The sequence below is a fragment of the Panicum virgatum genome, chromosome 2K, assembly GCF_016808335.1.
Source record: "Panicum virgatum strain AP13 chromosome 2K, P.virgatum_v5, whole genome shotgun sequence".
NCBI lineage: Eukaryota > Viridiplantae > Streptophyta > Magnoliopsida > Poales > Poaceae > Panicum > Panicum virgatum.
In genome coordinates this window covers 47,925,910-47,978,821 of record NC_053137.1, presented here as the reverse complement: position 1 = coordinate 47,978,821, position 52,912 = coordinate 47,925,910, and the positions used below count along the sequence as shown (strand labels likewise).

The 52,912-nt window shown below is 47.4% G+C and overlaps 3 protein-coding genes, 2 long non-coding RNA genes and 1 pseudogene across 14 annotated transcripts; 2 read left to right on the top strand and 4 right to left on the bottom strand.

Annotated features, from left to right (window-relative positions):
- Positions 1 to 9,303: 9,303 nt before the first annotated feature.
- On the bottom strand, positions 9,304 to 10,310 carry LOC120681177 (ethylene-responsive transcription factor ERF109-like). The gene has a single exon (XM_039962704.1). The coding sequence runs from the start codon at positions 10,236 to 10,238 to the stop codon at positions 9,486 to 9,488; it is 753 nt and encodes a 250-aa protein (XP_039818638.1). The 5' UTR covers positions 10,239 to 10,310; the 3' UTR covers positions 9,304 to 9,485.
- Positions 10,311 to 12,922: 2,612 nt separating this feature from the next.
- Positions 12,923 to 14,749, bottom strand: LOC120681146 (alpha-amylase isozyme 3C-like). Its single transcript, XM_039962682.1, has 3 exons — positions 14,585 to 14,749; positions 13,533 to 14,471; positions 12,923 to 13,422 (listed from the first exon to the last, which is right to left on the bottom strand). The coding sequence occupies exons 1-3, from the start codon at positions 14,675 to 14,677 to the stop codon at positions 13,141 to 13,143; spliced, it is 1,314 nt and encodes a 437-aa protein (XP_039818616.1). The 5' UTR covers positions 14,678 to 14,749; the 3' UTR covers positions 12,923 to 13,140.
- A 1,827-nt stretch (positions 14,750 to 16,576) lies between these two features.
- Positions 16,577 to 23,901, top strand: LOC120681165. 2 transcript variants are annotated; one of them, XM_039962699.1, is made up of 2 exons: positions 16,577 to 16,887; positions 23,641 to 23,887. In XM_039962699.1, exons 1-2 carry the CDS (start codon positions 16,653 to 16,655, stop codon positions 23,667 to 23,669), a joined length of 264 nt encoding a protein of 87 aa, XP_039818633.1. In that variant the 5' UTR covers positions 16,577 to 16,652; the 3' UTR covers positions 23,670 to 23,887. The 2 variants fall into 2 exon arrangements, 1 of the variants encoding a protein (XP_039818633.1); XR_005677845.1 differs by lacking the exon at positions 16,577 to 16,887 and adding an exon at positions 17,874 to 19,764 and having other exon boundaries at positions 23,641 to 23,901.
- On the bottom strand, positions 23,880 to 25,188 carry LOC120681155 (annotated as a pseudogene).
- Positions 25,189 to 25,962: 774 nt separating this feature from the next.
- LOC120681114 lies at positions 25,963 to 40,785 on the bottom strand. 9 transcript variants are annotated; one of them, XR_005677839.1, is made up of 10 exons: positions 40,344 to 40,785; positions 40,150 to 40,222; positions 39,633 to 39,723; positions 38,663 to 38,743; positions 36,627 to 36,859; positions 36,373 to 36,445; positions 36,169 to 36,270; positions 36,029 to 36,057; positions 27,342 to 35,447; positions 25,963 to 26,390 (listed from the first exon to the last, which is right to left on the bottom strand). It is a non-coding gene; the product is annotated as an uncharacterized LOC120681114 (long non-coding RNA). The 9 variants fall into 9 exon arrangements; XR_005677841.1 differs by having other exon boundaries at positions 40,389 to 40,785; XR_005677837.1 differs by having other exon boundaries at positions 40,150 to 40,785.
- An 8,181-nt stretch (positions 40,786 to 48,966) lies between these two features.
- LOC120696086 lies at positions 48,967 to 49,856 on the top strand. The gene is made up of 2 exons (XR_005684005.1): positions 48,967 to 49,080; positions 49,456 to 49,856. It is a non-coding gene; the product is annotated as an uncharacterized LOC120696086 (long non-coding RNA).
- The last annotated feature ends 3,056 nt before the right edge of the window (positions 49,857 to 52,912 follow it).

Sequence of the window (52,912 nt, the reverse complement as noted above, 5' to 3'; positions counted from 1 at the left end):
TGTACGGAGCTGTGGCAGCACCGCCCAAATTAATCCGGCTCAAGTGCGCTAACCATCACCCTAAAGGTAATCCCGGCTAACACGCACTTCAAACGGAGTAATCCGGCATGGCTGTCGGGTAAAGTCCCGAAGAATCCACCTGAGCGTCGATCGAACCCAAAGCTTACATGTAACCCACACGAAGGTGAGTCTAGAGAGTACAACATTTCACAAATACATTACATTACAGAGTCTTACTTAAATATTACAAACCAAGTTCTAATTCTCAAAAAGTTACTTGAAGTTCAAAATGAAAGTAGTTCAGAGCTTAACTGCAGCGGAGATAAAGCCAGTACTAAACGACGATACAAGATGTCATGATGAAACTCGTACAAGACATCACTCGGCATTGTCATCGTTGGCCGGATTCGTATCCCACCCCACCGACCAACCAGGAGGTAAAACACACGGCCAAGTCAAGCTAGTTATCTGAACTTCAAACGTATCACCTGAAAACAAAGTGGAGCCATAAGCAAGGCTGAGTATACTAATACTCAGCAAGGCTTACCCGACTAGGATATATTTAACCCTCTAGCTAGACATGCAAGGCTTTTGGCGGGGGGGGGGGGGTTTGTTTTTGCCGAAAAGCAACAAGAGTAAGTCCTTATTTTCAGATTTTAGCTTTCAAGTTCTAGTTCGATTAACCATTCTACATTAGCATCTATCCAATAGCATACATGGTGAAAAATAATTATTTTTCATCATTCAACCATATTTCTCATCATCATTGTTCTACTTCTTACTCTATGTGGCAAAAGGGTTAAGCAGTCTCAATATCCGTGAGGGACGGACGATTCGAATCGAATTTGTTAACCTGACCAGGCAGACCTAAACACACGCATGGGGAATGAAATCACCCACGTGACTTTTCCCCTTTTTCCCCGGGCATGGAACAGGCCCACCGCCCTAGGGTGCCCTGCACCCGTGCGTGACCAAAGACTAGACAGTGGGGAGTATGTTCCACGGCCAGTTTCATCAGGTACATAAGCTTACCGATTACCATATTCTCGGCATGTGGTTAGTACGTTCAAACGCTTAACCACCACTACCACACACCGCGGCCTTATCCATTTTCACTAAACAGTCAAACAGACAGGGTTTCACAAGTACAACAACCCCGCCCGTAAACCTTATATTGCAGTGTGTAGTAGTAAGCATTCAACTCCTATTAGCTCGCGAGTGACAGGAAATCACTCGACTTCTACCGAACCATTAGCATAGCCAACTAGCGACCTACACATACTAGTATTCAAACATAGGTACTTAAGATTATGCAACTAGGATTCCAAACAATTCCTACAAACTTAAATGCACAAGTAGATAGGAATATAAACAGTTGCATAAATTTAAAAAAGATAGGACATGCTCCGGGGCTTGCCTTCCTGAGCGGAGCTAGCCTTGGGCTCTTCTGAACATTGGTTCAGGTCTTCAGTAATTTCAGTTAGATTAACTTGAGTTTCACGCTGCTCACTCTCGGACTCCGGCACCAGCTCGTACGTACCGTCGGCGAGAGTAGTCAAATCTATATGAAATGAACATGCATGAGTTGTGGTGATGGTAACAAACTTCATTTAATCATTATAGAGTTGTAAAATATTTTCTTTACATCTCCTTGGGCAATCGTTTATAGAGTATTATCTAGATTAACTATTACTCATTAAGTAAGTGTGGGTTTTGTTATTTTTAGAAAAAATATTTTCAAGTGCAAGCATGGAAAATTCAAAACAGCTGATAGGTATAGCTTCTGAAGATGAAATTTTTATTGAGAACTAAATGCTTAAGTAAAAACCTGCCATAAAATTTTCAGCTATTTTCATTGAGCATATTAATTATTAAAAATACATTAAATAGCTACTACTAGGATTAAGATTCATTTATACAGAACAAACCCTACAAGTAAAGATTCTACAATTTTTACTGAGTGCTCCTAAACTTAGGATAAGTCTACTGTAAATTTTTCAGATTTAAATGAGCAAGTAACAGAGCATGATAATTAAGACAAAATAAAGCTACACTAATATAGTTTAAAATCTACAGACAGTTATAGCAAGTTCCAGAGCCTCATCTTTTACCAGAATGTCTATATACTCAAAGGTAACCCATATAAAAATTATTAGAATTTTACATGTGCAGAAACAATTTTTCATTATTTAGTACATTTCTTCCTACAATAAATTATTTGGATCAGTTTTCCTTAACTAAAAAGTTCCAAAATTTTTCTACCATAACTATATCATGGCATAGATATACTATAGAATTTTCAGCTGAAGAAACATAGCATAACAACTTGAATAATTAAATCTACTTAACCTAGGCATAAAGCAAGATTGAAGTAAACTGATAGCTAGGCATGTCAAAAGTCCACGAAACTTTTACACAGGGCTATGCATCTAACATGTAACACACTGACCAAAAAGGACCAACATATCATGCATGTAACTTGAGATCTACTAAAAGCTATATTTTCTTTGTATTTTAAATAAAGCAAAAACTACTGAGCAAAAGAAAAAGTGCATGTAACAGAAGTTGTAGATATCTTTGCAAAGATTCCAGAACAGTTGAGTTTAAAATTTTCGGATTTTTCTACGATTTTTAAACGAATTTACAAGTTTGCTGTTTTTGGAAAATAAAAGAAACAAAAAAAAAATGAAAACTTGCATCTAGGCCCCTGGAATGATTTGGGGGCTCACAGAGATGCCCCTAGCTGGAACCAGGAACAGAGGAGGCGGCGGCGGGTGTTTCTCGGTGAGGAGGAGGCTCGCCGGCGGCGGGGATGGAGTCCAGGGGTGAGAGCTCACCGAGTTCTACCTGTGGGTGGGTGATGTCGTCGACGGGAATGGACGGGAGCACGGGTTTGACGGCGGCGCAGAGAGGGGTCGTGGCGGCGTAGGTGGCGGCGGTGCTCCGGCGATGTTCTCAGGTGAGGTTCGGGCCATGGAGCTTCGGGAGGGTTTGGGGAAGGTGATGGTGGGGCTAAATCGGGGAGTGCAAGGCCGGGAATGGGGGTTCCACGGCGAGCGGGGCTCGGCGGGGTTCACGGCGGCAGCGAGGGCGTTCTGCATCTCCGGCGAGGTCGGGGTGGAAATGGGCGGGCTTGGGAGCGGCGTGGGGGTGAATGGGAGCTCGCTGGGTGCTTGGTGTGGGTGGAGGAGCGGTGAGCTGGGTTCTCCACGAGAGCCGTGGCTCGGCGGGCGGGAATGGGGGCGCGGTGGCGCTGGCCGTTCTGTGCGATGGGGTTGGGCGCAGGCGTGAGGAATGGAGTGTGTGTGTGTGTGTGTGCGTGCGCAAGTGCGGTGCGAGCTAAAGGGTGGAGTGAGAGCATGAGGAGGGGACTGGGTGCTCGCGCGAGGGAAGTAGGGCGTCGGCAGCGAGGGTTGCCGTGGCGCTCTGCGCGCGCGTTAATGGCGCGATGGCTTGCGGGTGGTGAGGCAGCAGCGGGGCAGCAACGCAGCGATGGCGAGACAATGATGGCGGGTGTGCGCGCTCGAGTGGGGGTGATGGCGCTCGGCAAGCACGCTCCTCCGCTCTAGCTCGGGGTCAACGGCGGGCGGCGCAGCGAGGTTGTCGCCGAGCGGCCGTCGGGACTGAGCGCGTGCGCGGCCAAGGTCAGCGCTCGGCAGGGCGGCAGCAGGCGCAGCATGCGCGCGCGTGCGCGCTCGAGTGGCCTGTGCGCGCAGGGAAGACAGGGAGAGCGAGGGAGAGAGAGAGAAAGAGAGAGGTCAACGTGTTGACTCGATTCAAATTCAAAATTTTCAATTGAAACTCGAAAAAGTTTGAACACAAAAGTTGTTCAAAATTCAATTTCCTACAACTTTCCTTTCAGGCCAAAATTTATTTGAGCAATGATTTGAAAGTTAAAAATTTGAAATCAAGTTTAAATGAAAACCCCCTAAACCCACTATTTTTTGGGGTTTTCTCCAAATTTCATGTTGTAACTTGAAAAAATTTTAATACAAAAGTTGTTTATCTTGTCAAACTCTACAACTTTTGTTTTGGGAAAAAGTTCATTTGAGCTAAGGTGTGAGAGTTGACTTTTTGGTTTATTTAAACGGATTTCTGGCTTTTAAGTAATTGAAAATTTGGGGGTTTAACTTGTCACTTCATATTAATTGCATGTTTAAATAGTGCTAAACACCGGAGGTGTTACAGGAGCCCTACTCGGATGGGAGGGGACGTCAGAGTCAAACCAGCCCACGCCCATCGCACGCCTCGCCCGCGTGAGCAACAAGGCCCTGACAAGGTCACAGTGGTAGTTGTGCCACCTACCCGTCCTCCGGGATGGGACACAAGAGAAGCCGTCAGCTCACGCCGCTACGCACTCCATCATCATGGCCATACTGCCACCACTCCATTATGCCAGGGAGCGTGACAGGGCAAGGCATCCCGCACGGTAGAGGACACCTCCTCAACGGGAATACCGCCCTTGGCTGCAAGGGTCGTACCAAGCAGGACAAACGCCATTATTAGTGAAACCAGAGGAGACGATGGCCACGCCCCCGACTGGGGTCGAGGACTTCCCCGACTGACCAGGATTGGACAATAGCACGACGACCCATCATCCAACAAGCTCGGCCGGCAACTGGTCCCCTACTTCCGACCAACGTCTTGGGATACGCCGACCGACCGAAGCAGAAGGCTCCCCACTAAACCAAGACTCCACGATAGAAATATGTAAAGGGGGCCCCACCTTGGAGTATAAAAGGGGGATCGTACCCTCCACTTATGAAAGAAGAGTTCACCATTCTCACCACTCGAAAGTTTGTAAGATCCCCTCCATTTGAGCACCTAGGCTCGAGCAACACGATTAGAGAACCACCCCCTCACTGGACGTGGGTTCATTTGTAGGGATCTACGTGATCGGGTTGCGAACAAAGGGTTGGTCTGACCCGCATACATTTGGACTAAAACCCACCTGTCACTAACACAAGACAGACCTAATTTAAAATTTAGGTGCAAACATATTATGTGCTTTAATTTAGAAATGGATATAGATAAAGATATAACGATCTAGACTACCCTAAAGAGTAAACATCAAATACCACTAATAAATAAATATTTAGAATTAAAAATAGAATTAATAACATGGAGAATTTGACTTTAACAAGATATACCACTTATTAGTTTAATTTATTTTCAAGATATAACTAAAATTAGTAATATAAAGAAATTTGCTTGTAATAATAAGAGGTATAACTCTAGAATCTATTTTTTAATTGTAACATGTGTATTCCTATTTCTTCACGTCTTAATAACATGATAGGAATAGTAAGTTTTGGCAATGCAAAACTGTCGTGGTGTGGAAAACCACAGCCGGGTGGCGTAGTGCACCCGCCTAATCCTAAGTGTAGGATGTGCTTGGGGGCAGTCAAAGAATGCTCGATCTAGAGGCGCAAGAACACGATGAACACAGAGGGTTTAGAGTGGTTCGGTCCGCCGGAGCGTAATACCCTACGTCCACTGTGTGTTGTATTGCTTGTGCTCTCAGAGGTTGAGAACAGGATTGTTCGGAGTAAATCCGAACTTGTGTTGTGAGAGTGTCCAGCCCCGGGTCTGCCTTCCCTTGGCCTTCGAGAGTCTTGAGTGTGCAGCGAGCACCTCCCTTTTATATCTCAAAGGAGGCGCGTATACGGCCGTTGAGTCCCCGACAGGTGGGCCCAATGATGTAGTATAAAATAACATACTGTACAAACATTATGGCGTTGCAGGCGACGGAGATCTCATTCCTGGATTTTCTTGCTCTGCCCGTGGGAATCTTCCGTCCGGCATAGCTATGCCCTGTCTTGTCGAAACGGCGTTAGGGCGTAGCTTGCGGCGTTGCCTGCCGCGTAGCTGAACAAGCCGTGTAGCTTGTGGCGTAGGCGGTATGATGAAAAGGTGTGCCGTCGTATCCATTTAATGCGGCAGACGGGCTCTGCGCGGATGCTGCGCATACGGCTGTACTGTGTACCTTGGTAATATGATGTCTGCAGTGAGGCCTGACAAAGTCTGTCCCGCGTGCCGCGGCGGCAAAGCACACCTCAACCACCCGCATTGAATGCGGGTGGGTGATGGAGCTTCCAGCGGAAGGCTTGCGCCCGCGCCCAACCGCTCGCACTTAATGCGGGTGGGTGAGGGAGCTTCCAGCGGAAGGCTTGCGTCCGCGCCCGCGCCTGTGTGACACGTGGCGGCCCCGGATTCCTCCCGAGCAGCTAGCTGAGCTGAGAGCTCACGGGGGTCCGGATAGGCACGTGGAGGTCCCGGACCCACCTGCGGGGGTCCGGGTCCGCGGCCACAGATGCTAAGCATTTCCACCTCTGGTACACGTGTTGACACCGGACCCGTCCCCTAGCGGGGAAGCGGGTCCGGGACCGTTGGTCCGGTGAGATGGAGTTGGACCCCAAGGGTCTGGCTGCTCAGCTTCTTAGGACGTAGTTACGGATAACTACGCGAGTCTTGGCACAATAGGAGTGGGTACCATAGCTGCACGGTACCGACAAAAACAAATTAAATTTGGCAAAATAATCCATCGAGACACCCACCGTACCAATAGAAATACACAGCAGTACTGTTGTAAGTGTGGCGATGGAGTTTACATCCAAAGATGGAGATTCAAGCGTTTGAAGAGAAAAAAAATCGAAACCTCGATGCACTGATGAATGCTTGCTGAATAATCAGTGTCGTGCTCTGCAAAACTAAAGCAATAATGACCCGGTCCATTCATGCCCGCAAAAATCAACACCCCAATTGCATATCAAAGCAATGATGACCAACTCTGTGGTGGATAGCAGCAAAACCAACTCTTAGAGCCTGTGCAGCCGAATATGCCACAATACTCTACCCATATGGCTGCATCTGCATTGGTGCCGAGACCGAGATATGCACCCACTGAGTATGTTGAGTTATGTACTCCGCTGGTCGTTCTCGATGTGAGGTTAATGTGAGTAGGGAACGAAGCGATATGTATCTAGGTCGTCATCGATGTGAGGCCGACCACGCAAGTCGCCGGGCAATATGAAGGCTACGGAGTCTAAAAATAATTTGTTTTTAGAGAATTCTATTCTATATTTTCTTTTCTTACGGATGCCAAGCTTTTCAAAGACAACCATAACTGCCCATCCGTCGGGCCCTGTTACCATGAAGGGTGGTCACACGCTATGCACCTTTCACATAGGATATATGATGTTGATGCGGTGTTCATCAACTATGTATGGATCATTAGCCTCACATCAACCTAGAGTGCAGTGACACCTAAGCATAAACTACTTAGAGTTCCAAACAAGTTCAACATATATTCTCACTTCGTTTGTTAATAGACAAATCTATGACCATGGTGATAAGATGGACGGTAGCTCTATTCATTTGCCATGGTGAATGCATATTGGAAAGCACAACATTGAGATGGCATCTAGATCTAGGCACTCAGCAACGGTTGGCAATTGGCGTGGTCAGTTTCCGTGCAGGGTGTGAATGCTATAGGATGGTTTGATGTCAACGTAGACAATATAGCTACCATGCTATTTGCGCGGGCCATCTCGCTTGTTTTAAGTACTGTAGCTACGAGACAATGCTAGTTCGAACCATAGTCACAGGATTCGGGGTCGATGCCTCGTCCCTCGACCCGGGAACGTCGTTCCGATTCGAGGGTCGGGGTCGAAGAGGGTCAGCGTCCCATTCAAGGTTGGATCGTGTCCCGGATTAAAAGGGGTCGCAGCCCCATTGCTAGCATATTTAATTGGGATAAGGAGGTTAAGGACAGTGGATTGGTGTGGTTTTTGTTAGAAAATGAGCTGAGTACGTGTAGCATGGTCTAAATGTACTCTTTCATATGTTTCTTATATGCTTGTGCAGATTAGTTTCTTCATTAGTAGCACATATATAGTTTTTGTCTTTATCGACCCGAAGATATCGACCCCGATGAATCAGGGTCGCGTCCCACATAATAATTTATCGTTCCATAGATGTATACCCCCTTCGTACCACAATTTTATAAAATGACGACCCTCGACCCCGTTCCTCGACCCGGTCGACCCAGGAACTTTGTGACTATGGTTCGAACCGCTGGAGGAGGCCTACAGGCTTGTCAAAAAGGAAAAAAAGAAACGAAAGGACATGTAGCTTAGTGGTTACAAGAGCTTCGGTAGCATCTGAGGTCTTGGGTTCGACTCCTCATGAGAGCGAATATTCTAGGATTTAACGGCGTTGTGCATTCAGTGGTAGGCGACGTTCCCGTCGACAGCGAGGCGTCTGTGGTGACTTCATCAATCTCGAAGATTTGCCGGCTCAGTCTTTGAAGATGCTAATAGGGGTAGGATTTGCGTACGTGTGTTCATAGGAGTGTGAGTATGTGTATATTGTGAGTGTCTGAGTTGTACCGTGTAATTAAAAAAACCGACCAAACGCAGGTGGCTCGTGGCCGTTGCGCAGCGTCCAGGCAAGCAGAGGCCCTCGGGTCCCCATTCCGCCCCGTTTCGGATGACCAAGCGGACCCAACGACCGCGCAGGTGGAGCCGCGGGCGGCGCGCGGTTGGCGCTTCGGCGAAAGCGAAACGGCCCCACCCCCCGTGCGCGCCGCTGCCGCGGCTGACCCCGCTCGCCTGCTTGACGACCTTTCTCCGCGGCCGCTTGGCGTGGCCCGTTGTGGCGCGCAGCGGCAGGCAGGCTGTCGGTCGGTGGCGTTGGCGGTGACGGCTGACGAGTAGCCGGTCCTTGGAAACGAGTTGACACTTGACGAGGAGCGAGCTGCGCGCCACTTCGCCCTCAACCCACCCCGTCGCTCTCGGCCGTTGGACCGTCGTTTTCTCCGTGCACCGCGCAGGCTTTTCTCTTTCTATCCCAAATCAAAGAGCCTACTATTCGACACAAATTTTTTTATTCGGCACAAATTCCTCACATGATTGATGATTTTCAAGGCGCGACGCAAGAGAATACGGAAGGGGGGGATTGCCTAAACGAGGGTGTCAGGTGACATCAGCTATTTTTCCTGAAACAGGGATGGGGTAACGAAAATGGGCGTAACAGCAGTAGCGTCAGATGAACGAAGAGGGATTTTATGAACTAACATTGACCACCGGTATTTTATTTTCTTTAACATGTTTGACCTGAGACAGTCAGACGTTTTGCCGTCTGTCGAGTTATGTAATGGCTCGGTTAACGGTTTCCTTTTCTACAGTGTGTTTTTTTTTAAAATTATTTCCACAGTGCGTTTCCATTGGCCATTTACTGATGTACTAGGATCGATCAGCAGTGTACGGCTCGTCAAGTCGGCAGTCAGCAACCAGAGTCAACAGTAGGAATGCTCAAGAATCCATTGGGAAAAAAATTCTGTATCCACCCGTCAATATACACAACTCAAGAATGTCACTCTATCACAATTCACAACAAAAGAATTCCGTTCCCGGTTATTCTAGCTGAGACCTACTACACTTTGTGCACGCGGTTGACAGTACAAGAGAGAGCGAATCGAGCTCTCAGAAACTAGATGCCGCGCCAGCAAATGGCGCCAACCACAGCTCCGCCTCGTCCAGCTTCATCAGGTCCTGCAGGCCTTCCCACAGCATCTCGTCCCCCGCTCCGTCCGACAGCGACTCCCCCGGCGTCGCCGTCTCCGCAGCCCCCGCCGCGGCGGCGGGGGCACAGGCGGCGGCGGCGGCGCCGCGGGCCGGGAAGTTGAGCCTGGCGCGCGGGCCGCGGAACTCGAGCGCGGCGGAGTCGTAGGCCCTGGCGGCCGCCTCCGCGGTGTCGAACGTGCCCAGCCACACGCGCGCCGCGCGCCGCGGGTCGCGGATCTCTGCCGCCCACTTGCCCCACGGCCGCTGCCGCACGCCGCGGTACATGTTCCTCTTCCTCCGCCGCCGCGGCCTCTGCTGCTGCTGCTCCCCTCCTGCCGCCGGCGCCGCCACCCGCCCCGCGCCAGAAGAACTCGCCACCTCCGCGGGCGCCCCGAAGAACAAGTCGCACCCGAGGCACCCGTCGATGCCGCAGACCCTGCACGCCTCGCCGCCCGCCACCGTGACGACCTCCGGCGGCGGCGTGCTGTACCCGGACACCACGTGCCGCAGCGCCGCGACGATGATGGCGTCCTCCTGCTCGTGGGAGATCAGCCTGCTGCCCCCGAGCCCCGCCGCGCTCTTCTTGCCGCCTCCTTGAATACCCTGATCGTCGAATTGCGCCTTGCGAAAATCCTGCTTCCCGGCCATGGCGGAGGTGAGCTTCTTGGTCATGTCCGAGCCTCTGCTCAGATAGCCGAGCTTGGAGTAGAGTGTGTTTGAACTTCGAATTGGAGCGGGAAGTGGCGGATGGTGGCGCATATATATTGGTACGCGGCCGTCGAGAGTCACACGGCGACACGGTGCGCAGTTACAGAGCGACGCCAGGTGGGCGGCGAGCCGGCGACCTTCCTCTTTCCACTTCCGGTTAGAAGCTGTGGAAAACGTGTGGATGCGAGAAGCTCCCGAGTCTATCTAGAAGGGCAAAAGTGGAAAACACCCGGTTCGGGCACGGGCCGTCGATGGACGCGCGGACGTGATTGGTGCTGACGTATTGGCTGGCGTATGGAGCTGGTGACCACAGGGCTAAGCATGAGATCAGCGGAACTGGAGTGATGTACATCAAGGAAGTATGACTATTCAAGGGGTTGAATCGGCCACAGAGAAAAGTCAAAACGGAGGGGGGGTTGTCACATGAAGCTGTCAATTTTTCCTATGGGGATAGGAAATTACGGGGTCCGCCCCAGAAACGACGGGGAGGGGGGCGTTTTGCCTCCCGCGGGGCTGGCGCGGCGAGGCCCCGAAACCGCGGGGAGGGGGGTTATTTTTTTGTCACATGGGGATCCGTGATACCTCGAAAAAGGAAAAAAATATTCTGGCTCATATAACATAGTTCAATATGTTCCAAGTCCAATTGAACAAACTCTAACAATCAATAGTTAATGGCTCAATGCTCTAATAGTTATTGTTATCGACTTGTATTATTTATATCTTGAATGCATGCACTAAGATGACCATAACGAGGTGTTTTTCACTTTGTTTGGCAGTCCCACCAGTGTTCGAAATTTCGCGAAATTTGGTGATTTCGCCCCCTTCGAAATTTGACATTTTCAGAAATAATAATTTAAAAATATTTAAAAATATTTTTAAAATAGTCTAAAAATAAATTTCGGCCGAAATTTCGCGAAATTCGGTGATTTCGGCCATGTCCGAAATTTTTTTACAAACGAAATTCAAAACCCTGGTCCCCACGGGGCCCAATGGAGATCGGGGACGAGGGAGAGATTTGTCGGACGAGAAATGCGTAACGGAAACAGGACGGGGATGGGAGGTGTCCCCCCGGCCCTGCCCCGCCTCGTTGACAGGCTGACACATAGCAGCATCGCTTTCTTGCTGTGTTTGGGAAATAGCACTACAAACGATCAAATTCAGAAAATAATACTTTTTAAATATTCTAGTCCCTTTTCACTTAAAAAAGACCAAATTGCCCTTAATGCATTTCAAGCAAGCTGACCTCCCTACCCCTTGATCCATATTGAACAAAGAAATCACAACATTCACCACATATCAAATTACATCTTATACATAACTAGTCTATAAACCCGTGCAGTTGCATGAGCTTGTGGTTTTATAAAAAATCATGTAAGCAGTAAAAGTTGGTGAAAAATATATAATACAATTTTATATTATTCTTAAATACTGTAAATATACCACCTTCTATAGAAGTAAGTTGGTATTTACCATTCTAGTGATATGTTTTTTTTGAAAACCTTATTCTAGTGATATGTAGTATACATGATAAATACTAAAGAAGCTCCAATGCTAGTTTACGGATATAAAGTGTTTAACCTCCAAAAGAAACCTGCAAGGTAGAACAACTTTATTGTACATAGGGTTACATAAACATGCTTCTGGTAGAAATATAAGGGGCAACTCGGTCTTTTGGGTTTGGTTGAAACAAAAGGGAGTGTTGTTCATTGCATCGCTGAGCTATTAGAGCATCTCCAACAGTTTGCCATATTTTACTTGGCATATCTTGTGTTTTGCCAACTTCTAAAAAGACATGCTAAGTAAAAAAAGAGCTTATCTCCAACAATTTGGCATAATTCACTTGCCAAACCCAGATCTAACTTACATCAGGAACCCTGAGAGAGAAACAAAATTATATTTATGCCCTTCCACCTCTTGAAAACTTAAATCAGGAACCCTTCTCTGTTATTTATTTCTTTTTTTACCCTCCCACCTGACTAGAAACCACGATGCCAACCGCGAGCCGCGCGCGTATATTTACGCGCTGGAGGCTGATTTTTCCCAAGTTGACAAAAATTGCCAAGTCATTTACCAAACTGTTGGAGGAGTATTTTTAACGTTTTTGCCAAAAATCAAAGATGATAAGTCGATTTGCCAAACTGCTGGAGATGCTCTTACGGTGTTGTTCTCTGAATTCCCATATTTGCAGTGCTATTTCTTGAACACTATAGCAGACTAGTGCTATTCTCTAAATTTCCCCCAAAGGATGAAAGTACCCAGGTTAAAAATCAGAGTATTGTTTGGTGAAGGTCAAATTTGGCTAACCCAGTCATTCTCTTCACAGGATCAAGGCTTGAGAATTGCTCTAGTAGTCCCCCCAAAAATATTTAGCACTTTTTTAATGATTACATAGTACAACTCAGACAATCAGTTTAGATTTTTTTCATGTTTGGAACCTTTCTCTTCTTATTCAATCGAGGATTCAAATACCCCTTTTATCATATTAATAGAATAGTGTTAACTTTGATTGTCATTAGAATGAAAATCGTTGATCCGATGAGCATGGGTCATGGGAGACGTGCGGCTTCCACCATGGCGACACCGCTGTGGTTGGTTGCAAAATGTCCCCAGATAGAGCAAAGGAGTACCACTAACATCACAAGAAGTTTCAGGTAAAGACAATCATCTTTGTTTCCTCATTTCTACTTTCAAGAGGTCACAAAATTCCCATGCCAACACAATACATCAGAAGGCAGTAATCTTCTTTCAATAATTAGCTGAAAGAAGCTTAGTACAATCATATCCAGGTTATTTAAACTCAATTAAAATTCCTTTTCAGGTTCAAATAGACCTGAAAAAATAAATATCTTTAGGGGTTTGGCCAGGTCTAGTGGTGTCGTCCTGCTGGAACTCTCAGACCAGACCTCTCCCAAACGCAGTAGTTGTTGCCGTGGGCAACAGGATGGAAGTCTGAGGGGATCAGGTTCCCGACATCGTACCGCGACCCGATCTTCACGATAACCTTGTCGTCGATCTTGGCGACGTAGAGATCCCCGTCAGCGGCAAGGATGTCCAGCTTGCTCCCGGGATGGATCCCGTTTCTTGACCTCACCGCTGACAGGACGCTGATCTCCTGCTTCAGGTTCCAATCGAAAACGTGGTCGTAGAACTGAATGTGCATAGAAGCAGTGACATAGCATCAGTTTATTGGATCAAGCTTATGTGATTAAGATAGGTGGTGGGCATGGCAATGTTGAGCCGGTGTAGTTGAGGACTTACGATGCAGGGAGTCCCTGGGTGCGTGAGGATGTAGGCGTAGCCTTGCATGACCTTGCCGGAGGGGAAAGGCCATGAGTTCTGGGTGGAGCCGGTGTCATGGTTGTCGACGAAGGTGACCGCCTTCTCCGGCAGCCAGCCGATCATGCCGGGAGCCTTGCCGTTGCCATCCTTGAGCCGCCACAGCTCGCCCTGGACGGCCGACTGCAGCACCCCCTTGGTGGTGAAATCGAACGCCGCGGCAGGGCCGCCCACGGATTGCGCCCAATTCACCAGCTCCTGCCGGTCTCTGTCCTGGTTGCTGGACGGCTCGCCATTGCCGTCGTACTGCAGGGAGCTCCATATCTCGGCGACGACGAAGGTGGGCGCGGTGTTGTCGACGTACACCTTGGCGACGGCGGCGGAGTAGCCCTTGGCGAAGTCGAGGCGCCAGCCGTCGAAGCCGAGGTCGGACTTGAGCCAGTTGAGCCAGTCGGAGAGCTCCTGCTGGACGCGCGGGTTGAGGTGGTCGATGTCGGGCGCGGCGCCGAAGTCCGCCCCGGTGTCGCGGTGGCCGCGGCCGTTGGAGTACTGGGTGTCGTCGCTGCAGATCATGTCGGGGCCCCAATCGAGGCGGCCGTCCGGCGTGCCACCCTCGAAGATGCAGTAGATGCCGCGGCTGTCCTTGTAGTCGGCGCAGCGGTGGTTGATGACGATGTCGGCGACGCACTGGACGCCCTTGGCGTGGAAGGCGGCGATGAGCGACTTGAGCTCGGCGTGGGTGCCGTACTTAGACGCGTCCAGGTCGTAGAGGCGGCCGGGCATGTACCCCTGCGGCGCCACCGAGTGTGACGGCGGCGGGAGCCAGACGAGCGTGGCTCCCGTCGCGGCGATGTCGTCCACCCGGCCCCGGAGGTAATTGTACCACCCGTCCTGCTTCTTCCACGACTCCCAGTTGAACCCCTGCACACGCAACAAGATCATTCAGACTTGAGAGCTCTGCTCGAAGCACATGATGCCGCCAACTCCAAGTAGCAGTTCGCAGCAGAGTGGCTGGAAGAGAGGACGAAGCGTACCTGGAAGAGGACTTGGGATTGGGCCAGCTGGGATCCCAAGCCGAGCAACACGAGCATGGCGAGGCTGCACATGGCAGCCGAGTGCTTCGCCATCCGCTCGCCTGTAACTCAGACCTCTCACTCTCTCGTGCTTTGCTGGTGTGCTGCCAAGATGCAGCCAGTGCAAGAGAGACTTGTGCTTGGCTGTGTGTGGAGCACCATGCCCGTGCTTGGGAATTTATAGGTTCCATCCGGCGGCCGCTTGGCGCCGGCAAATTGGTGTGGCGGATAAGCTCCGGTGCTTCAAACGAGAGCAACGGCATGTCGTTGATGGCAAAAGGGCAGCTGCCATCGTGGCGCATTAAAAATGCGATAAAAAGTTTCGTGATTGAATGAGCAAGTCGAGCAACATACATAACCAGAAAAGGGTCGCGTGTGCACTGCAGCGCCGGGACGCGGCGAACGAGTATGGGTGATCCGTTGAGGGACGCCCTTCTTTTTGCATTGGTTGGCTGCAGACGTCGTCCATTGTTGCTTTGGCTGTTTGATCGATTCGATCGCGCATTGTCTACCACCAATGTGGAAGATTATACTACCTTCAGCGGTCCAGCCAATAAACGATGTTTTTGGACAAACAAAATGGACTGTAGTTTTAGTTTGTTTTGGACAACCGAAATGGCATGCAGTATTAAGAGTAGAGGGAGTAGAATGATAACCAAATTAAATATAGAAGTACTGCTGAAAGATTATATCCAGGTTTAAACAGAGTTTATAAGAGCACTGTGGCTAAACTATTCTCTCAAGAGCGTGAGAAGTGACTAGTACGATAGGAGAAAAGGCTTGGTTGCAGTTTGTAGCTCGCCATGGCTCCTTGTACCTTAGGAGCATGAGAGGGAGAGGAGGCAGCGTTACACGAGAGTAATGAGAAAAAAAAAAGGCGAGCTTGGCCCATTGGTGCTCGGACCAAATGGGCCTGGTATCTATTTTGAGCCTAAATTTCTATCAAACTGAAACTTATCATGCACTCGTAGGGTGTAAAATTGGAATTTTGTTGATTTTACAATGAACTAACATAGTGCCTGTACTACCTTGCTACGGGTAATCCCCGAACTTACACGAGACCACCAACTTTACTTTATGCTCTTTCATGCTCTTTCACTTTATGTACAGTTCGTACTGTGACCGTGTGAGGCATTGATTGTTCGGGTTTCGATTAGAATTCCGATTAATTTATCCGCATACCGATTAGGATTGCGATGATTTATTCGGATTCCGATCAAGATTCCAATTGACGGATGAAAGAATCATTGCTTGCTTTAGATAGATATATATAGAGATAGTGATAGAGATAGAGAAGAGATAGAGATGCATTGGCAAAACGGCCCAGCTTGCTTAGAAGTACTCGGGCCAATACAATGAATGTATTGGCGAATGAAACTCCTTCCGCTCGTAATTTTAATGTTATGTTTCAGTTTTTTGTTCACACATGCTGAAGTCATTTAGTGGCTGCAGTCATGTGAAACATCAGGCTTCGAGGTGTTGATCATCACCACATGACGAAAAACATTCCAGGTTTATTGACTATCTGGAAGCTGAAACAAACACCCCACGCAGCTAACTCGCCAGCTTCTGTTGAAAGAAAAAAAGCATTCGACGCTTAAAATAAGAAAACTAGGCCTGACATCCTAGCTAGCTAGAGTTGCTAGCGCCGGCGGGCGGTCTGAGAGACTACCTACGGCCCTTCTCCCAGACGCAGTAGCCATCAGCCCATCACCGTGGGCGGCGATTTTGAAGCCCGGCGGGACCACGCCGCCCACGTCGAACCGCGGCCCAATCTTGGCGACGACTCTCTCGTCGACCATCGCCACGTACAGGTCGCTCTCCGCCACCAGGATCCGCAGCTTGCTCCCGGCTTTGATCCCGTTCCGCCGCCGCACCGCCGCCAGCGACGTGATCTCTCGCTTCAGGTTCCAGTCGAACACGTGATCGTAAAACTGCACGTGATCGTGAGTGTAGACTTTTGTCGGGCATCCTCTAATGACGCGATAAAAAACGACAGGACTGCAACTGGCAGAACAGAGAAACTACAATGGAAAAGAGGAGGGTTGCGGGGATGGCTGCTCCCGGCGCTCAAGCAACCGCGGCGGCGGCGTCCCCGCCGGGCGAGCGCGATGAGCAGGTTCGACGAGCCGCGGAGGAGCCGGAGGCGGAGGGCCCGGGTGGAGCGCGGCGGGAGGCGAGCACGCGCGGCTGGTCGCCGCAGGCAACGCCCGCCGCGGGCCGCGGCCTCGCCGCCAACCCCACTGATGGCGAGTACGCCCACAGTGCGTCCACCCCCCCCCCCCCCCCCTCCTCCATTCCTGCGTGATCCTGCAGCCCGCTCCGGAGGGATGGGCGCCTTGAGGGGAGGGGCGAATTCGGCCCCGCCGGGTGGCTGGAGGCCATCGTGGGGGACTGGGTGCGATTGCTCCAGCGGGCGTGCGTTCCAAGGGGGGAGCGCATGCGTCCGCGAGGGCTACTGGCCTCCAGGTGAGTTTCCTCCTCTCTCGCGGATGTCGACGTCGACGAGGGGAAGCCCCGGCCTGGTGAGAAGGGCGGCTATGAGGTCGGAGCCCCCAATGTCAGGTTGGGATCGCCGAATGGTGCGTGAGAGTTTGGCCTTGGAAATTAAGCAATACCTTTTTGGGATCATGCTGATGCTGACCTCAAAGATTTAGAGGGTGCGGCTGCTGATTTGGAGGGGGCGTTGGCCAGATTCCCTCTCACGGATGAGGGGGTGAAGCTCCGGTTCCATGGCAGGAACAGAGTGCCGTGCCTGACACGACTCTAGGTTCAGGGGAGGAGGAAGGAGACGACTCCTTTGGGCCGCGCTACAGTGTTGGGCCGTCTCACGCTGCTATTCACGCCCACTCCGGTAGGCCGGTTCCCTCATCTACCTGGTTTTGGGTCTCCTGGTTTTGGGTCTCGAAGGAAAGTGCCCTCGAGGGGAGAGGGTACCCTGCTCGTTACAGTGAGATTCAGCATTTTGGGGGGAGAGTAAGGAGGGTTCGCCGGATTGGTCCGCCGCCCCCGCTGCTCCAGTCCTTTGCGTAGGCTGTTCGAGGGGAAAATAAGGCTTGGAGGCAAGCCCCCCCTCAGCGCCAAGTAAAGAGGAGACCAGAGCGTGAGGACTGGATGGAGGAAGACGATTTGCTGGGGCCGGATCCAAGTCAGGAGCGGGATCTCAGGTTCAAGCTTAAGAGAGGACACACTGGCAAGCGTCCTGACGATCTGCATCGCGGAGGTCCTGACTATCGGCAGGGGGATCGTTTGGTTGGAACCAGGATCGTGTAGGGCGCGAACCTGACTGCAGAAGGGATTTTGGAGGCGGTGGGAGCAGGGGTGCTCCCCCACCTCGCATCCATGGTGAGCCGAGATCTGAGCAACAGCGAGAGGTATGTGATGATGGGAGAGCAAGGCCCGTTGAAGACCCTAAAACACGAGAGCTGGGGAAAAAGAAAGTGAAACCACCTCCACCGTCAGGTACTTCCAAAGCGGTTAACTCCATGAAATGTTTTAGATGCACTGAGGTAGGACATCATCAGCTAGATTGCACCAATGACCCGATTTGTTATAAATGCAAACAACCTGGTCACATGGCTGCAGAGTGCAACAGTATGCTTAGCAGGAAGCTTAAGATGTTTGGGTTTGCTGTTCCTGGTCAAGGTTTTTATTCTATTGAAGTTCCAGACAAGGTGAAGTCTGAGAAATTTAGTGGTTTGATCTCAGTTCTTGTTGGAGAAGCTACTGAGGATAAGGTAGCCGATGAGCTCAAGAACTTGGTAAATGAGAAGTGGGACTTTCAGGTTAGAAAATTTATCTCAAGTGGGTACAGGGTGGCTTTTTCTGATCAACAATCTCTAGATACCTTCTCTAAACTTTCTGAAATTGTGCTTCCCATCCATGGCCTGAAAGTTAAGATATCCAAGTCCATGGTGGATCATAATGCTTCAGCTGTATTGCAGCCAGCTTGGATTAAAATATATAGTGTACCAGGTTTTGCAAAAGAGGAAGACATTATTAGAGAGATTACTACCTTAGTAGCTGAACCCATCAAGGTGGATGAATTTAGCTTACTAAGGGATGAACCAGTGAGGGTTAGAGTTAATTGCAGGGATCCTTCCAAACTCAAAAGAATTGTGGAAATCTTTTTCAATGGAGTTGGATATGATGTCCAGTTTATGGCAGAGGGTGTCCAAGGGAAGACTCAAGGTAAGGGGGATGGCCCTCCAGGAAATCAGAATAGGCATGGTGATGGCTCTAGCAGGAGAAAGGGGAAAGATGAGGATAATGATGTTAACAGAAGGAGATTGGACAGCCATGATAATGAAGATGGTTCTGCTGATAAAGAGCTTGAGGCTAGTTAGGGAGAATCTCAAGAAGATAGCATGGAGGATCTAATCAGAGACGGTTCACCCAATGAGGAGGTAATGGCTGAGATGACTGTTCCTCTAGCTGCTTACCATCCTGATTTTGGTATAGTGAGGCTAGAAGGTAAGCCGATGCAAGATAATGAGGAGGGTACAGAGGCTGCAAACATTGTACTTCCTATGGTAGAAACCTTCTATGATCACTCTGATAGCTTCTACAGTCCTGTGGGGGACTCAGTGACTAAAAAAATCTGATTAATGGCGCTGTGGAGGAGACGGTGACCCAAGATAGTCAAACTTCAGGGATTTCCACACCTGGGCAGCATGAGCCACCTGAGCAGAGGAAAAAGGACCTGCCTGTTGGAAAAATATTAGTGCACAATCAAGAGGGAGAGTACTTCTTGGATGCTGATAAGTGGCCTACTTTGAAGATTGTTGATACTACTCAAGACCCAATCCTTACACAGGAAGAGGATCTAATGGATTCTACTTCTATCCAATTGGAGGAACAGACTGATAAAGAAGACTCTCAGGAGTGGGAGTGGGAGATCCTTACACAGGAAGATGATCTAATGGATTCTACTTCTATCCAATTGGAGGAACAGACTGATAAAGAAGACTCTCAGGAGTGGAAGTGGGAGATACAGAAACAAAAGAAGAAAAAAGGAAGGCAGCTCAAGAAGAGACCTCCGGTTGTAGCCACTAGAACTAGTGCAAGGGTGCCTAGGGATGGTGTGTCTATTGCAGCAAAGGCTGCTGCCTGAGCACAGAAGAGAGATAATGACTTGCAAGGTATGTTTGCTCCCAGCTTTACTGTCTTAAACTCTGCTCCCAATTCATATCTTAAAGAGGTCATGAGAGACCTTGATATTGAAGGCAATGACTTAGATGCTCAGATCAATATTTTTAAAGCCGAGAAAATTGTTAGAGCTGATTTAGCTAAAGCCAACTATAAGACTTATTTAGATAAGATTAACAAAAAGAATGCTCATCAGGGGGGAGGACATTAAGGACTTAGCTATGTCTCCTATTGATAATTCTTCCCGGTATGCTACGCCTTTGGATAATGGCCCACCATGTGGGGCTGCTAATTTCCTTAGTAAAACATGAAGATTTTGATGTGGAATATGAGAGGGCTGGGTAAACCTGCTAGAAGGAGACAGGTCCGGGAACACATTTTTCAAGAGAAAATTTATGTGGTGGGTTTACAAGAGACAGTTAAGGGGGTCTTCTCTGATCAAGACCTGCAGGATTTGGCCGGTGGGCTTCAATTTACTTGGGTGTGGCTGCCTGCTAGAGGCCACTCGGGTGGCATTCTTCTGGGGGCTAGGGTGGATACTCTTGAGGTTGAGGCTCATGACATTAGAGAGTTTAGTATTCAGATGGATCTAAGGAACAGGCTCACTAATTTTAGATGGAGTGTAGTGGTGGTTTATGGCCCGGCCCAACATGATTTGTCTAGAAATTTTCTAGCTGAACTGGATGAAATCTGTAATAAGAGGAATCTGCCTATGATTATGGGAGGGGACTTCAACCTCATTAGAAAAGAAAGTGAAAAGCTGATCAATACAATCACCTGTTAATTGCTCAGTTTAATGACTTCATTGGAAACCACCAGCTAAGGGAAGTGACTAGAGTGGGATCTAAGTACACTTGGACCAATAAATAATATGTTTCTGTACTTGTAAATCTGGATAGATTCTTGATGACTAGTGATTGAGAAGACAGATTCCCTTTCTGTTTAGCTTGGGGGTTGACAAGAGTGGGATCCGATCATTCCCCCATCATTCTTGACTCTGGTGAGCATGGTGCCCCTAGACCAAGATACTTCTTTTTTGAGAAACAATGGTTGCTAAAACCAAACTTCCAGACCATGGTGGCTGAAAAATGGGAGGCAAGCCAACTGAGGAGACCAATGGATTGCTACTTTGTTACCTGTTGGCAAGGGAGCCTTGGTTTCATGAGGCAGCACCTGAAAGGGTGGAATCTCCAACAGATTGGTGAACAAAAGAAGATGAGGGGTATTTTGCTGCAGCAGCTAGCAGATATTGATAGTTTAGCTGATTATAGGGAGTTGCTAGCAGATGAGTGGCAAAAGAGATATGATATAGAAAATGAGCTAGAGAATATTTACCACATGGAGGCCATCTATTGGCAGCAACGTGGGAGTCACCTCTGGATTTTGGAAGGAGATGCCAACACCCAGTTCTTTCACCAACATGCCAATGGTAGACGCCGTAAGAACACCATCGTTGCCTTGGATACTGACCTAGGTAAGGTGCAGAGCCAGGATGACATTATGAGGCATGTTACTGACTTCTATAAAAATCTTTTTGGTTCTAAACCAACCTGCAACATGAGATTGGTTGATTCCTTTTGGCATGGTAGGCAGAACCTCTCCGCAAACATGCTAGACGCCTTGATTAGACCCTTTATGGAGTTGGAGGTAAAACATGTTGTGGATGAGATGAATAGCAATTCGGCACCGGGCCCCAATGGCTTTGGGGTCCAGTTCTTCAAAACTTTCTGGTCAGTGATCAAGGGTGATCTATTGGCCATGTTTGATGATTTTTACAAAGGAGAGCTAGATATTAAGAGGCTTAATTATGGTGTCATTACACTTGTGACAAAAGTGAAGGAAGCAAACAACATTAGACAAAATCGCCCTATCTGTCTTCTGAATGTGGACTTTAAGGTGTTTGCCAAAGTTCTGAATAATAGATTCACTCCCATTGCCGAGGAGGTGATTGGGGGTAATCAGTCTGGGTTCATAATTGGGAGGAACATCCTAGAGGGGGTGGTGATTCTCCATGAGGTTATCCATAAGCTAAAGACTTCTAAGAAGAAAGGGTTAATAATGAAAATTGATTTTGAGAAGGCTTATGACAATGTTAGATGTAATTTTTTGGAAGAAGTAATGGTCGGGAAAGGGCTCCCTGCTGCGTGGATCGGGTGGATCATGCAGACAGTGCAAGGGGGGAAAGTCTGTGTGAATGTTAATGGACATCGCGGTCCCTACTTTAGAACTTACCAGGGGCTGCGCTAAGGGGACCCGCTCTCCCCCATCCTCTTTAACCTAGTGGCCGATGCCCTCAGTGTTTTTTTGGACAAGGCAGTGCAGAAACAGAGACTGCTAGGAGTGGTTCCGCACTTGATCCATGGGGGGGGGGGTCTCACATATTCAGTATGCGGATGACACCGTCATTATGATAGACGGCTCTGATCAGTCTATTCTAAACCTCAAACTTATCTTGTACTGTTTTGAATGGCTCTCAGGTCTGAAGATCAACTTCCATAAGAGTGAGATGTTTGTTTTTGGAGCTGATCAGTCTGAAAAAGAGCGGATGGCTAATATGCTGAATTGCAAACTAGGGTGCCTGCCAATGAAATATCTGGGGATTCCTCTCTCGGATAACAGATTGGGTAGTTTGGCCTTTGCTGGCTTGAAAGATAAAATGGGCAGAAGGTTGGATCCATGGAAAGGCAAGCATCTTTCTTTTGGTGGAAAACTGGTCCTAACAAATGCATGCCTAACCAGCCTACCTATCTTCACTATGGGTTTTTACCTTCTCCCAAAAAGCTCCCATGGAGGGATGGACTCAGTGAGAGGTAAGTTCTTTTGGCAAGGGGCGCGGAAAGAATTCAAATATCACATGACAAAGTGGGACACTCTTAGTAGACCTAAGGACCAAGGTGGTCTTGGCATCATTAACACACAAATTATGAATGAGTGTTTATTGGTGAAGTGGATTTGGAAAATTACCAAGGGAAGCAATGATATCTGGTACAAGCTGTTAGAGGCTAAATACATGAGCGATGGGAATTTTTTCAGTTCCAAGTGCAAGGGTACCTCACAGTTTTGGCAATGGCTCCACAAAGTCAAGCACCTTTTTAAATGGGGAGCCATGCATAAAGTGGGTGACGGGTCGCTCACTTTCTTTTGGGGGGATACTTGGTTAGGTCAGCTTCCATTGAAAACTCTTTTCCTTGAACTGTTCAGACTTTGTGAAGACCCCACTGTCCTGGTCTCTGACTGCTTCGCTAATGGTGATTGGTGTGTTAACTTTCGGCGAAGTTTGACTCCAAGGGAGAATGTAAACTGGAAGGAGCTTCTTAGCCTCTTACAGAATGTTGTGCTTGTCCAAGATTTACGAGATGATGTTACCTGGGCTTTAGATGGTTCAAAATCCTTCACAACTAAATCGTTATACAGGTTCTTAACACACAGAGGAGTGTGCATCCTAGCGTCGGAAGATGTTTGGAAATCTAAGCTCCCACTAAAGATCAAGATTTTCATATGGCAATTAAAACACAACAAACTGTAGGTTGCTGCCTCTCTTAAAAAAAGAGGCTGGAAAGGGGATGTTCATTGCTGTTTATGCGGCAAGGTTGAGTCCACTAATCACGTTTTCTTTGGGTGCTCGCTCTCGAGGTTTGCATGGTGCTGCCTCAAAGACGCTTTTGGTTGGGCGGGTTGTCCTACTAATTTTAGTGATTTGATGGATGCTAATGTTACTACTAGGCTAATGCTTACTAATCATTTGAAGATTTTTGTTTTTGTTGGCATCGCCTGGGCTATCTGGCGCTCTAGGAACAAAATGGCAATGGAGTTGTGCTTTCCAAAAAAACCCTTTAGATGTGATCTGTTCAGGTGTTGCCTTTGTGCAGAGATGGCGGCCGCTGCTGGAAGAAGCTGATCAAACAGCGATCACAAGCTTAGATGAGAAGATGAAGACTTGGTTGCATAATTTCACGCCAAGCAAAGTAGCAGTCTCGAATATTATGGAGCTTTGAGTGTTTTTTCTTCCTAGACTTAGCCTCTATGTTGAGTACTTGTATTTGTTAGATGGGTAACCCCCATAAGTCTGTACTGAAACCTTTTATCAGCTTTCAAGAAAAGCAGAGTTATCTCCTTTCAAAAAAAAAAAACTGCAGGGCACCAAGCAGGCAAATTGTGCGTGTACGATGAGCCGATCAAAGAACCATCATTACGATGCAGGGAATCCCTGGGTGCGTGAGGATATAGGCGTAGCCCTGCATGACCTTGTCGGCTGGGAACGGCCACATCCTCTGCGTGGACCCCGTGTCGTGGTTGTCCACGAACGTGACGGCCTTCTCCGGCAGCCACCCGATCATCCCGAGCGCCCTGCCGTCCTTGTCCCGCATCCGCCACAACTCGCCCTGCACCGCGGCCTGCAGGACGCCCTTGGTGGGGAAGTCGAACGCCGTGGCCGCCGGGCCGCCCACCTCCCTCACCCAGCCCACCAGCTCCCGCCGACTGTCGTCCTGGCTGGCCGCCGGCTTGCCGTCGGCGCCGTAGCTCAGGGAGCTCCATATCTCCGCGACCACGAAGCCTGGCCTCGCGCTCCGGACGTACGCCCTGGCGACGGCCGGCGAGTACCCCTTGGCGAAGTCGAGGCGCCAGCCGTCGAACCCGACGGCCCTCTGGAGCCAGTCGAGCCACTCGGAGAGCTCCCGCCGCACGCGCGGGTTGAGGTGGTCGATGTCGGGCGCCGCGGCGAAGTCGGCGCCCGTGTCTGGGTGGCCCGTGCCGTCCGAATACCTGGTGTCGTCGCGGCAGATCATGCCGGGGCCCAGTCCAGTCGGCCCGGGGGCCCGCCGCCCCGGAAGACGCAGTAGACGCCGCGGCGGTCCTTGTGCTCGGCGGTGCGATGGTTGATGACGACGTCGGCGACGCACCTGACGCCCCTGGCGTGGAAGGCGGCGACGAGCGACCGGAGCTCCGCCGCGGTGCCGTACCTGGACGCGTTGAGGTCGTAGAGGCGGCCCGGCATGTAGCCCTGCGGCGAGACGGAGTGCGAGGGCGGGGGCAGCCAGACGTGCGTGACTCCGGCGCCGGCGATGTCGGCCACCCGGGCCTTGAGCGCATTGTACCAGCCGCCCTGCTTGTTCCAGGACTCCCAGTTGAACCCCTTCAAGTTCAAGCGCGCGCAGCACAGTACACATACCGATTGAACAAAGCAGAGCATGGTTAACTACTCGCAGTCGCAGGTGCGTTTTTAATAATCGTGTGCGAAATGTTCTGTCCGAATTAAACACCTGGAACAGGATCTGTGTCGTCCATTCTGCAGCTAGTGCCAGCAACTTGCGGACAGTGCGACCAGTCGCTTCTCCATTCTGCAGCTGTGTACTCTGCCTACCTGACTGGCTGACTACGAACTTTCACGTACACTTGCGCGGTTGTGCTTGTGCGGATCCTTTTTTTCTTTTTGGATATACAACTAGTGCCAGCAAGTTGACAGGGTTTATATAGAGACGGCCGGGGGGCGCGTGCGTCCCGTGTGTGTGTGTGTGTGTTCCGGATAGGATAGCTCGATCGGACGGATAAGGCAGCAGCGCCGCCATCCTCGGCGAGGAAGGGCGCAGCTGCCGTCTCCTCTGCTTGGTTCACTACGAACTAGTAGCAGCGAGCGCGGCGCTGGCCGATGCCATGTCCCCTGGCTCGTCCCTGCCAAGTGCCATTCCATAGCCTCTGATGCAAAGGGCACAGGCAAGGAAGCAGGATGGAGCGGCAAAACCAAGCGTGCCCCGAAGTCTCACCCGCCGGCCTTCGCCATGCTTCTTCTGCTGACCTATAGCTGGGGACTTGCAGGCTTATGCGGATAAGCTCTGCGGCTCTATCTTCGGTCATTACTCGACGAATAGCTCCTGTACCGTACGTGTGGTAGCATAGGATGCCGACCTGGGCCAGGATAAGCATTATCCTTCGAGTTTACTGCTCGTCGGCACTTGTGCCGCTTCAGGCCTCGTTCGGCAGGAGTGGATTGTTTCCACAGCTGGTTTCGCTCCAGGTCAGGATCGAGTGGATCCTGGTCTGTCACCCAATCCTGGTGATCCCTCGTTCCAGGCCAGGATAGAAAACAACAGTTTCAAATTCTTGTTCGGCTGGAGAAGAATGAAAACAGTGGATAAAAATAGAGGATCAAAATATGTAGCTGTAGTATTTGGTGGAAGATACGTGACCTGCAATGAACAACACATAATCAACATCCAGAACATATGTTATTTTGTTACATCCAGAACATATAAGAATGCACCGTAGAGTCATGATGGCAACATATGAAGATATGGCAATGCAGAAAGATGTTGGTAATCTCACAAACAACGAAGCAGTATCTTAACTCCCAAAGAGAGAGATAATCTCCTCACTTCCGGTTAATCAAGGGCGTTAATGAGCGCACTCAGTACACTCTTTTTAAGTGCAATGCAAACAAAGAAAGAGAGCTACTGCTAGTCGTCCTAATCCACAAAGATGAGTAGTTTCCTGAATCATGCTTCACTAGTTCCTCAGCTGTTCTTTTCTGCATCCCTGAAGGTTGCCATCAAAAAGAAATTCCGCCAACGTAGTTAAATAAAGATGGTGGCACCCCTGACTCATCCTCCTTGACACCATCTTCCTTCACACAGTTAAACCACAGAGATATGGGTTAGTCAACATATTGTTGCACTCCACTTTATTTAATCACGAGCTTGATTAGCAGCTTATTGAATAGTTAGGTAACAACGTATGTTCAAGAAATCATGTCATGGCCTAATTTACTTGGCTGCAGCAAAGTGAATGACAGGAACACAGTTTAACAAAATGAATGACTCTGTTCAGTGTTCGGCAAAGTGAATGACAGGAACTCAATATAGAAGATATGCAAAAAGATTGAGTAGAGATCAAATATTGCTGTTCGCTAAAGCTAGTTCCTTGAGCATCAGCACCAGTAATAATCAGACAGCAAAATCCAAAAGGATTGTGACTTCGTGCAGTGCAGAATGTACGCATAGTAAAATGCCAAGAAACCATGATTTAACGGCTCAAAGGCACCAGTAATACTCACAAGTGACTTCACATTGGAAGCAGATCCATGCTAGCACGCACAAAGGCAAGCCATTACAATTTCGAGTATGAAAGCAGCAAGCCTATAGTGCCCTTGGTCATACATTTGCAAGTCAAAACAGACACATGACACAATAATATACAAAGTCATACTTTGATATGATAAAAAAAAAGATAAGAACAAACAGGGCATACTTGCTACTACTGCATATGAACCATCAGTTTGCTCAATATTCCTTGGATCAAAAACAGTAAAACTGATGTAACTACTTGACTATTTTGGTACCACCTTTTGAAATAAATTAGAAAGTATAGTATATAGGACAGATCTAGATAATAGCAAAGTCATTCCAGACTAAACTAAAACAGGTTGAATATATAGAACAAGAACAAGTAGCCGGCCTGAGGTTTTACCTGCTAGACCATCTCATTTCGGAGCCAAATCAAAGTTGATTCTGTTAGAACAATTGAATCGTCTAGGAGTAGATGGAGTGGTTAAAGTGTTCTCTGTTGGTGAAATTACCTTGCACGTAGCACCTCCATGGCGTGTCCCCGTCGAGATGCGCTCAGGGGTAGAGAGAGGCGTGACGCAGTGGCGACGGACGACGAAGGAGCGGTGCAGCGACGGCGGGCCGGTGGCACTTCCCGTCGCTTCAGCACAACCCCGATCGGCTAGGGTTACGATTGGTGGGGCAATGGGCGGCGATCTTTTTGGCTACCTCCCACTGACCCCCACCTCTTCCTTTTATATGTGTGCTGCGCGACGGGGGCCCACCAGCATTCCACGGGCTGGGCACCCCCGATCAGGGCGCGAGTCAAGGCCCGTTTGGTCCGTTGGACCCAAACGGTGGAGATCAACACTAACATTCTCCCCCTTGATCTCATCTCGTATTTTAACTTATCTCAATCTTTTACTTTCTTCATTCTTGATTCTTTATCTACCTACTCCATCACGGATTAGTGCATATGAGCATGCCTCATCGTCACGGTCAATAGCCGATGGACTTAACAGCTACAATACACCTCTCGGTTCTGAAATAGATACTTTAACTTTGGGCCCTTTATCGTCCGGAAAACATAGGCTATACCATAAACCCATGTCGACTGTGTGTTCTCTGTACACACTGGGCGGCAAGCCTTTAGTAAGCGGATCCGCAAATACTTTCTGTCATTTAAACTCACAATCCATTCCAATCATGATTCCGGACTTTCTCCTTTACAACGTATAACTTTGTGTCAACGTGTTTGGCACCACAGTTGACTTGTTGTCACAGGAGCAAACTACTTTAATGGTTATTGCTGCTGTCAACCATTATCAATTCCGAGTAAAGGTTCCCTTGATTATTTTGCCTGTCCCTCGGCCTCGTATCATGCTATACTATATCTTTGCATCACATTGATCATAATTGCTTTGTTTTGGAGCTTTTCCACACAAAACCTCCAAATGTGAAAGTCAGCGACAATTGTGGATTTCGCTACACATTTCACAAGTTCTACTTTTGTACTCACAACCTTTTGAGAGTACTTGATCTTTCCAACTTAGCATGAGGCCGATATTCTCAATTTCATTCCAGTGATCTATATCTGGATTGAACTTTTGCCAAAATAACCCGGATACACAAAATATGTCAGGGTAAGTTCTTTTCTTGCGCGCTTATAATACTTTCAGCAGCTGAAGTATTTAGAACTATTTCCATTTCACATTGGTTCCTGGAACACTAAGGTTCCCAAAACTATTACCCTTAACGATAGGAACAGGCGTAGGCTTACTCCTTTGCATACTTCATTTCTTTAGAATATTTTCTGAGTATGCCTTTGTGATAATCATAATACCCCTTTCTTTTATCTCGATGAGTCTCAATCCATAGAATGAAAAACTCATCACCGAGATCAAAATTTGAGGACAAGAATTCTTTATCTATAACAGTATATTAACACCACCACTAGTGGGTAGGGTGTTATCTTTAAGTTGTGGAAATAAAATTTCCCATTCTTTAACTTTCTTTAAAACTTTCCTTAAAAACTATTATCCTCCTTTATCTCTTTAAACCTAAAACTTCATATTGTTTTATTTAAACTTTAGATACCACCGTCTCGTGGCTTTCTTCAATCCATAAATGAATTTACTATTGTGGTATCCCATATGTTCTTTCTTCTCTTTGACTAAAACTTTTGTCACAAAATTTGCTTTATATCTTTCAACATTCCCTCTGGAGTCACATTGACATTTTGTAGGTCCATTATAACCTACTGTGATGATTCTTTCAGGAATCACATCCCTTTTTTTTATATATATGGACTTAACCCACGGAATTCTTATGACTTCTTCAAATGAGGTGGAATCGACCTCCATTTGATTTTCTTTAATTTGTATGGGAATGTTGTTGCTCCTTTTGCCAAATGGCTATGGACTAATGAGATCCTGCATAACAAGATTCTTCTTTACTTTATTCATTTTCTTTGAGAGCTAACAACATGTGTTGTATACAACATCAGCATGTATGAGAAACTTGTTGTTCTTGAATCATCGAAGTGGACACGCATTCTCACTTCTCATCAAGTCTAAGGTATCTACATACCATGCTCCCCCAGATTTTGCCATCTTTTGTAAAGATGGCATATCAATAAATCTTTTGGTTTAGGTTCTATCTATGCTCCGTAAACTTTATATGTGCTCGTAAGCACCATCTTACTATCTTTGAGGGTAGTCCAGCAAAAAATGCTGAAATTTAGCTATTTCTTTACATAGGGGTATCAGCATAGTGACCGTTGTACCCCCTTGACGGTCACATTCATCATTTAATAGATCATCTCTTGCTTTCAATGCATATTACAAGGGAGTATGTTTCTAAACTGTCTCATATTTCTCTCCCTCGAAATGTGACTTGACCTTTTCTGCCACAATTTCGAAAACTATTCACAACTTTTGTGAATGAGGAAACTTTTATTACTTCATCCACATGATTACGTCATGCAGAACAAAGTAATTTCTTAATTTGTACGGGAGTACCTTTTATTCATTTTGCTTTGAGAACTCAATAGAGTCCTTTATTCGATATGGCAGTACTTTTTCCTCATTTCATTTCACGAACTTAATAGAGTCCTTCATTACTAGTACTTTAGCAAGTCACGCTCGCATATCTTTCTTATCTTGAGGTTCGCATGTTGCTTAATCACTGTGACACAATAGAAGTGCCCGATCAATTCTAGAATAGCAAAACTACTCCAAACTTTTCTCCTAGTGTGGGATAAACCAGTACATGAGTCATCACAACTTTCTCCCGCCATGCAGGATTAGCACTATACCAACTTTAACCCGTCATGCGGGTCATTTCATACTTTTCCAAACAAAAATGTCAGGATCGGTTCATATCAAATTCAGAAATAAATATGAATATTCCATGACACACATGCTTAATCCGACGTTGGTCAAATTAAACATGTATTGACTTATCACAACTTTGAATGAACTCAAAATGAATTCTTCTTGATAGAGAGTACATAAGTGACATTTCTCAAAATGAACTCTTATTGCTTTATCTACTCTTCTTGGATAAATATCCTGAGTACTTTTCCTGTCAAGCCGTTCTTTACAGAGAATATATTCTCTTATGTAATGACCTTCTTTCTTTCTGAGTCACAAATACCCAGTTCAATGTCTTTGGTCCTTCAAGGACAACATAGAACTCTTTGTATGAAAAGTCAATAATCAATACTTTAAGTTCTATTCTATATCACCGTTGGGCAGAAATAGAATAATCTTTTACATTAATTATGTATCACCGTTGGACAAAAATGGAATTAATGTATGAAAAAACTCAATAAACTTTAAAACCATATATCTGCTCCTCAAAATTAAATTCTCCCGTTGGTTCGAATTTAATTAGAGGATAATCAATTTTATTGCAGCGCAAACTAGAAAATACATTTCTCTAGTTTGAGAGCAGTTCTTTAGCTATTCTCTGAAATGGTCACTTTGATACAACATTTACCAGAGACCTTAAACTTCAAGATATGATTCATGAAAAAATTATAATAATGTTATCATCAACGTTGGTCAGAAAATAACAATACCATAATTAACTTTAAATTTCTCTTCCATGAGAAATATCTTTGTGATTCCAGTAATGCTCAACTTTGAAACTTCAAATGGCAGGAAAATGCCAAAACTCAGCTTTGACTTTAAACAGCGGAAGCTTTTCTATCTTTTACCCACAGGGAAAAAACTTATTTAAGACTTTGAGACTATTCTTCCAATTAAATCTTCTCGTTGGTTCCGACTTAATTGAAAGATAGCAACAGTATAACACCGGAAAACTTTTTCTTTCTTTATGGTAGCGAAAAACTTTTCTTTCTTTTCAGAAATAGTACATTGTACTCATTTTCTCTCTAAACAATTTATCTCGTTGGTTCAAAATTGAATAGAGATAAAACTGTACAAAACTTACTCAAAGTAAGTTCTTTAATCATGCTTTTAAAATCAAGAGCATCAACTCTAAAAACTTTGCAGCTGACACATATAAAATTCTATATTCAAAAGCATTCTTTTGACTTTACTTTTCTCTGATCAATTTTCCGTTGGTTCAAATTGATCAGAGGGTGAAACTATTGAAAATTTCATCAAAATCTGCCGCTGAAATTGAGAAATTTACCTTTTTCTTTTACTGTGCACGCGGCCCAGCTCGGGGATTCGGCCCGTGGCCTGCTCAGCTCTGTGCTCGCCCTGGGCCAGCAGCCCATACAGCCCGACGCGCAGCGCCAGTGCTCGGTCGGCCCGGCGGCTTGGCAGCCCAGCAGACGGCTCACTTCGGCACCCGCCTGGGCCGGCCACGGCCCGATTAGCGGCGGAGCGGCGCTGGCCGTCGGATCAAATCCTACGGTCGCCCGTCCATTTCGCCCGAACAAAAATGGGTTTGTCGCCCTTCCCCTTGAAACCCTAGATCATTCTTTCTTTTCTTTCTTTTCAGCTCTTCCGGTCCGGGTTCGGTGGCGCCGCCGCCGCCGGTGGCCTCTCGCCGCCGTGCCGCTCGACCCGGCCACCGAGCCACCATGGCCGGCGATCCCGAGCTCAACTCTTTCTTCTCTCCCCTCCCCCCCTTGTCCGTCTGCAGCACACACAGAGACGAGCACGGAGCGGCGGCGGCCATGGCGGCCGGAGGAGGAGTGGCGGCGCCGCCGCCGGCCCCCTCGCCCTTTTTTCTTTTTCTTCCCTTCTTTCTACTCGAGCAGCGGCGGCCACTGAATTGCGGTCGTGGCCAAGACAGCACGCCGGAGTGGAGGCTCAGCGCCGCCTCAGGCCCCCAGGCCGGCGTGCGCGTTCGCCCGAGCGTGAGCGCTCCGCCGTCTTGAGGCTCTGCGGCGGAGTTCATGGCCCGAGCTCGCGAGTCAAGGCGGCTCGCTCTGTCCCGCGCGCAGGCGGTCATGTGCCGGTGATTCGGCGCCGCAGGAGCCTGCCCGTGCGGCAGTGGCCGGCGGAGATGCCGGCGGCGAGGCCCAAACAAGCCCCGCCACCTCTTTTCTAGGGTTAGGGTTTGGCAATTCTCTGTCTTTTTCGATTCAAGATCGAATTGCTTTTATCTCTGTTTCTTTCTCGATCCAAGATCGAGATCTTTCTGTTGTCTTTCGATTCGCGAACGAATCCTCTTTTTCCCATCTCGATCTACATCGCTAGATCGGCTCTGATACCATTGTTAGAACAATTGAATCGTCTAGGAGTAGATCGAGTGGTTAAAGTGTTCTCTGTTGGTGAAATTACCTTGCACGTAGCACCTCCATGGCGTGTCCCCGTCGAGATGCGCTCAGGGGTAGAGAGAGGCGTGACGCAGTGGCGACGGACGACGAAGGAGCGGTGCAGCGACGACGGGCCGGTGGCACTTCCCGTCGCTTCAGCACAACCCCGATCGGCTAGGGTTACGATTGGTGGGGCAATGGGCGGCGATCTTTTTGGCTACCTCCCACTGACCCCCACCTCTTCCTTTTATATGTGTGCTGCGCGATGGGGGCCCACCAGCCTTCCACGGGCTGGGCACCCCCGATCAGGGCGCGAGTCAAGGCCCGTTTGGTCCGTTGGGCCCAAACGGTGGAGATCAACACTAACAGATAGGAAAAAATCAAATCTTCTCTCTCCTCCATAGAGCTAGCTAGTAAGAGGCAAAGAGAGCTCCATTTGATTCATAAATCTAACAAAAAAGCTTAGAAACAACAGAGAATCAGCATCAACTTATCTCCTGAAGCCCCCAACTCAAAGGAAATCAAGTTGAAAACCTCCATCATTTCTTTTTTTTGGGATTTTCGGGGAGCTCCTCACCCGTGCAAACAATGGGGGTCGGGAGGAGTAAGAAGGTGCCCGGATTTTTATAGAGATTTGGGGGGGGGGGGGGGGTAAACTGTTCCTACAAATTGATTTCCGGGGGCGGTTAGTTGCTACAGTACTCCTGCTCCCTTTGTAGAAACGGATCAAATTTTGATCTGCCCCTGAAAAAAGCGAGGCGTTCGTACAAATCATTTTTGTGACTATGTACCCAACTCTAAATGGTTCCGGTGGGATCTACAAGTAACAAGAAAAGATATTTGTTAGTCGGGACATGACTCATGATTAGGTATTTAGGTTTTAGAATGAATCATGATAAAGAACATAACAGCAGCAGTGCGGTACTTAGGGGGTGTTTAGAAACAGGGACTTCAAAAAAGTCCTAGGGACTTTTTAGTATTTAGAAGTATTAAATAAATATTAATTATAAAACTAACTGCAGAATCCTGGGGCTAAACTGCGAGACGAATCTAATGAGGTATCTTAATCTATGATTAGCGAATGGTTACTGTAGCATCACTGTAGCAAATTATGAATTAATTAGGCTCATTAGATTCGTCTCGCGAAAAAGCACTCAGCTGTCAAAAAACATTTATAAACAGATTTTATTTAATACTATAAAATAGTAAAATTCCTTTTGATGTGATAGGGACTTCTGAAAAAAGTCCTGGAGCCAAAAAGACCTTAACCGACCACAGTTGCTGTACGTCAACTGACAGTAAACTATTATAGGCTGTACGTCAACTGACAGTAAACTATCATAGGCACTAACAGTAACTAGTAGGCTTGTGTAAAGATAAATAAAGCATGCATGCATCCACCAACCAGCTCACGCATATTTCAGGGTATTCTCAACTGATTAAACCAGACATGTAGTAGAGATAACATTTTGGAAAACTAAGTTGAGCAGAGGACCTCGAGCCTAGAGGTTTCAGGAGAGAAAAAATGCAGATGACTACTGCTACCAGCAGGCACCAAAGACCAGAAGACTCCTGCAAACACGCCCACATGCAACTATGCATGCAGCAAGGCCTTCCCTTGTATCTACAAATAGCGAGCTGCGAGCCCCTCTTCGCTGTTTGCAGCCATCACAGCATCACAACAAGAACTAGCTCGCACCCTCTCACTAATACACTGAGATCGATCCAAGCTGAGAAAGCACAAGCCACAAGCCATCCGACATGGTTTCCAAGAAAATCATGTCCTCCCTCGCCTTCCTCGTGGCGCTGCTGTTCACATGCAGCTCCATGAGCAGCGCGGCGCGGTACCTGGAGGAGACGAAGCCCGAGTACCCACCGCACCCCGCCGTGCCGGGCTGGAGATCCAACAAGAACTAGTTGCTGTTGTGCGTCAACTGACAATAAACTGACCAGCGCCGCCTCCACCTTCTCCACCTCTACACGCGCGGCGTGCCTGCTGCGGCCCCTCTTCACGCCACGGCCGACCCGTCATCAGCCTCGAGCGCGGTCGAATCGGCGGGTGCGGCGGCGGAGGAAGACGGTGCCGGTGCCGGCGCCGGCTCCGCCGTGCTGCTCGAGCAACAACGGTAATCCAAGAACACCACACAAGATCGAGCAAGACCGGATCTGAATCGAGAGAACATGGGAAGGAAGAGGAGGGTGGCGCCTTACCGGCGAGAAGGGGGAGTGGCGCCGCCGCCACGCCCACGCTCGCTTCGTATTGGGGCTTGCTAGTTCGCACGCGCGCCCCAGGACGCAAAGTAGCAAACGATTTCCGACAACCTTGACATATACCATTTTCGGCTTCGGGACCATTCTCTTTCCTTTTTGGGCCGCCCCGCACTAAATGACAGCCCGCGAGCTTCAGGAGTCCTTCCCTTTCTTTTTTGGGCCGCCCGCACTATATGCCGATCTGGCCCGACAAAAAATCATGTCACGTGGGCTTCGTTTGAAAAATTCCCGAAGTCATTCTCTTTTCAGGACGCATATTTTTTTTCCAGGACCGTTAGGATGTAGGGAGTATATCGGGTGGGGGAAGTCAAATAAAAGTTACATTCAAACAAAAAAATATTAAAAATAAAAAAATTAATTATTTAGTTGGAAAATTATTAAAAATATGTTAGAAAAAGAGTATAAAAATCTGTTAACAAAAAATTTATTAACGAGAATAAAAAAAGGTTGTGATGCCTTGCAATATCATGTGTAAGGTGCATGCAAAAAACCAAAGCGGGGAAAATGTAAAATTTTCTAAAAAAAATAGAAGAGACTATTGACACCAAGTATAATTGTATCTTTTTCGTTAATTTGTAGATCTTTTTTGTTTTTCAAACGTCAGGCAGTGCATCATTTCTTCGCGCATCTGGAAAAAAAACGGGCGAAGTGCAAAAAAAATGTTATTAATGTTAAAAAAGATATGTGAAAAAGTTAATGAATGACAAAATGTATATGAAACTTGTATGTCATATAATTTATGCATAACTTATTACGTTTATGTTGTGCTGCATAACTTATTGAGCTTATGATGTCCAAATTGTATGACATATATATTATGCATAACTTATGATGTCGTGCATCATAGTTATGCATAACATATGTCTACAAACTTATGTCGTGGTGCATGACTTACTGAACTTAGATGTGATGAAAAACTGGATATTGTATACATAATGTATTGGGAAAACTAATATGACATGTAACTTATGCATAACTGCGTGTACATAAAAAAATCATACTTGCTACCTTATATGCATAACTTATGTAGGGCTAAGTTATACTTGTATAACTTAATATGTACGAGTTCTCGGCATCTTAAATCGAAAAAGTTTTGTTTGGAAACTTGTATACATAATTTACTGTTATGTGCTGGTATGTTGACAATAAAAAAAATTGAATACATAAGTTCGTTGCTGTAAAAATGGAAGTTACGGTTGTTGGTATTACCTTGTGACATAACTAATAGGTTCAACACCCTGAGAAAAAAATAGGCAAAACACATAATAAATATAAAACTGTGAAAAAAAGATGTATCTAACACATTTGAAAAACTAAATATGAAAAAAAAGATGTATGTAAATACTTACATGTCTTGAAGTAATCAACTTTATTTCAGGAATTACAATCTGATTCTGAGCATGCGTGCACAGATAGTATGTTACCATTTCACGAATTGGTTTTGCATGATCCTGATTTGGAAAAAGAATGGAAAGCTATAAGCTTGGGATACAAAAAGTATGCATTTTTTTAAAAAGAATCAAAGTGATTAATGAGGGGGGAGGGGAGCTTACTGGTTTGAAATAAAAATGAGTATTGCCAGTATATGATAACAACAGTTTTAGAACAAACACACCGCTGTCATTCCTGTGTGGGGGGAGAAAAAATGGGTGTGGAAAAAAATCCATAAGAAATGCAAAAAAAGAAAAAGAGAAAAAAAAAAGAGAATGTGAACTTAACTAGTACAATTAACAAAAATGAAAAAAAATTGCCATGTAAAAATGTATAGACAGACGAAATGTAACGAAAAAAAGGAGATTCACTTAACTGGTTTGTTCTGCTCGATACACTTCCAATCACTGTTGGCATGTTGTATATTTCAACTCTTGTTGACCTGCTCTGGACACACTTAAAGACTTTTCTGAAGTTTGCAACAGCAACAAGAGCATCATCTTTTATAATATCTGAATTCTCGAATGGGCAAATAACCTCAAACCTTTTATGTCTGAAATTAGCAACAAGCAGATACCAAAAAGAATTTTTCCGGAGAGGGACAAGCACCTGGGGGGATGTAAAAAAAGAGAAAAAAGGAAAAAAAATGAAGGTTAACTAAAATAAAAAAGGAGAATATTCAAAAAAGGTTATGTTCATAGCATCGCTTTTGACATGGGATTGACAACTTGTGCGCAAAAGTTGAATGCTGAAAAAAATATGTGCGCATATACTAAAAAAGAAAAATTGTCCAACAAAGTTATGAACATCTCAACCTTATGTGTGCAACAAGTTATGAAAATACTAAAAGAGAAAATATTAACTGACCATGTCAGCATTGTCCAGGCTATAGCCGATTTTCTTTTCAGCAAAATTGCAAGCACAACTTTGATACATAAGTTTGTCATACAGATTGTAAAAAGAAAAAACTTTTCACATAATTTTTAACACAAATGACACGGTATGTATATCTTTTACGTATAACCTTTTCAGCCTACTTATTAAAAGAAATAATTTTGAACATAACTTTCATGTGTGAACATCTCAACCTTATGTGTGCAACAAGTTATGAAAATACTAAAAGAGAAAATATTAACTGACCATGTCAGCATTGTCCAGGCTATAGCCGATTTTCTTTTCAGCAAAATTGCAAGCACAACTTTGATACATAAGTTTGTCATACAGATTGTAAAAAGAAAAAACTTTTCACATAATTTTTAACACAAATGACACGGTATGTATATCTTTTACGTATAACCTTTTCAGCCTACTTATTAAAAGAAATAATTTTGAACATAACTTTCATGTGAATGTTATCAAAAAAACTTTTCACACACCTTTGATACATAAGTTCACCATACAGATTTAAAAAGAAAATACAACTTCTCAAGATAACTTTTTAGCATACTTTGTATGAATAAAATTGTCAAAAGAATATTTTACTTAGGGAAAAATGCAAATGTTAGGGGATAAAAGAAAACATTAATTTCCTGAGACACCATGAGAGAGGGCTCAGCTAATCAGCGCGCGAGCGCCGGGACGGCTGATTTTCCTTTTTTGGGAAAGTTTCTCTCTCCCACGATTTTCTATTTTTAGAAAGTTACTTATATGTATAACTTTTGAGCTTTTCCAGACAACTATTAGATAATATTTTTTCAACATAACTATGAAATGATAATTTTTCAGCGCACCTTTTATGATACTCATAACTTTTACGCATAAATTTTTCTAACCAACTTTTTAGGATAATTTTTTAACACATGTACAATTTTTTACGCATAACTTTTTTCAGCCTCCTTACTAAATGATAAGGTTGGAACATAACTTCCATGAAAACTTTTCACACAACTTTAATGCATAAGTTTGTCATACAACACTTCTACGAAATCTTGTCACACAACTTTGATGCATAAGTTTGTCATACTTGTAAAAATACTTGTCGAGATAACTTTTCAACACAATTTCTATGAAAAAGTATTTAGGAAGACTTCTCTGACAACTTTTTACGTACAAGTTCATCATACAACTTCTAAGCACAATACTTGATATAACTTTTTAGTATAATTCTTCTATAATTTGTATCAAAAGAATTTCTCTAGAGAAACACATAGTAGAAAAAAAGAAAATTCTGAAAATAATGATGATAGCTTGCTGCCGGTACGGAACACAGAGGGAATATATAAAAAAGGAAAAGAGAAAGCAAATCAATGCTTGAACTGCTGTCACATGGGTGGGTACGGACAGCGCATGGCCGGCTGTAGCATCGCGCGCCACGAAGCTCTGTAGCGTGCGATTGTTGTTTTGGATTCCGCCATGAGAGAGGGGATAACCAGAAAAACATTATTTGCACGTCCGAGTAGGGGGAAATCGTACCTTTGGGATTTGATGAGAAGCATTTCTTGAATCACTTGACTGGGCAGCCCCACCAGATTCATCATCCACATCCATATTTTTCTGTTTGTTGAAAGAGAAGAAGATTCACTTGCAAATGATTCATGCTGATCTAATTAAAAAACGTCAACGCAATATCATGTACAATTCTGAAAAAAAGGAAAAGATTGGTGCATGTGTTTGTTCCTTTGTCATGCTATGTAATCTAAACCATTTATGTCGAAACAATTAGAATTATCCTATATTTGGTCGCTAAAAGTCTTGGCATGATCAATTTTAGAAGACAATGATTATTGACAGGCAGTGTCCATGTATTATTTTGATCATATGAACACCCTTTTCTGTTTTCACCAAAGCACAATGATGTGGGTGCTAACTTTGGACAAATTAGCATATACAACCATGATAACGTTATTCGGACAACTTATTAGACAAAAGTTATCCCTAATAACTATAAAGTTTGAGGGATAAGTAATTTTCAACAAACAAATTTATGCGTATAACTTATGGTTTGTATAAATGAAAAATAAAGACAAATTTTGAGCATAGATAACCATGATATGTTAGTGGAACAACTTATTAAACAAAACTTATACTAATAACTATAAATTTGGAGGAAAAAGTAATTTTCACGAAACAAAACTTGTGCAGATAACTTATGATTAGTCTAAATGAAAAAATAAAGACAAATTTTGAGCATGTATGGGACAACTTATTAAACAAAAATTATCCTAATAACGTTTTTGCATGTTCTATAGGGCATCATGCATACTGGCCATGAGATGCCACGTCAGACCATAATGCATCGATGTCTTGATAATTGATATACATCATATTGCGTGCAGGGGCAAAAAGGAATTAAACATCGCCATCAGAGAACCAAAGTGCTTACATGCTACTAGAGTAGCATGCTATGGGGAAAGGAAATCACATTCAAAGAATTAAGCCTCACCTGCCAAAGAAGTAACTAAACCACTATTCCCACTATAGTATTCATGCAAATGCTGGTGTTGGAGACGCAACAATTGATTCACAGAAAAAACCTTCAGAAGACATAGTAAAGCATATCAGTTAAATCATAAGATTATTCTTTGACCTTCCTGGAGAAAAAGGAAGCAAAGACTAAAGAAAATGAATGCTGAACTATCAACATGATGCACATAGGGAAATCTGTCACACTGGAAAGCTGAAACCAAGCTAAACATGCAAGAGAACAAACAACAATCTATCATACAGAGTATCCGGGAAGTAGTTCAGTAATTACCACAAAACGAAGAAAATGGAATGAAAAATTTTGAAGGTACACTCCTTGGAATGAAAAATGTAAAACATTAGGAGGATAACCTAAGCAATAAGACGTTGAGAGAGTAGCACAGTATGGGTCGATGCTTGGTGTAGAATGCGAGATGCAAGCAGTTAAAATGCTTCTGTAGAGCACTAAAACCCAAACATTAAAAAAAATTCCATACCACAAACGATCAACACGACGGATTTCTAAGGAACTGTGCTTGCATCTGCTACATCATCAAAGCTCATGCAGATCTGCAATTTCAAACATCTCTTGAGCACGAGCTCTATCATCGGTCGGCCTTGAATCTCATCCGCACAAGTTCTATTATCGGTCGGTCAGAAGGGGAAAGGGGAGCAAGAAGCGGCGATTTACCGGGGGCGCTTCCCGGCTGCTACAAATCAAGGCCAGCAACCCTACCACATGTGCCGCCGCACTCGGGGGCGTCGATCCATTCCACAACCGCCGCCACGCTCGAGGTAGGGATTGCCTCGCCGAGGCACAGGGGTCATGCCCCCATCATCTTTAGTGGCCTCCCTTCTGAATCTGAGATCCGGATCAGAGGAGCCTCGCTGTGGTGATGCAGGACAGTTTTGCTGCGTGCGCGAGGATCTCGGTGGCTCCCCGGTGGTGGCGAGCTGCGGCCGCACGAAAAGCTTGGGGGCCCGTCAGCGGCGGTGTGGGGATTTCGTTGGGCTTGAGAGAAGCGGAAGGAGAGATAGAGGAAAGAGAAAGGGAAATGAGGAAGAGTCTGGAGAATGTTAACGGAAGGAGGGGGAGAATGCATGCTGAGTGGGGCCCGCGCAAGTGGAGTAGGAAGAGGCTGTCATATACTCATATCATTTGTTAGTTGTGAAACTAGCGAGCGATTGTAGGATTGGATTTGCGCTTCGCGTTTCGACCGCCTGGAAAAGATACGGTGGGTGGGAGCTGTGGATTTCTTCCGGCCGTGGGAGGGGCGGAACCACCTTTCCGGGCCGGATTCTTTCCCGAGCCAGGCCGAAACGAACGCCTATTCCTGGCCCGACCCGGGAATGCAGTGGTAACGATCGAGCCTCTTCAGTTGGGTTGCTGGGATTGGGCTCAGCTCTAGCCGTATTGAGGCCTAGCTGAATTGGGCTTTCATGCCCACTCAATTTATCGATCGAGCCCTTGAAGCCCAATGGCCAATTCTATCTCCCGATTCAAATCTCATTCAGGACCCAAAACGAACCGCTCGAATCTCTATCTCCTTCCCTCCTATATTTTCTTGTTCATATACTTGAGTGAAGCTGTGTCAGTTTAAACCACCAAACGTTCGCCCAGTTATATATACGAACAATGTCTCTCCTGCTGGTGACGGTACCACGGATATTGATCCTCAACAGATTAGACTACGCCGAGTGATCGAGTAATCATGCATATAAAAACCGCCATATATATAGGTGATCAGCAAAGAGGCTAATACTTGTACCTGTGTGGCTGTGTCCTCCACCTCAGGCGATTAATGTGATGCGGTGATGGTTGCATTATCCATAACGATCATCAGCGACAACTAATAAATGATTAAACTGCCCGAAGACTCCCTGTGTTTGCCTGGTGTTCTTGCTGCGCTGGTGGTGTTGTAGGTGTCCCTCGTTGTTGTTAGGCAGTGCAGGCTCCACTCTTTCTTCGGAACAACCGCACCAGCCACTTGGCCGCCGCTGCACACGACATCAGTCTGGCTCCAAAAAACGGATTCTAACTTACCCAACAACCTCACCGCACTGAAAGCTACGGCCACCACATCTCCCGGCCGTGCCAACCCGAGAGAGGCCTTTGCAATCACATGCCCATCACGGCGCGTCGCCGTGGAAAGCAGCAGCCCCGCCACCATGCCCGCGCGCGCACCAAGACGAGAGCGCACCTGCCGCTCCGCGCGCGGCCGGCACACGGGGCGCCACGGCGCGACGGCGAGGATCCCTGTCAGGCAGATCTCCGCGCGCGCCACCACCCGCGCCTCGGGCCGGGATTCCTCTTCCTTCGTGATGGCGACTCCACGACGGGGATCGCGGGCGCGAGTTCCAACCATTCAAAGGCAGGCAGGCAGCTCGATCGGGTTGAGGGGCCAGGGCGGCCGCTACGTGTGGAGCGCGGGCGCGGCGCCCGGCCGCAGGGCTCCATTTGTCCCCGCGAGCTCGTCGGCACTTGGCGGTAAGTTCTAGTGCAAAGCTTACGATGCAATGATACGCGACGGTGGCAGATAGCGTAGCTAGCAGTGACCGTGGGCGTCAGACCGAGCGAGCTCCCATTCCGAGCAGTAGCTAGCTCTAGGTTGATTCTTTCCTAGCCCGTGGAGGATGAAAAATGCGCGAGCGCTAGCGAGCTAAGGCCAGTATCAGTGCTAGGGTCATAAAAATAAAAATGTCATAACATTAAATTTACTAATATGTACCAATAGTATGAGGAGAAAAAAAAGATGACTATCATGAAATGTGAGAGTAGTGTCATGGTGATGACCCTCTACTGGCACAGTTTTTAAGATTTCAGTCTAGGTAACTATGTCGATGACACTCCCACTGAGACTGTCCTATGCCGTACGACCGGGCCACGCGGATGGATCTCTAAAAAACGCTGCTTCGGCCAGCAACGGCGGCGACAGAGTGTGCTACCATTCAGCCGATCGAAACAGTGTCTCTTTCGGGATCCCATAATTAGTGCCGCCGCGGCGGCCTTTGCTGGATTCGGTCGATCGGGGCTGTAGTTATCTGCTGATCTGCCTAATCTTTTCTCCTCGTTCCTTCGTTCCATCTCGCTTGCGTCCTCGTCTCGTCGTTTTTCCGGCTGTCAATGTTCGGACATGGATATGCCACTGCGGATACATCGTTGTCCAGGCGTGGCTTGACACATGATGGAAGATGGATACTAACCTGCTGAGGTTATTTGTTGCTTTATCCGATCCGGGGATCTGCAGACTGCAGTGTTGGCTCGCCAACACCGGTCGATGGCGCATTCCCGTGGTTCGTGGTGGCGTGCTTTTGCACGTGGCGCCACTGATCTCCCTTCCTTGCTTTGCGCAACTGTGATGAGCTTGCCAGATACAGAGAGATCGAGGACGGAGACTGACACAGCACAGCCGCTAGCTATCTCGCCACTTGGCTGTACTGCTTGCTGTTTTCATGCACGGCTTGGCGGCTTGCTCTCTAGCTCGACATCTCAATTTCTCATTAGGTCTTCAAAACAAGCTGGTATATATCGGATCCAGCGCTACAGAGTACATCTCCTGCATCTTTCACCGTCGCATCGCATCGCAAGCCTGTTTTATTTTTACGTTTATGAAGTACTACTAGACAATTATACCCATGCGTTGCTACGAGCAAAGTTGGCATAAATATCGTAGGGATCTTCGTGATCGAGTCGTGGATGAAAGGCTGGTCCGACTCTCGTACGGGATGGACTAAGGCCAACGTGTCAATGACATAATGCGGACCAAATAAAAAAAGGCAACCAAACCAAAAATTTAGGTGAAAACCTTACTCGCCTTAGAAATAGGTATAGATACGCAATGCAACCCGGCAGCCTCACGGGTGCCCGCGTCCCGTCCGAGTGGCGCGCCGCGCGCGGCCACTACTTGCCCGTCGCCGCCGCGCCGTGTCGAGCTCTGGCGCGTGGCGCACGGGATCCACGCAAACCCGCGAGCATATTCGATTCTGACGTCGCGTCACTCGCCGCGCACGCACCGGTGATCCAGCGCGTGCGTTAATATCCGGCGCGGCATCACTGGCTCGGGCGGGCGGGCAGCCGGGCACGAATTCTCCAGCTTCCGGGGAGGCCGCCAACGGCAGCTGGCCACCGCAGGCCCGGCGACTAGGACGTGCAGTGCATACAGCCATGGTGGCGTCCGGCGCCCCGGTCCCAAACCGGGCCACGTACGCCTCTGCGGGCGACCACACGGCCGGCGGCCGGGTCCTTGTATCACATGTGTATGGCAGTATGTGTGGGCGCATGGAGTGTGGAAGCTCTAGCGAGCAAGGGATGCACGCATCTATTTTGGGCGCGACGCAGAATCAGTGGATCGCTGAGACGGAGGGAGGGGATGGATATGGTGGGGATTTGGTCGCCGCGCGCGCCGTCTCCACACGAGGTGTGGTCGTGGCCGTGGACCAACCAGAGCCAGTAGTACGCGACGTCGCCACAGCTTGCAAGTGTGATGTCTTGTGCTCTCTTTTATTTTTTCGGGTAGATGTCTTATACTTCTCCTGAATTCAGTCTAGAAACTGCTTGAGGAGCTCTGCCAAACAGAACCTTATTAGGACTCTCGATAGGCTTATCAAATCGAGAAATGAGGAGCATGGAACTACATCTTCTAAGGTCCGTTTTTTTATATAAAAAGAGAGAAAAAAGTTACGGCTTCATCCTCCCAGCGCCTTCTCTGCATAAGGTAGGTGGTCGTGTATGAAAATGAGCTAGTCGTGTGCGGCGCTGTCGCTACAGCTTACGAGTGTGATGTCTTGTAAGAGCCCTTCGCTTGAGAGGCGAAGATACTTATTAGGACTCGAATAGGCTTATGAGATAGAAGAAATTAAGGGCACAGGAACCATATCTTCTAGGGTCTGTCTTTTTGGATAAAGGCAAAATAAAGTTATGGCTTCTTCCTCACTGTGCCGTCTCCACACGAGGTGGGCAATGGTGTACGAACTAGAGCCAGTCGTGCGCGGTGCCAACGCTGCACGAGTATGACGTCTTGTTTTGTTGGGGTCCTTCGATTGAGAGGTGCACGGTGCCGACGCTGCAGCTTGCGATTATGATGTCTTGTATTGTAGGGGTCCTTCGATTGAGAGGTGAACATACTTATTAGGACTCTCGAGGGCTTATCAGATTGAAGAAATGAGGGGCACTAGAACCACATCTTCTTAGGTCTGTCTTTTTGGATGAAGGCAAAAAAACGTTATGGCTTCTTCCTTGCTGCACCGTCTCCACACGAGGTGGGCAATGGTGTACCATCTCCACACGAGGTGGGCAATGGTGTATGAACTAGGGCCAGTTGTGCACGGCATCGTTGCTACAGCTTGCGAATGTGACATCTTGTATGGGTCCTTCGCTTGAGAGGTGAATATACTTAATAGGACTTTCGAGGGCTTATCGGATCGAAAAAAATAAGGAGAACTTGTTGGAGTAATGGGCCAAGCCCATTACTTCTAAAGCATTAAAAGAATTTAAAGCCCACTATTAATGCTAGAGAATCAATGCTTAATTCCGTACCGGGAATTGAGGAGGATCTCAACCGACTTAAAAGGTGGACTTCGTGTACACCACTTGTGAAGCCGGTAAGAGGAGGATGGTGAACCACACGCGCGCGCGCGCGCTCGCTCGCCTCGCCCGGCCGGGCCGTGGCCGAGGCGCGGCGCGGCCGGCCGGACGGGCGGGCGGTGCGCGTGCGCGTGCGCGGCCGGACGTGACGTGACGTGACGTGCCGGTGCCGGTGCGGTGTGATGGCTATTTTGCCGTTGACAGCAATTAATCGTGCGATTAAACGTGCAATTAAATCTGTAATTAATGGTCATAACCGCATCACCTAAATGACTCTGATGGTGTCCAGGTTCAACGATCCTGAGCACCTGAGTCACTATATAAGAAGTGCCATTCCCCTCATCCATCCTGCACCAGAGCACTGAGGCAACTCGGCTCCTCTCTTCTCCCTCTCCAGTTGCAACAACTGAGTTCCCCCAACGCTAATTTCTGTGCGCACAGAATTAGCGTGAGCAGGCCTCCGAAACCTTGCTCGCCTTGAGATCCTGCACGGGATAGGCGGGCAATCAGGTTTTTGAAAATACAAAGGCTTTGCCCGTTTGAACGACTACTTCCTGGTGGACGAGCCGAACGACTACGTCGACTACATTCTGGTGGCCGAACGACTACGTCGACTACATCTTGGTGACCGTTCGCGGGACTGCACTGCGAACTTCTTCCTGCACCGATTTAGTTCGACTACTTCGACTGAGGCCAACCGAGTAGATGTCTACTCCAGTTGGTAACAGCGCAGCCAATGCCTCCGGCAACGGCCCCGCTTCAGGGTACTCCCTGAAACTTTGGTTATTTATATTGTTTATGCTTATCTGTGTGATAAGTATAAATATGTTTACATGTTTTATTTTACTCTGAAAGTCATAGAAATATTGCTAGTTTATACATTTAATTTTGGAATTAAATTGTGCCCGAAATTGCCTAAATTTCTAACAGAACTATAACCACATCTTCTAAAGTCCGTCTTTTTGGATAAAGGCGAAAAATATTACGGCTTCTTCTTCACTGCGACGTCGCCATATGAGGTGGGCAATGGTATACGAACCAAGGAGTCATGCGCGGAGCCTTCATTGCAGCTTGCGAGTGTGATGTCTTGTCGGGCCCTTTGCTTGAGAGGCAAAGGTACTTATTAGGACTCTCGATGGGCTTATCAGATTGAAAGCTTATCAGATCGAAGAAATGAAGGGCACAGAACCCCCATCTTCTTTTTGCATAAATAGGAGAAAAGTTACAGCTTTGTCCTCACCATGCCGTCTCCACACGAGGTGGGCGGTGTACAAACTAGAGACAATCGTGTGCGGCGTCGTTGCTACGCTTGCGAGTGGGATTTTTGTAGGCGCCCTTTGTTTGAGAGGTGAAGATACTTATTATACCTCTCGATGAGCTTGTCATATCGAAGAAATGAGGTGCACGAACCACATCTTCCAAGGTGTGTTTTCTGGGTAAAGGGAAAAACTACAGCATCATCCTCGCCGTGCCATCTCCACACAAGGTTGGCAGTCATGTACGAACAAGAGTCAGTCATGCACGGCGGCGTTGCTACAGCATGCGAGTGTGACATCTTGTAGGGACCCTTCACTTGAGAGGCGAAGATACTTATTAGGACTCTCGGTAGGCTTATCGGAACGAAGAAATGAGGGGCACTGAACCACATTTTGTAACTCAATTTTTTTATACAGGGGCAAAAATAGTTATGGCTCCATCCTCTCTAGAGGCATCAGAATAACAATTATTAGTAAGAAAATTCCCTATTTGATAATGCTAATAAAGTTGAGAATCATTTATTCAACATTGAAAATTTTCAACTTCCCTATTTGACATTGAGTTGAACTTCCGTTGCCCATTTGACATTTTCGTATGTTCCGTCAGTTAACTCACGCAAACAGTAATATGTAGACTCTCCCCTGACCATTAAATCACCTCCAAAAATTATGAAATATTTTTTAGAAATATATTGAATGGAGATTAATCTTTTTTGAATGAAAACACATATATAGCATTTAAAATCTAAAGATTAAACCTCACCAGAATAGGGTACTTAAGCTTATCCAAACTTTCAGGACACAACATTACTTAGAGAATCTTGAAGTTATTTCAAAATTATATCTTTTGAAACAACTTCAAAAAAAATTGTTAAAGAACTTGAAAACTTCTTTGTAATTTACCATATAAAGTAACTTAATAATTCTTTCATCCCATTGTAGGAATATTATACGTTTTTATAATATTTGAAAACTATGGTTGTGCACCCAAAAATTTAAATAAGCTTCAAAAGCAGTTTATTTTGGTGAATTTAGTTTTAAGATTTCAAATGCCACATATGTGTTTTTATTCAAAGTGGATTCAACTCCATTTGTTATATCCTTACAAAAAGTTTCATAAATTTTGGAGGTGATTTAATTGTCGTTTTAGCCTAGATCTCCATTTGTATACCCAAGCAACTTATCTAACATCCAACGTCCACGATTTTTGAGGATCATATGAAAAATGTGCGTCACTGGTGATTCAAACCCAGAACCTCATGCGTCATGTGATCCCTCCATACGACTGCACTACACAGTCACATGTGCCAAGTGATTGGATATTATTCATTTATACTACTTTTCTCAACCTTTTATTAAACTTTTAGATGCTAAGATAATATCAAATAAAAGGATTGTCAACCACAAAGTTATAAATCTCGTTGAGCACTACAATAATAAACTGCAATAATGCATGGTTCTTGAAACTGTATCTGCTAACCGCGTCGGTTTAGGGTGCCATGGCGTATAGGCACGTACATGAGCAGCTGTGTGCACGATCGTTTGTGCTTGGCTGCTTGCAGTTGCAGCAAAATAATCTTCTCTATCCGTGCATCGACAAGCATGCACAGACGACTGATCCGTACCAACTTGCAAAGAGGTCGGTGCCCGCGGGATCCCGATCCCTGATCCTGAACATGATCGATCCCCATCACGTCGACGCGCCATTGCCAACTTGCTGCACAGTCGCCGCGCCTGCCATCACCTGTCGAGCACAAGGCGCGCGAAAAGGTCTGTTTCGGAGCCATGTAACGTGGCCCTCGCCGCGACCGGGACGGCCGGCGCCCGCGGGGACGTCGCGGGGCCCAGGCGGCGGTCCTCCAGGCACCGACATGGGGCCAGGCGACCGCCGCCGCGCGCGTGATGACGCGATCTCCAGCGGCGCGGTCGGTGGACCGTAGCGCCGCGGCCACTCCTCGTCTCCCCTCCGCCCGGCCGGCCGGCCGGCCGGCGCGCGCGGCTAGCAGGCAAGTCGCGCCGTGGCTGTCGCTCCACACGCGCGCGGGGGCCCAGGCGGATTATCTCGGGCGGTCAGGTGATCCGCGCGCGCGCGCGCGTCAGCGTGCCATGCGGGCGTGCCGCCGCTGACGTGACGGCTTCTGGTCTTGTCGCGGTCGTTCATGTGCCCGCGGATGGTTGGGTGATCGGGGATGCCTGCCGGGCGCGCGCGGCAGATGCCATGGCGACCACGGCGTCCACCGGCCGGCGCTCGGACGCCGCGAGGTGTGGCCGGGAGGCCGCCTTCCCGCGCCGGGCCGCAATAACTTTCGAGAGACCCACGGCGGCCGGTTCTAGAGCAGCCTCAAGCTCGCGGCGTCCGTCCGACCGCGCGGATCTCCGCGACAGCGACGTCGACCGGCGGGAGGGCGCCACCACCGCCGCTGGCCCGAGGGCAAAAATCCAAGCTAATGTGTTAATCGTCGCGCTAGCTAGTAGCTTGATCGAGCTCGATCACGTCGAACTGCTAGCGTTTGGAGGCGGCGTCCGGCGTGCATACACACACGCGACGGGAACTGGAATATCACAGCCGTGCCGCATCCAAATCTCAGGTACTGTGAACTGAGCTTTCGGGATAAAGGCGTTACTGTTAGGCAAGTTGGGGTCCCAGAGTGATCTTGATCAATCTATAGTTTGATGAGCTTGCTTGTTCGGTCTCTCCGGTTGATCACAAGGATGGTCAGAGGCTCAAAGCTTAACGCTCCCTACGTAGTTTCGTGTCTACTCTGCCGGAGTACTGGCTGGAAGAATTTAATCCGATATGCATTTGAGTACTGCCTTTTTTTTAGACTAGCATAAATGCCCGTGCGCTGCTATGAGTTCTTATTTGCTATGCTCCTAAATCATCATCGGGTAGCTTCCAGTTTTCAAACTTATGTTGGTATGGTTCTTGAGGAATTCTTTTCTGTCCAACATGAGGACTACAGGGTTTCTTCCTTCGAACCGGAGGACTTCTTGGTGGAATTCTCCTCGGCTGCTGATGCTGACAGAATCCTCCACGCTCACCAACCTACCGAAGCTCCGTTTAAGCTGTTTTGGAAGCGCTGGAGAAGACAAGCTTCAGCCTCCCTGGCTTCGCTGCGCTTCAGGGTGCTAATTGAATTTCGTGGTATTCCGGCTCACGCCAGGAGCATTACCACCGCCAGGATCATCTTGGGCACCTCCTGTTCTGATATTGTTGGGGCTCCACCTGAGCTTGTTGGGGATGACTGTAAGAGATTCTTTGTGGGCGCCTGGTGTATTCATCCAGACCTGGTACCACAAGTAAAGATGATGTTTATTAATGAACCACCTGAACCTTATGTCGAATCGGGTTTGTTCCTGCGTCCCCATGAAATCATTCATTCTAAGCATGATGGGCTTTGGTAAGTTAATGTGTGCATTGTTGAGATCCAAGACTGGAACCTCTCAGGTGATTCATCTGACGATGACGATGTTAGGCCGGACTGTTTCGACAATGATGATGATGGACATCCTGGTTTTGAGCCACGGAGGCGCTCCAACCCCTGGCCCAAGAGGACGAGATTCGACAATGGCTCTGGTTCAAGCTCTGACCCTCAGCTCGGTCCGGGTTGGGGACCTTCTTTCCTGCCACGGAGTCGCGCGGCTGCGGATACTTTGGTCGGCAAAATCCGGTGCTCACCGGCCTCTCCGCTGCTACTGCCACTTAGACTGGGCACACACCTCCTGGACAGCCAGCGTGAGGTGATCCAGCCTGCTTTGCACGGGTATGCTACCATGTCCCAACCTGCTGATGATCCAGTGACTATTGGCCCTCCTCCTTCCCCAAGCCCTGTGCCTTGCTTCTCCGACCCGATGATCGCGGAGGCTGATGGGGGTCGTCGACCTTCATCTCTCTGCTGCGATTTGCTGGGCGCGGCCTGGCTTCCTCAGCGCCCGACCGCTGGTCCGGCTGGAGCTTGGTGAGACCCCATGCTATTGGAAGCCCCAGCATCTCCTCTCGAATCCGTCGTCGCCGACGTCGCCTCGCCATTTTCGCTTGCTGCTGTTAATGAACAGGCCCAGGTCGCGCTTGAATCTGTGCGATTCAGCCTTTCTCCTTCAGATCCGGTTCGTGACACCGTTCACGACCATGTGCTGGGGGACTCCACCCCTTCCCGCCGTAATATCACGATGGCGCGAGGAACGCGTGATGCGCTGCCTCTACACTTGGTTTCTGATATTCCGTCCTATGTTGACGATGAGGTCGCTATTTTTGCCCACGATGTCTGTAGGGAGGCCCCCCCGGGCGGTCCTGGTCGCCTCGCCTCCAAGAAGAAGATCCCGGCAGCAACCTCAGAACTTCGTTGCCCGGTGCAGCGAGCGCTTGGCCAAGAAGTCGCGTCACCGGGCCACAAATCCTGCAACGCAAGCGCAGAACGTTATGATGAGGAAACTGGGCATCACGTCGGACATCCACCCTCCGGACGCCTCAGCTTTCCAACAATTCGAAGAAGCTTTCACCTCCTCCCTATCAGCTTCGCACTGTGAGGCGCTTGATGCCCTATTGCCAACTGGAATGGGCAGGTTGGCAACGGAGGTAGCAACACCGCTGCGGGTGTCCTGAGCTGTGTTTGGTCGGTCCTTTTGGTCGCCTTTTGTTGATCCTATGTTATCGGAAAATTGTATGGTGTGGAATGTTAGGGGCTGAACTCTAGGGCCCGCCGTAATGTTGTACGAGAGCTGGTCGCACAAGAAAATATATCGTTATTGTCGTTGCAAGAAACTAAGCTTGATTGCTGCTCTGAAAACGTCTTCAGAGAAATTTGTGGGGTGGGTTTTGACTTCTTGTCTCTCCCTGCAATGAACACTCGTGGAGGTATCCTGTTGGCTTGGCAATGTAATATTTGGTCGGTTTCCAACCCAATTCTTAAACAATACAGTCTAACGGTGAAAATAACCCTGCTGGCTTCTGGGGAGTCATGGTGGATTTCATCAATATATGGTCCACAATCTGACCAAGAAAAGTTTCTGTTCCTGGATGAACTCAGGGAGGTGCGTGCTGGGTGCACAGGCACTTGGCTGATCTGGGGTGATTTCAATCTTATATATCAAGCTGCGGACAAGAATAACTCCCGTCTTAATAGGAGTATGATGCGACGCTTCAGGCAATTCATTAATGACTGCGAGTTACAAGAGCTGTTTCTTAAGGGGAGACTTTTCACCTGGTCGAACGAACGTGACAACCCAACCTTGGAACGGCTGGACCGGGTTTTCGTTTCCGAAGATTGGACCTTTACCTTCCCCAACCATGAACTGTCCGCACTGGCCTCGGAATGTTCTGATCACGCACCCCTTCTCCTCAAAACTGATTGCTCCCTCCCTCGGTGCCTACGGTTTCGTTTCGAAAACTTCTGGCCCAAGTGTGATGGCTACCTTCAGGTAGTCGAAGAGGCATGGAACTCCCCCCCTCCCTGGCCACCAGAGTCGGCTGATGTCTTCCGTTGCCTGGACCACAAGCTAAGAAATACTGCTAAGATGTTAAAGAGTTGGAGTGCAAAGCACGTTGGGGCGGTGCGCCTACAGCTAGCAATTGGGAAAGAAATTGTTCTAAGATTAGACGCTGCACAGGACAGACGCTCTTTGGCACCTCATGAGCTTGCCCTACGCCGCAAGGCAAAACTTTGCTCGCTGGGCCTTGCCTCTTTGCAGCGTACCATGGTCAGACAACGTGCCCGAATCACTTACTTAGCCGAGGGAGATGCAAGTACCAGATTTTTTTCATCTCCAAGCTTGCCACAGGAACCGCAAAGGGCATATTCCCAAGTTGAAAACCAGTGATACTGTGCTTGTTAATGATGAGGAGATGGCCTCTGCCTTCTTCGACCATTATGACACTCTACTTGGCACGCCTGGAACCCAGCACAACCTGATCAACCTAGACGCTCTTGGGTTACCATCTTTACAAGGAAGTCTGGTCGACCACTGTTTCAGTGAAGAAGAAATTTGGCAGGCAATCTGTGACATGCCGGTGGACAAAGCTCCCGGACCCGATGGCTTCATGGGGTTATTTTATAGAACAGCCTGGCCGGTGATTAAGAATGACATATTACGTGCTTTCCAAGCCATTTGGTCGCTTGATGGTAGAAGCTTCTACCTGATGAATCAGGCTTTCATGGTTCTGCTAAGTAAGAAAAAAGATGCCATTTGTGTGGGGGACTTTAGGCCAATTAGCCTCATTCACAGCTTTGCCAAGTTGCTCACCAAGGTTCTTGCATGCCGCATTGCACCGTTCATGAATACTATCATCAAATTTAATCAGAGTGCTTTCATTCAGAAGCGTCTCATCCATGAGAACTACAAGGCGGTGCAACTTTCTGCAAAGCTCCTACATCGCAACAAAATACCATCTGCTTTGATCAAAATTGACATTGCGAAAGCCTT

Bases quoted from the DNA above. Each gene is read 5' to 3' on its own strand.
- LOC120681165 (XM_039962699.1), top strand. From the start codon at position 16,653: ATGGAAAAGAGGAGGGTTGCGGGGATGGCTGCTCCCGGCGCTCAAGCA. The intron at 16,888-23,640 runs GTGCGTCCACCC...GCCTTTGTGCAG, and splicing joins TGATGGCGAGTACGCCCACA to AGATGGCGGCCGCTGCTGGA.
- LOC120681177 (XM_039962704.1), bottom strand. From the start codon at position 10,238: ATGACCAAGAAGCTCACCTCCGCCATGGCCGGGAAGCAGGATTTTCGC.
- LOC120681146 (XM_039962682.1), bottom strand. From the start codon at position 14,677: ATGGCGAAGCACTCGGCTGCCATGTGCAGCCTCGCCATGCTCGTGTTG. The intron at 14,472-14,584 runs GTACGCTTCGTC...TTGCGTGTGCAG, and splicing joins AATCCCAAGTCCTCTTCCAG to GGGTTCAACTGGGAGTCGTG. The intron at 13,423-13,532 runs GTAAGTCCTCAA...ATGCACATTCAG, and splicing joins ACCCAGGGACTCCCTGCATC to TTCTACGACCACGTTTTCGA.